We start from the raw sequence: 72,089 nt of genomic DNA, 5'->3' as shown, positions 1-72,089 counted from the left end.
TGTTAGCTGAAGAGCATCGCAACGCTGTTTTTGGCCGTAGGGGCTGTTTATGAAACCCCCGTTTCCACCCCTAACCCCTCCATCTCTCCCTCCTTACATAACATCGATGCGACCCACTCCTCCCCTTCTTGCATTCCCACAAGCAGAACCAGGACCCAGCCTGTACATTCTGGTGGTTGTCATAGCAACAGAGCAGCATCCTTCTGCATCCTTTGTGCAGTGTCTCCCCCTCCACCCCCCGGACCTTTTGAGCTTTCCCAGGCCGAGCGGGTTGCAGATTCTGCAGGCAAACTCTAAGGTCTCAACTGAGCTCGGAGAAGACTGAGACATGCTTGTCTTTCGCGGAGTGCGGACAATCCAAGTGCCAAGTAAATAAAATAATGAATGCATCTGCCGCTAAAAGAAACCACATGTTAATATCATTACATAACCCACCATTGGAATTACCCTCACAGTAAACATTATTAATCAGTTCCAGTGTCAAACTACCATTAGCTTTTTGAGCATTTTTAACAGTTTTTATTTGTTAACCTGGGAGGTGCGCCTCTTCACATCACCACACTACCTACTGGATGACTAATTTCAGACAGTTTTACTGTAGCCATACTATACTGAGCAACCAAGACCAAGAGCTGCTTTCCTTTGTTTGTCGCAAATGCCCGCCTTCCTGCCCCATATCCATCATCACATTTATCAAAAAGCATAGGAAAGTGCAGTTCCGTGTAACTGGATTAGTTGTATTATTCCAGAAAATATTAGTTGAACTCAACTCTGCTGGTTCTATTTAAAGTTTGGAACTGGTTGAAGTTCTTTGTTTGCCTCGAGAAACAATGCTGTATTTTGGTCTTCATTTAAATGAATGACTTCATATCCTGGACCACAGAATCTTGTGCAGAAGCCCGCTAGCACAGAATTGAAAAAATATGTTTGAAAAATATTCCATCAGTGTTATATAACAGTATTCATTTGGTACGGTACACAGGAGTCCAGAGTTTCCCACACGGAACACATTGAGTAGTTTAACTGCCTCGGGATGCACAGTAATCGTTAGATATTTACTCCGAAAACACATATAATGCAAGTAGAGGCCAGAGCTGGATTTCCTAATTTCAGAGCGACAGGACGAAAAATTTCTCAAGGAGTTTATTGGCATGTTTGGATTCATATTTGTTTCTACTTATTTGCTCAAATATCTTAATCAACTTCAGTCCTCAAAAAATAGCAACCATATTATTTCTATATTAACCCTTTTTAATGCCCGTTTTTTTTTTTTTTTTTAAGATTTCTATAAAACGAGTTATTCATTTGGTGGATGTTAAAGAACTGGAGTGCTGGTGTACAGATTTAGCCTAAATATACATATGATTAGTGATAAAATGTTTTTGATACATTGTTTTGTTTTTTGTTGAGCCAGATTACAACCTGTATAGCAGTGTATTATCATGGAGACTAGGGTTGTACGGTATACCAGTGCTAGTATAGTATCGCAGTACAAGTGAATCAAAAACGGTACTATACTCTGTTTGAAAAGTACTGGTTCCCAACGGGCATGACGGCGCACCATCACGTCGTGACATTGCTGATTTTACGAGCAGATGAGCATGTTCGGCAGCGCACAATGTCAGAGTACTTACAAGCAGAAAGAGTGTGTAGACAGAGAAGGGAGAATGGGCACGTTTTGGCTTGAAAACTGATGACAAAGGTGAAGTTATAACACTGAAATGCCCTCAGGAAGAGGTGCTTTAAGACATGGCTAGCTAGCTTGCAGCTAACGTCCATCTGTAGTCGGCAGTGTTTTAGCTACTTCTAAATCACTAATCCTCGCCTCCAGGCCAACGAATAAAGTGAGTTTCTTACAAGTATCATCCCTGTGGGACGAGGAATAGCTAAACATGCATCACTACACACCCTAGGAAAATATAATAGCTCTTTGACGTCACCGCTAACAAAAGCTAGCGCGCCTGAATGTAAACAAATGCCATGGTTGGATCCACACCTGACATCCACTGTAATGATACCAGGTACAATTGTGTATCTAGTCGATACTACTATGATTACATCTATTCTTTATTGTCACAAAATCTTTTTTCCTTTTTTTTTAAATTTATATTGTGTTTATAAACTCAGGAAATACGTCCCTGGACACATGAGGACTTTGAATATGACCAATGTATGATCCTGTAACTACTTACCCAAATTTGTGGTATCTTTCAAAACGCCATCCATCCATCCATTTCCTACCGCTTGTCCCGTTCAGGGTCGCGGGGGGTCTGGAGCCTATCTCAGCTGCATTTGGGTGGAAGTTGTGGTACACCCTGGACAAGTCGCCAACTCATCGCAGGGCCATCATTCACAACTAATGTAAAGTATCAAACAACAGAAGAATAATTTATTATTACATGTTAGAAGAGAACATGTTAAAAGAGAAAATAAGCAGATATTAACAGTAAATTAGCAAGTGGATTAATAATACCTTTTTACAGCTCGTCCCTCATAATGTTGACAAAATAATAGAATGATAAATGACGCAATATGTCATACTTGCCAACCCTCCCGGATTTTCCAGGAGACTCCCGAAATTCAGCGCCTCTCCCGAAAACCTCCCAGGGCAAATTTTCTCCCGAAAATCTCCCGAAATTCAGGCGTAGCTGGAGGCCACGCCCCCTCCAGCTCCATGAGAACCTAACTCAGCAATGTTGTTACCCTCCCTCTTAAAGAGGACAATACTGCCATTTACTGTACATAGAATAAAATAGAATGTAAATATATTCTATGTATATTCTACATTTAGGTGAAGTCAAGGAACATGCATTAGGGAGTCTGTTCTGAAGCCCACAGTAGAGAGACGTAACTTCATCACGTCGCCTGGTTGTTGACTCCAACCCAATATATTACACCGTCGACGAGCAAAATGAAGAAATACGCTTGCAAGTTCCAGAACGATTAGAAACAAGAATTTCAGTTTATCCAGGAGAGTTCAAAGGGGAAGGTGTATACTGCCTGTAAATTTTGTAGAACAGACTTCTCCATTGAACACGGCGGCCGAACGGATATACTCAGTCATGAACAGTCAGCGAAGCACAAAGCGTCCGCAACGCAGCATCGTTCACAACCCAGTATTATGGGCCACCTCGCAAAATGGAGAGCCGATGGTGTAACTTATGCAGAGACAAAGATGGCTATGCTGATAGCTGGAAGCAACAACCCGTTCTCATTTGCGGATGTCTACAACAAATCCGTGATATATGTTCCCGGATTCGGAGATCGCTCGCCAATAGGAGAATGGCAGAACAAAGGTTATTCAAATAGTGAAAGGTAAATGTTTTTTTTTTTTTTAGTAACCAGCAAGCACAGTACAGTTAGTAGAACAACCATTGCTTTCATGAACGGTCGAGCGAGTCAAAAGCCGGAAAAAAAACAAATATATATATATATTTTAATGTTTTTTTTTGGTTTTTTGTGGCGGCCGTAATTCTTCCGTGGCGGCCCGCCACAAATATATATATATATATGTATATATATATATATATATATATACATATATATATATATTTTATTATATATATAAATAAAAGAAATACTTGAATTTCAGTGTTCATTTATTAACACATATACACTCATCTACTCATTGTGTCATGATCCGTGGTAGGGATCATGTTTAGTTTAGTTAGGTTCTGTTAGTTTTTGGACTTCTTTAGTTCCTGATCGCACTTCCTTGTTTGTTTTGTCACTATGATTTTCACCTGCCTCTCTTTGGGACACACCTGTGTCTAATCTAGAGACACTAATTAAGCCTGCCTTTTCCGGTCACTCGGTGTGGATTTGTTGTTTGCGGCATGCAACTATCACGTTGGTGTATTCTTGTTCTTGATTCCTGTTCTGATTTCTGTGCTAAGTTGTCGCCTTAGCTTCCCGTGCGTTTGGCACACTTTTTCTTTGGTTTGTTTCTGTCTATTTTGTACAGTGTATTATTTATTAAATCAGATCCTACCTTGACGTTTTTGTCCGGAGTGTCCATGTTGCTTTGCAGGAACGATCCCGCACAGAGATGCGACCCCCACGTGACACATTGTTGAGTTAAGGGTTGAATTGTCCATCCTTGTTCTATTCTCTGTCACTATTTTTCTAACCATATGCATAAACAGTAGATGGCAGTATTGTCCTGTTTAAGAGTGTCACAACATTGCTGTTTACGGCAGACAAACTGCTTTACGGTAGAGGAAAACATGACTGCTGTTGTTGTGTGTTCTTACCACGCTGAGAGGATGTTTATGAAACTACCTAACAATAAACCCACATAAGAAACCAAGAACCCGCCCTCGATCATTCTACAGTTATAACGTCATTGGGCAGACACGCTATTTATATTGTGGGAAAGCGGACGTGAAAACAGTCTGTCCTCACTCAGGTCCGCATGGAGCTGGAGGGGGCGTGGCCTCCAGCTCCGCCTGAATTTCGGTAGATTTTCGGGAGAAAATTTGTCCCGGGAGGTTTTCGGGAGAGGCGCTGAATTTCGGGAGTCTCCCGGAAAATCCGCGTGGGTTGGCAAATATGGCACAGGTGCAGTTAAAAATTAATTGTCTAATTTCAGTTTAATTTTGGAAAAAAACAAGTACACTATGTCATATTTACTGTTTGGAAAAATTAATGGGACAATTCTTGCTTTCTGTGGGAGGACGGTGGTAGTGATGTGATGATGTAAATGTCGATGACGCTTTAGGAAAGCACTGAAAAGTAAAACAAATGATAAGGACCGCGAACAAAGTTTTTTTCTGTCTTGTGTGGGTGTGCTTCACCTGCGCAGAAACTGGCATTGCAGATAGTGTGTGTGTGTGTGTGTGTGTGTGTGTGTGTGTGTGTGTGTGTGTGTGTGTGTGTGTGTGTGTGTGTGTATGTGTGTAAATGTGTGTGTGTGTGTGTGTGTGTGTGTGTGTGTGTGTGTGTGTGTGTGTGTGTGTGTGTGTGTGTGTGTGTGTGTGTGTGTGCGTGCGTGCGTGCGGTAGGTGGATCAGTCCTTCCAACAACATTTACAGAACATTTGGTGATGTGTGCATGCAAATGTGTTGCATTGAACGAAAACGCTTATTTGCTTGGTCAGAACAAACATTTCTTGCAGCTCGCTGGAACTGTTCTGCAGCCTGTATCAACACAGCAACATGTTACTCTGCATGTTAATTGCTTGTCGCAGATTTCAACTATTGAAGGCTTCGGATTTTTGGCTCAAGAATCCCACAGTGCATTAATGTCCTCGATAGTGCTGCACATATTATTTAAATAAGGATTTTGTGTGCCTATGAGGATATACCCAGGAGACAATAATTTTCTTCACATTCCTGTTATCATGCTCTTATCTGTGTACGATGTGTTGGACATCTATCATCAGTAACATATTTTCTGAATCACAATCTAAACAACAGAAAGAAATCACACTGACACTTACTTCTATGAGCAAGGCTGTGGATCGCATCACCAGTGCATTTGTGCGTCTGGAATGACATTAAAGGCCTACTGAAATGAGATTTTCATATTTAAACGGGGATAGCAGGTCCATTCTATATGTCATACTTGATCATTTCGCGATATTGCCATATTTTTGCTGAAAGGATTTAGTAGAGAACATCCACGATAAAGTTTGCAGCTTTCTGTGCTTATAAAAAAGCCTTGCCTTTACCGGAAGGCACAAGGGTGAGGGCTCCTCACATCCTCACATTGTTTATAATGGGAGCCTCTAGCAGCAAGAGCTATTCGGACCGAGAAAACCACAATTTCCCCATTAATTTGAGAGAGGATGAAAGATTTGTGGATGATATTGGTACAGTACACAGGAGTCCAGAGTTTCCCCTCATCACTGATAAACAGTGATGAGGGGAAAAAAAGTTAACATTGTGATGCGTTTTTTAAATTAATGCGCCGCGTATGCTTAAAAAAAAAAAATAAAGTAAAAAAAAAGGCGATTGCATTGGAACGGATTCAGATGTTTTTAGAAACATTTACTAGGATAATTCTGGGAAATCCCTTATCTTTCTACTGTGCTGCTAATGTTTTAGTGAGATTAAATAGTACCTGATAGTCGGAGGGGTGTGTCCATGGGTGTCTTGAGGCCAGTCTCTGAAGGGAAGTCGACGTCAGCTGCATGGACGGCGCAAGCTCAGCTGATCCCCGGTAAGAGGTGACATTTTACCAAAATTTTCTCACCGAAACCTGCCGGTTGACAAGTGGTCAGGAACCATGTTCGCTTGACCGCTCTGATCCATAGTAAAGCTTCACCTCCGGGAATTTTAAACAAGGAATCACCGTGTGTTTGTGTGGCTAAAGGCTAAAGCTTCCCAACTCCATCTTTCTACTTTGACTTCTCCATTATTTATTAATTGAACAAATTGCAAAAGGTTTAGCAACACAGATGTCCAGAATACTGTTTAATTGCGCGATGAAAAGAGATGACTTTTAGCCGCAAATGGTGCTGCGCTAATATGTCCTGACAGTCCGTGACGTCACGTGCACGCGTCATCATTCCGCGACGTTTTCCACAAGAAACTCAGCGGGAAATTTAAAATTGTAATTTAGCAAACTAAACCGGCCGTATTGGCATGTGTTGCAATGTTAATATTTCATCATTGATATATAAACTATCAGACTGCGTGGTCGGTAGTAGTGGGTTTCAGTAGGCCTTTAAATGCAAAAACAAAAATGAACAAAGTAAGATATATTTTCATGTAGGAGATATATTACAGTAATATATTTCCTATTTTTTTTCAATACATTCTAAATATTAAATAAACATAAATATAACTCAGCTTACAGCGGAGTCAATGGGAGTTCTCCTATTCTGGCCTTGAAATTCAATACATAACAATTCAAAAAGCACCAACGATACTCCATTTAGATGTCGTGCCTTGAATGTTAACCAAGTATTAGTGATATTATTATAAGCGCTAACGCAGACAAACTATTTATAGCGGTGGCCATGATCACTTGCTTTGTGTCCCTATGTATACATCATCAATTGGTCTGCTGCTTCCTCGCTTCCCTGCTCCCTGTAAGTTTATTGTAAGTCATAAATCGTGCATCTTAACTGGACAGAAGATGGCTAGTGTTATGATCCAACATGTTGGGACACTTTATAAGTCATATCGGACCTGGAACTGACGAGAATGAAACGAAAAGCGCTTGATCGTCCCCTTACCCCCAACTTCGTTTCTTTGTGAGGATTGTGAGACATTCTTCACCTAAATGGGAATATATGAACATCCTAGCAGTCGGCATCCTAATGACAGCAGACCTGTACAGTAAGTGTTGTTTTATTATGTTTGTTGGCTCTCATAAAGTCATCACTGATAAACAGTGATGAGGGGAAAAAAAGTTAACATTGTGATGCGTTTTTTAAATTAATGCGCCGCGTATGCTTAAAATGATCAAAATATGTAAATACTAAATGTTATTATAAATGTACCTGTTACTCCATTAAATATATACTTATATCATGTATACAAAACCCTAATGGAGGTGTTTGGATGTATTTTGAGGGGCTCTATAGGCAAAATTGAACGGCTCCCATAGGCTCCATTGTAAGCAGACTTTTGACATAATGTATTTAATATTTAGAATGCATAAAAAAAAATCCAACCATCATGTCTTTCATAATGATTGTGAATGATAAGCAAAATTCCCAATAAAGTTCAATTCCCCTTTATATCGTTCAGCAGCAATAAATTATAAAAGGACATTGCTTAATAAACTATACGTCTATTTGTTTTTGTTTATTTTTGGCCATCCAAAATGTTGACACACACACGTATGACGAAGGCTTCTCTGCGTGGAACCGTCAGTTTGCATGTTCTTTGGAGATGTGCCAAATAAAACGTAAAATAGGGACAAGTGTTGATAAATCACCTTGCGTGTGCTAAATAATTATATTTGTATTTTCTTAGTATTGTGAAAGTTTTGATGATCAGCATATATTCCGCACAACGGATTGCACAGATTACACGCCTTATTCTGCTCACTTAACAGACGCAATCTACTTTGCACACCTTTAATAGATCAGCTTCACATGTGCTATCAGGTTTGCACATGTTTTAGTACACGCAAATCTTTAATAAATCAGGCCCTTAGTGAGTAAAAGCTCTTTTTTCATCCAAAGCTCTTTCAAGTGTGCGTAAGAGAAAGTCTGCGAACAAAATACAAGAGTGGCAACGATTGAAGTCGAGGGACAAATTTTTTTTAGAAACATGTTGTTGTAATTTAAAAATGCTATTTTTAAGAACTTGTTTGGGGATATTCTAGTCCTAAAACTCCTGAAAATGTTGATAACTGTTGGTTCAGACAGGAAGCCAAGTGTTTTGTCTCCAAAACATTATAGGACATACAGCACTTTCAGTGTAATAACAAACACCTCTTTGAAAAACAGATTAAAATGGAATTGATTTCCTGAAATGTGACCTACATACTGTAATTCAAGCACGTGCACACACACACACTCACACACTGCATCACACCTCCTTCCTGCACATCTAAATGCAGCCGTTGTGAGCAGTGAGGGTCGGTGGGTTTGCTTGCGCGTGATATTTGAAGCCATTTTTTTTATGGCCTTCAGCAGAAGCAGATGGATATGTTTCGAAAGCACTCTCGCATTACATTTTATACCACTCTAACATGTTTTTTTCCTCCCTGTGATTCATTTTTACGAATGGAAACTGCAAAGTCCCTGACCTTGTATGATTTCGTAATTGAAGAAACATTTGGCGTCAAGAGAAGAATACAAACAGGAAGTTGTGTCAAGCGAGCAGACTTGCGTTTTTCATTATACGAGTCATCATTAAGGGTGTAAGCTTTCGTGATTTTTAAAACGGCACATACAAACTTTTAAACTGCTAGCAGATTTTTTTTTTTAAATAGGTCAAATTCTGGCTCGTTCTAGACCAGGTTTCGGCAACTCAAAATGTTGAAAGAACCAAATTGGACCAAAAATACAAAAAAAAATAAAAATATGTCTGGAACCTCAAAAAATTCAAAGCCTTATATAAGTGTTATAATGAAGGCAACACATGATGTAAGGGTCTATAATAGCTATATTAGCCTACTATCAAAATGCCTTTCAAAGTCTTACATAAGTGTTTTATTATGAAGACAACACATGAGGATGATGTAAAGGTCTATATTAGCTATATTAGCCTACTATTAAAATGCCTTTAAAAGTCTTATATAAGTCTTACAATGAAGGCAACACATGATGTAAGTGTCTATATTAGCCTACTATCAAAATGACTATGTGTCGCAGACTGACACAAATCTTCGTTGACAGAAATGTTAAAATGTAATAAATATTGTACACATTTTTACAACATTGCAAAACATTAGTAAAACTGAGGCTTCTCAGAGTGTGAGATAACTCCTGGAAATTACTGGCCTAGAATGGCCAAAGGTATAGATGTGTGTGTCCAAGTTAAAGGAAACGGCAGGCTGTTTTCTTATAATGGATTTATGTTTCCTGTGGTCTGGAACAACATGGCACACAAGTAACAGCAATGCAGCCAATAATACATATAGATAATATGTCATCTTGAAACATGCAAATATAAATTAAAAACAGAGGACATAAGTAAAGGAAATTATATGAGCTCAAATATACCTACAAATGAGGCATAATGATGCAATATGTACATACAGCTAGCCAAAATAGCATGTTAGTATCGATTAGCTTGCAGTCCTGCAGTGACAAAATATGTCTGTTTAGTGCTCCAACAAGTCAATAACATCAACAAATACTGTAACATCACCTTTGTGCATTCATGCACAGCATAAAAAGTTTGGTGGACAAAATGAGACAAAGAAGTAGTGGCATAAAACACGTCTTACTGTGGTAGCTTCGGAGAAAGTTGTACATGTATGTAAACAATCTACAGTGAGTTCAAGGTCCGCTGAAATCAGTAGGACAAAAAGGCGCTTGCCATATACTCTCATCAGTGAAGCATGTTTAATATAGACAGTTGGATTTCTGAAAATTAGAAAGGTTTGTGTCATGGTTTTCCTCCTACAAAACTGTATTAAAACAAAAATATATCTTTCCCCTCATCTTTTTACATTTTCACACATTTTTGTAAAATCTCCAGGTAGTCCATAATCTCCAAGTAGTCCATAGGACGGTGCTAAAGAGCTAGAGCCGCGGATTTTTGACCCCCATTCTAGACAATAGGCAATATCCCAAAGCATGAGCCAGGCTGGACTGTACTTGTTTACACATGTTATAGATAATAATCATCGTGTTACATGCAGAAAACAATGTGAAATACATATAAATAATGGGCAAAATGTACAAGTGAACATTTAACATCAATTTTACTTTGAGTGTAGACTTGTTGGCAAAAGTGCTATGAGATTTGTTTGATTTATTCATTTGGGTTTCTCACCTTCTTTATCAACTTTCTATGGACCGATGATGGCTTATTTAGAATAAATACTCAATTTAAAAAAGCACGAGGACAGGGATTCTTTGTCTGGGCACTCGATTCTATGAACTCTTTCGTTACGGCCAATGTTCGGCTGTTCGATAAGCAAACTTTTGCCGAACATTTTTATCAAAACGGGTAGTGTACAGAAACCAAAGTAGCATTCATAGCATATGTACCGTGACACTCCTTATCAGCAATTTTTGGGGGGGAATTTTGCCTATCATTCAAAATCATTTTGAGGGACAAGGACACACTTCTTTTTTTGTTTTCTTAAGAATTTAAAGATGATAAAAAATGTTTGGAAGATAACAGACACATTCATAACAATATATAATATGTTTAATATTTACCGTATTTTGATAATTTTCCGTTTCCATAGTAGCGCACATTCGACTTCCGTTTGTCCTACTTGCGGAAATAAACGGGAGTGTGAGTTCTAACCACGGCAGAATCGATAACAAGACGATGAAGACGACTATTTGTGGACAAATGAGGATTCACAACTTTATATTTTTTAAGCTGAATCTTCATGCGTGTTATTACAACTATACAGTACATACGCTGTCTGGCTAGCTCAGCTGTGTACAAACAAAACATGAAATGTGGCCTAATACTTTACAGATACTGTAATATGATTGTTCATGTTTTTTAGTCAGTACAGGTTGGTGTGGTATCACAGTGTTGTGCATTACAAACTCAAACACAGTTTGTGTTGACGTACTGCTAGCTTATCTCTTTCCGTAGTTAACTTTTACAACTAATACTGAACGAAGCAAGCCTGTGTGTTACTATGCTAGAAAAAGAGTTCCTCAGTGTTCGCTCTTACCACACCAATGTTGTTTCAGCTTGGTTATTATTATACAGGTTACGGTATGTAAATGTAGTATTGTTGACAGTTAATGAATGCATTTTTAAAGTGATTTAGAGATAGAATTGTTGGATTGTCCCCATTAGCTGCAGTGCTAGTCACCAAGAACGAGTCGAGTTTTACTTGTTAGATTGCAAAAAAAAACAAAAACACTTTGTCTTCTCGTGTCTCATAATGATTGTTGATAGGCAAAATTCCTAAAAAAGCGCAGTTCCCCTTTGAAGGTTTCTCTTATTCGAAGATATCAGCTTCATCGACCTTTGCGTACGCCTTAAAATGTGCGCTACTTAGTTGCTGGTGTGAAGCTCATGCATGTCACACCTGCAGTATTGTTGTTTGCTCCTTATCGCTACGTCAACATTGGTTTTGTTGTTACCAGTACTTAACTTCTTTTTTACATTTGAATGACAGTGTATAATGTTAAAATGCTGCTAATTGTTTTTTTGTAAAGTTATTCATGATGGAAACTGCTTTGTCTCATAAAAATAAACTTACTTATATACATATATACATATATATATATATATATGGATATATATATATATATATATATATATATATATGTATATATATATATATATATGTATGTATATACATTTGTACATGTATGTATGAGTGTAATATATATATGTATGTATGTATATATATATATGTATGTATACATATATATGTGTGTATGTATGTATGTATATATATGTATATGTGTATTTATGTTTGTATATGTATGTATAAGTGTATGTATGTAAATGTATGTATGCATCTATATATATATGTATATATATATAGATGTGTGTGTGTATATATGTATGTGTATATATATATAGATGTGTATGTATATATATATATATATATATATATATATATATATATATATATATATATATATCATTGTTTTGAATTGTGGTGTTGTCAGAAGTTAATCCATAACTCTTTTTGTTTGTTCGTACATTATGTTCCAACCCACTCGCTGTTTCCTTGAACTTAAAAAGTACCTCCCAGAATTTGGCCTGAGTGTGCAAAAAAACAGTTTTAAAAGACAGGGGAGTCTAATTTAGAGTGGGGAAAAGAACACAACAAAGTGAGCCACGCTTTAGCTCTTAGCCAGTCAACATCCTGGGTAAGGAACACTAAATCTGACTTCCTATGGACCATTGGTCAACTAGCTGATGGCTGACCAATCAGGGAGCTTGTCGGTGTCTAGTCTGGATGTAGGGGAAAGGTCTCACAGAAAACCTTGCAGCCCTCCCCCCCAAATAAGAACACCGGGTTCTATAGAAAGACATTTTTTGTCCCGTGAGGTGTTGTTGTTTTGTGCTGCTCTTGGTTCACTTTTTGGCAAAGAGATTGTTTTGTGACCTAATACTGCTGAGCTGGCAAATTTGCCCACTGGGAAAAAGGTGAAAACAATTAAGCTGACTTATGTTTACATTTTGCTCTATCGACCAGCGAGGAGTTTTCATAAATCCATAATGAAATCCGGTGTAAAGAACAATGTTTACTATCTGGTCTCATGCGATACTACTTCCTGGTATTCTGTGGGACGATTCCAACTCATGAATTGCAACAGTCTGGCCTCTGATTTCACTTCAAAACAGTTTCCTAAACAGCATGTTCCTAAAAACAGCAGGGTATTCCTGTTGTTTAGAGGATCTTTGACTATGGCCTTTCTGCAGTTGGCCCTGATAACATATTGACGATCTTCGACTGATAAGTGTTAATGCAGTAGATTCCCAAACATAGCAGCGTTCCTGTAATGTTGAGGGCCTTTTGACATTTGGCATTTATGCAGTAGATTCCTAAAAAATGCTGGGTGGTCCTGTCACAAAGAAGATCTTCAACTTGTTTTTTTGGCAGTAGGTCCTTAAAACAACAGAAACTTGTAATGTATAGATATCATTGAGGGAGCGGCATGGCGTAGTGGGTAGAACGGCCGGCCAGAAACCTGAGGGTTGCAGGTTTCGCTTCCCACCTATTGACATCCAAAAAATCACTGCCGTTGTGTCCTTGGGCAGGACACTTCACCCTTTGCCCCCGGTGCCGCTCACACTGGTGAATGAATGATGTTGGTCGGAGCTCAAACTGGCAGCCACGCTTCCGTCAGTCTACCCCAGGGCAGCTGTGGCTACTGATGTAGCTTACCACCACCAGGTGTGAATGAATGTTGAGTCCCACTTCTCTGTGAACGCTTTGAGTGTCTAGAAAAGCGCGATATAAATCTAAGTTATTATTATTGACTGAGGATCTTAGACACACTGATATTCCTAAAACATCGAAACACACCTATCAGAGTAAGGATCTTTGAAATATAACGTTTTCACAGTAGGTTAAAAAAAACGGCAGTGCTCCTGGTATATAGAGGAACTTCAACTAGCTTTTTTTGCAGCAGGTTCTTGAAAACAGTAGTGGGTCTTTGACAAATTTTTTTGCAGCACATTCATAAAAACGGCAGAGTACTACTATCGCACAGAGGATGTTTGGTTTGTGTTTTTGTAGGTCCTTAACAACAGTCCAAGACTCCTGCTTTCCCATCCATCCATCCATTTTGTACCGTTTATTCCCTTTGGGGTCGTGGGGGGCGCTGGAGCCTATCTCAGCTACAATCGGGCAGAAGGTGGCGTACACCCTTGACAAGTCGCCATCTCATCACAGAGACTCTTGCTCGATGGAGGGGTTTTTGTGTTGTTGGCAGTAAGTCCATAAAAAGAGCAAATGACCTTTGACTGTCTTTTCTGCAGCATATTTCTAAAAAAGCAGAGCACACATATCATAATGATCTTAGACTTCTGATTTGCGTGTTTGCAGTAGATTTTTAAAATGTGCAAAGTGCTCCTGTCACACAGAGGAGCTTTGACTCGTGTTTGTGGCAGTAGGTCCTTGAAAACAAGAGAAAACTTGTAATATAAAGGTATCTTTGACAAGATGTTTTGCAGTAGATCCCTGCCTGTCATATTGAGGGTCTTAGACAAGCTGGTATTCCTGAAAAAAAAAACAGCAGAACACACCTATCATCGTAAGAATCTTTGAAATCTAACGTTTTTACAGTAGGTTCTAAAAAACTGCAAGGTGTCTGTCATACGAGGATCTTTAACTCGTTTTTTTGCAACTCATTCATAAAAACGGCAGCGTACTCCTGTTTGGTTTGTGTTTTTGTCAGTAGGTCCTTAAGAACAGCCCAAGACTCCTGCTATATGGATGGTTTTGGAATTGCGTTGTTGGCAGTAAGTCCATAAAAAGATGAAAAAGATCTTTGACGGTCTTTTCTGCAGCCTATTCCTAAAAAAGTAGAGCACACCTATCCTAATAAGGATCTTAGACTTCTGATTCGCGTGTTTGCAGTAGATTTCTAAAAAGCACTCCTGTCACACAGAGGAGCTTTGACTTCTGTGTCCGGCAGTAGGTACTTAAATACAGCAGTGGGCCGGTCATATAAGGATCTTTAACAAGTTTTTTTTTGCGGTACATTGCTAAAAACAAGTAAGCCCTCCATGTTCAAACAAACAGAGGTCTTCTGTCATAAAGAGGATCTTTAACTTGTGTTTTATGCCGTAAATCCTGAAAAACCATAGATACTCATGCTATATAAAGTTTTCTGTCTTGGTATTGCCAGTAAAGCCCTAAAAACTGCCATGCTCCTCTATTATAAAGGTCTTGTGACTGGCTTTTTTTGCAGCAGATTCCTAAATAACGGTGGAATGCGCTTGTCATATTGAGGATCTTAGACAAGTTTTTATTGCCGCATATTCATAAAACTAGCCTGGCACATCTATCATATTAGGGATAATTTACATCTGACTCAGCTTTATGTCTGTCATGTGAGAATCTTTGGCTATTTTTTGCAGCACATTCCTAAAAACAGCACAGTACTTGTGTCACTTAGAGGATTTTTTCGACGTGTGTTTTTGTCAGTGGGTCCTTAAAAACAGCAGACTGCTCCTCTCACATAGAAGATCTTTGACTTGTTTTTGGTCAGTAAGTTCTAAAAAAAAAACAGCAGCAAACTCATTGCTATTGAGGATTTTTTGGGAAGGTCTCTAACAGCAGAATGTGCTTGACATATTGAGGATATTAGACTTTTTTTTTTTCAGCATAGTCCTAAAAATAGCATAGCACATCTATCCTGTTGGGGATATTTAACACCTGAATCGTGTGTATACAGTAGATTTCTCAAAACAGCAAAGCGCTCCTGGAGTAAAAATTATCATTATCTAGATGTTTGATAGTTTGTGCTTAAAACGGCTTTATGTCTGTCATGTGAGAATCTTTGGCTATTTTTTGCAGCACATTACTTGTGTCACAACGAGGATGTTCGACGTGTTTGTTTTTTTTGTCAGTAGGTCTTTGAAAACAGCAGAGTGCTCCTCTCGCGTAGAGGATCTTTGACTTGTTTTTGGACAGTAAGTTCTAAAAAATAACAGCAGCAAACCCATTGCTACGGAGGATTTTTTGGGGCAGGTCCCTAACAGCAGAATGTGTCTGACATATTGAGGATATTACACTATTTTTGTGCAGTGTATTCCTAAAAACAGCACAGCACATATATCATATTAGGGATATTTAACACCCGAATCGGGTATATACAGTAGATTCCTAAAAACAGCAAAGCGCTTCTGGACTATAAAGGATCTTTAAATAGATTTTTGACAGATTTGTGTCTGTAATGTGAGGATCTTTGGCTATCCTTTGCATGAGCACATTCCTAAAAACAGCACATTACTTGTGTCACAAAGAGGATGTTCGACGTGTTTTATTGTCAGTAAGTCCTTGAAAACAGCAGAATGCTCCTCTCACGTAGAGGATCTTTGACTTGTTTTTGGTCAGTAAGTTCTAAAAAAAAAAACAGCAGCAAACCCATTGCTACACAGGATTTTTGATTTGTTTTTGGCAGGTCACTAACAACAGTATAATGTGCCTGTCATAATAAGGATCTTATACAAATTACTCATGATCAGGAATTAGATTACTAAAAACAGCCATGCTTCTGTCATATTGAGAATATGTGACTACCTTATAGTAGATCCCAGATAGTAGAATATGCCTCTCATATTGAGGATCTTGGACTGGTATGTTTTTGGATCATATTCCTAAAAACAGCATAGCACACCTGTCATTAAGGATTTTTGCCTTCTGACCCGGGGTTAATACAGTCAAATACTAAAAACAGCAGAGGATATTTTAAATAGCTATGTTTGTAGTAGGTCCTTATAAACCACACAGTGCACTTGTCATATAGGGCAGTAATTCCCTAACTGGTGGTCAACCCAACAGTGGTAGCAGGTCTAGGTAGAGATGAGACGCTTGAGGATAAGTCAAGATTACATAGAGGATCTTTGACTCGCATTAGGAGTGCTTCGGTTTACATTTATTACAGATGACCAAGTTTTAGTCACAAAAATACAATTTAGTGCTTCCATCAAATTGAGAATCTTTGACTACCTTATAGCAGTAGATCCCTGTTAGTAGAATATGCCTGTCATATTGGGGATCTTAGACTTGTTTGTTTTTGGAACATATTCCTAAAAACAGCCAAGCACACCTGTCATTAAGGATCTTTGCCTTCTGCCTCGTGTTAATACGGTGGATTCCTAAAAACGGTAGAGGATATTTAAATAGCTTTGTTTGCAGTAGGTCTTTAAAAACCGCACAGTGCCCGTCTTATAGGGCAGTGATTCCCCAACTGGTGGTCAACCCAACAGTGGTAGCAGGTCTTAACTAGAAGATTACATAGAAGATCTTTGACTCGTGTTAGGAGTGCTTCAGTTTACATTTATTACAGATGACCAAGTTTTAGTCTGCCTTCCGCCCGAATTTAGCCACAAAAATACAATTTCGTGCTTCCGTCAAATTGAGAATCTTTGACTACCTTATAGCAGTAGATCACTGATAGTAGAATATGGCTGTTGTATTGGGGATCTTTGACTAGTTTGCTTTTGGAAAATATTCCTAAAAACCGCATAGCACACCTGTCATTAAGGATCATTGCCTTGTGACTCGTGTTAATACAGTAGATTCTTAAAAACGGTAGAGGATATTTAAATAGCTTTGTTTGCAGTAGGTCCTTAAAAACCGCAGTGGCTTATAGATTCCCCAACTGGTGGGCAACCCATCAGTGGTAGCAGGTGTCAAATACATACATACATTTGTGGAGACTATTAGGCTCTTGCCTTTCGATTTACTCTTTGCACACTTCCTAGTCACGTGACCGCCACAGTCCAATCAGCTGTAGTTTTGTGCCAGTAGCCGGAAGTGACTAGTATGCTCTTGCCAAGCTCCCGAAGAGTAAACAAGAGCAAGAAAATGCCAGTCACTTCCGGCCAGTAAATAGAAAGGCAAGAGCCTAATAGTCTCCACAAATGTATGTATTTGACACCTGTGTTACACAGGTCTTAATTGTGTAGATATGAGACACGTGAGGATGAGTCAAGATTACATACAGGATCTTTGAATAGCAATAGGAGCACTTTGGTTTACATTTATTACTAATGACCAAGTTGTAGTCTGCCTTTGCCCGAATTTAGCCACAAAAACCCAATTTACAGTTCCCCGCAATGGTACAAGTGATAGTCGCCTGGGTTGGTCATTGTTACTGTCAACAGCAATATTCCCTTGAAGTCTATTCAAGCAAAACTCTCCTACATTTTTAACATTCAGGTTTGGCGGTTGAAAATAGCGTAGGTTGAATGAAGTAAGGCTTTGTATTTGGTCAGTAGACTTAAACTTGGAACATTTGATGCCTTTTTAAAAACTTAAGCTGCTGTTTGAGCAGCTTGCGCACAACTAGAGAGAGCCCCTTTTGTTGACTTAACACTTCCAACCTGACAAACAGAATAAAAGTTTGGGATGTGTGCACTGCTGAGCCGTCACGCAGGCGTTGTGTACGGATATCATAATGAGCTGAGTCAGCTGATCCGGGTCCAAGTGTGACGCAAAGGGAGAGCTGTCTTTGTTTTTCAAAAAATACTTTACTATCTTTAACCAATTACGTCTACCAGTCAAGAGACAACACAGCAATGTTGTGATAAAAATAAGTTTTAAATGTATCAAGAGAAAAAAAAACCCAGGTCCAGTAAACATGACAGGTTACCAAATTGGGTGCATTAACAAAAAGGATAAAACTCCTTGAGGAAAATCTACAAATGGCATTATGGACAGATCCACCACATTTGAACATCATAGACATCTACATTTAGCGTACCAACACGGTTGACCCAGTGTGTCTGAAGACAAACGTTGCCATTTAAAAATACACTTCATCATAAAAATCAAAGAGTTAGTAACCGGGGTGGTTGGAAAAAGGCAGGTCAACATGGTCAATTAGCGATACATGAACTAACGATTAAGTTGTACATGCTGCCTAGCCTTAGCAGCTCTATGCCTCACTGTCCATGTGCTTTAGTTCATTTAGTCACCGAAGGAAACAAATAAGGGGGGAAGGGACAAAGAGGGGTGGGTGTCAGACATGGCTCGAAAACAGTTACAAAAGCCAATCCCTTCTAAAGACGAGGGGAAGGTACCCTGCCATGACCCGAGGGGAACTACAAAAATACATGACTTAACCGTTTTAAGTCGACCAGCCAACTTGAAGCCATTTAAAAATGCAGGTTAACGCATCTCAATGGGGAGGAGGGGAGGAGTGAAGGGATAAAATACAGTACTAGTTAAAAGAAAAGATCAATTTAAGTGGGGTGAGTGGGGGGGCGCGTCAATCCACGACTCGCGTCTTCAGTAATCCGCGGGCTCCTCGCCCTCCTCGCTCAGCAAACAGGTGCGTATGAGCGCCTCAGTGACGCCGTACGGGTCGCAGTTGGCCGATGGGCGGCGGTCCTCGAAGTAGCCTTTCTTCTCCTGGCCCACGTTGCGGGGGATGCGGATGCTGGCGCCGCGGTTGGCCACGCCCGCTGAAAACTCGTTGATGTTGGAGGTTTCGTGGTGGCCCGTGAGGCGGCGGGCGTTGTCCAGGCCACCTTTGGGGTCGTAGGCACGGATGTGGTAGCTGTGCCTCCTGCCCAGCTTCTCAATGGAGTCCTCAATGGCTCTGGGAGGAAGACAGAAAAGGAGTTCAGTGACGACGACTTGTACAAACACAGCTGGTCACAATAAGCTAGTAATTGATTTGCAAATATACTTTACATGCATTGAACATTTTTACTTTGTTGAGATACAAACACTGCACTTTTTTTAAAGCATATTCTACACCATTTTTCTCCTGAATTAGACATTGTCAAACAAACAAACAGCTAAATTAACTAAAAATATAGTATTGGCCAAACCAATCAGACCATGCTGTTTAATATTGTGGCCACTAATTGGCTCAGCTTCAGGCAGCATTACTATAATGCAGTGGTTCTCCAATGGGGGTACATGTACCCCTGGGGGTACTTTAAGGTATGCCAAGGGGTACATGAGATTTTTTTTAAATATTCTAAAAATTGAAACAATTAAAAAAATATTTATTAAATATATTTATTGAATAATACTTCAACAAAATATGAATGTAAGTTCATAAAGTGTGAAAATAAATGCAGCAATGCAATATTCAGTGTTGACAGCATGACTTTTTGTGGACATGTTCCATAAATATTGATGTTAAAGATTACTTTTTTTGTGAAAAAAAAATGTTTAGAATTAAGTTCATGAATCCAGATGGATCTCTATTACAATCCCCAAAGAGGGCACTTTAAGTTGATGATTACTTCTATGTGTAGAAATCTTTATTATAATTGAATCACTTGTTTATTTTTCAACTTGTTTCTAGTTATTTTTATATCTTTTTTTCCAAATAGCTCATGAAAGACCACTACAAATGAGCAATATTTTGCACTGTTATACAGTTTAATAAATCAGAAACTGATGACAGTGCTGTATTTTACTGCCTTATCTTTTTTTTCAACCAAAATTGCTTTGCTCGGATTAGGGGGTACTTTAATTAAAACATTTTTCACACAGGGTACATCACTGAAAAAAGGTTGAGAACCACTGCTATAATGGATTAAGAGTGTAAAGGAGACTAAAGTATGTTATTTCATGTCTAAAAAGGGCTCTCATATTGTTGAAAAATGAATATGAAAAGCAAATCTGGAAAAAAATAAATAAAAATGAAATACCGTATTTTTCGGACTATAGGTCGACGTTTTTTTTTTTTTTTTTTCATAGTTTGGCCGTGGGTGCGACTTGTGTGAAATTAACACATTACCGTAAAATATCAAATATTTATATCGTTCGCGACGAAGAAAACGTCCGCAATCATCACTCACACGCCAACCAATAAGAATTTGGCGGGGGCGGGTCATGGCAGAAGTGCAATGTGGGTCATGATATGCTAACTGCTAAATGTTACTGCCGGAGCTATTAAATTGGATCACATCAAAATTGGCGGAAACTTATGAAAACTGAAAAGGACTGAACTAAAATGGCACCGAAAAGGAAATCATATACTGAAGATTACAAGCTAGACGTAGTGAAATATGCTGCAGAGAACAGCAATCGAACAACAGAAAGAAAGGACGCTAGCGGGGCGCATACCAGAGGCGACACCGAGAAAGAAGAATTCATCGGCTTTAGCGATCCGGACTAACAGATTGTTTGGTAAACGTATGTGTTATAGTTATTTGAATGACTCTTGCCATGATGTGTTGCGTTAACATACCAGGAACCTTCTCAGTTGGTTATTTGTGCGTCATAAGGCGTATACTTATTCAGCCTGTTGTTCACTATTCTTTATTTATTTTAAATTTCCTTTCAAATGTCTGTATTTGGTGTTGGGTTTTATCAAATAAATTTCCCCCCAAAAATGTGACTTATACTCCACTGCGACGTATATATAATTTTTTCCTTCTTTATTGTGCATTTTCGGCTGGTGCAACGTATCTTCCGGAGCGACTTATAGTCCGAAAAATACGGTAATGATTCCTACTTTGCGGAAATTAAATCGTAGTCATGTCCGGAAACAATTAAAAGCAATAAACGGGATTAATCTCGAGAGGGACTAGCGGTTAAAAAAAAAAAATCGATGGACTGTACAGTTTATAATAAAAACATCAGTTGTATTATTTCCTAAGTAGTTTGCATTTGGCTTTGTTGGTTCTGTGTTGTGCAAGTTGCTCAAGTAGATAGGTTTTCACTTTCTCATGCACTCAAATCCTTTTACAGTAGCTTATTTTCACACAGAATGCCTTGTAAACTATTTGTTAAATAGCAACACATGATATAATCCAATACAAACAGATTATAGTATTTAATCATAATGAGCATAACAGCGTAACATTCCAAAGGCTCCCCCCCCAGTTTCCTGGTGTAGTACAACTAGAATTCTAAATATAGGTCAGTTACTGTACTGTACACCTTTTATATTATAAACTGCTAATATGGGTTGAATTAACTACATATTACTACTCCTTTTTTGGTACAGGTGAAAATAAACCTATTTGAATGTCTCCCCTGCTATGCAGTTATATCCTATAGAGTAATAGATCCTTTATTTCTTTCAACTCACTTTAGTCCACCTTCTTCTCTCATCTCCTTGGTGCTAAAGTTTGTGTGGCAGCCGGCACCGTTCCAGTTGCCAGGGATGGGCTTGGGGTCAAAGGAGGCGATGACGCCAAAGTCTTCGCAGACACGGTGCAGGATGAAGCGCGCCACCCACAGGTGATCGCCCATGTTGATCCCTTCGCATGGGCCAACCTGGAACTCCCACTGCAAGCGGACCACCAAGATTAACTCAAAACATGAACTCGCAGTGTGAAGACAACTATTCTTACCTGAGCAGGCATCACTTCTGCATTAGTGCCACAAATCTGAACCCCAGCATAAAGGCAAGCTCTATAATGGGCTTCCACGATATCTCTTCCATAGGCTTTGTCTGCTCCCACGCCACAGTAGTATGGGCCTTAGAAGAATCAAATTACACATCATATTTTTGTTACATTCATATATAACTAGCTAGGGTCTCACCTTGAGGCCCCGGGAATCCATTAGAGGGCCAGCCAAAGGGGTGCCCATCCGTGCCCAGGATGGTATACTCCTGCTCCATTCCAAACCAGGGAACTTGGTCCTCTACCATTTTCATCACCTTACTGCAAGTGATTCGGAGGTTGGTTTCTGCACAAAAACAAGTCAAGCATGTTACACTGACAATAAGGACTTCTGTTGCAAATCAGTCACGCTTATTTCTCCTCCACGTGAGCAACACAGCATTAATACTGTGCACAAACGTCTCAGTTTTCCCTCTGGAGGCCTGCAGCAGTGTGCGTGTGAAGGTGTGCGGTTGGCGCGATTGTCTGAGCATCCACCCTCCTAATGAGGAGCATGCTACTCTAAAACAAACATCAAGGCCCTACTTGTTCACACATGCAGGCCAGAGACGTGACATCTGTCTGACCATCTGCTTTAGGCCGGGAAGAGGTCACTGTGAGGTCAGCTGGCCCCGTATTGTGTAGATCTCACTTCCAAAGTGTGGCACAGGGCCATTATGTTGTAAAATGAAATTTAAGCAACAACCACAAATGAAATAGAATTTTCATGTACTTTACCAACAACACAAGGCTAAAATGTTTTCTTCAGGTATGTATGTATATATATATATATATATATATATATATATATATATATATATATATATATATATATATATATATATAGTATTTTTTTTTCGGACTATAAGTCGCAGTTTTTTTCTCCATAGTTTGGCCAGGGCTGGGACTTATACTCAGGAGCGACTTATGTGTGAAATTATTAACACAATAAGATTAAATGGGATTCAGCGATTAGGAGTGACAGATTGTTTGGCAAACATATAGTATGTTCTATAGGTTATAGTTATTTGAATGACTCTTACCATAATATGTTACGTTAACATACCAGGCACGTTCTCAGTTGGTTATTTGTGCGTCCTATAGCGTACACTAATTCAGCCTGTTCACTATTCTTTATTTCAAATTGCCTTTCAAATGTCTATTCTTGGTGTTGGGTTTTATGAAGTATATTTATTTCCCCCAAAAATGCGACTTATACTCCAGTGCGATTTTATATGTTTTTTCCCTTCTTTATTATGCATTTTCGGCAGGTGTGACTTATACTCCGAAAAATACGTTTTTTATATATATGAAAAGTTTTAATCTTTTGATATATTTTATGCATAACAGATGTTAAAACTTATCTGATCCAATGTGTCTGTTATATATATATATATATATATAAAAATAATGTATCAAAAAGATTTAAACTTTTCACATCAAGTGAAATAATTGTATGCACATATATGTGCATTGCAAGCCGCATCATAATCATCAGTCTAGTTTGGAATGTGTTTACTTCAGATTGGTAAAACATTGATATCTTCCTAAATAAATGACATTAATTGGTTAAATTAAACATTTGTACTATTTTGGAACTTTTGAGGGAACTACACTTAAACTATTGTGAAAAAAGTTGCTTCAAAAGATAAAACAAGCAATTTCTGTGGATCGTCGTCATACCTGCAGGCATGCGGTTGTACTTGAGCACTTCACAGAGGACCAGCTTGTTCGGATCTTTGCGGAAGGGGTCGCGGAACATGGCAGCAGGGATGAGATACATGTCGCTGTTGGAGCCTTCAGCTTGGTAAGTGCTGGACCCGTCAAAGTTCCATTCAGGTAGTTCTAAATCACACAGATGTTATTGTATCAAATTGACAGACAATCTCCGATTATTTTCCGACTTACCTTCAACGCTTTTGGGATTAAAATCCAAGGTCCTGGTTTTACACCGCAGCCCCTCGCCAGTTCCGTCAACCCAGATGTACATGGCCTGGACTTTATCTCCCTGGGGGAGCTCCAAGTACTGCTGCTTGATGACTTTGCTCAAGCTTGCGCTTGAGGACACGGCCATCTTTTATTTCCTACTATAACACACCTGTGCACAAGATGAGGATAGTAGGTGAGAATAAGTGCCTCTAGGGGGCGCAAAAAAACAAAAAAAGCCACCATTGTTCCCGTTTTCCAGAAAAACAAGACATTATCAGCTCGTAAGGACACTGGAAATGATTAAAATGTGTCAATTAATGGATAAATCGAATCATTGTCTGGTACATTTTATGATTTATGAACGCCTCATTCATAATATAATGGCTATTTGTATTTTATCGAGGCTCGCGCCTAAATGGTTGAAGATCGGCTACAAAAACAACAAAAAAGTCCTATTTACATCCTGTTGACTGAATCTAGCTGTAACCATGGTTACTACACGAGTGAAGAAATATTACGTCATCCATACTGCATTAGCTTCCTCGACGTCATCCAACTTGATAACCAGTCTCAAAAACGTTACTAATCCCGAACACTGGAATGGAATAAACCATGATGCAGAATAAAATACAAAATTTAGAAAAAATGTTCGTACGAAAGTTTAAAAATTACAATACTGGTGCCGTAGTTTGAAAAATGAACATGTCGAGAAAAATGACCAAAAATGGAAAATAAAGTGGATATATTACCTGGCGAGACGGGAAAATTGAAATAAAAACTAAAGGACTGTCGGGTCCAATATGCCGTCTTGTGATGAACCGTTAGTACCTCTAACATTCTCCGGTACTGAAGCGCCAAGAACCACCTCATTTATAAGGAAGTGTTTTAGATCTGGCCGTTTCTGATTGGTCCAAAGCGCTAAGGCTGCTGTGAGTGACAGCTCAGGCAGGTCGCTCATTGGTCAATATCCACCAAAGTCCCGCCCAGTTTTGGAACGGTTTTGCCTCGTGGTAGCACCGTGTTCCTCTTCCTCTTCCTCTCACGCAGACTCCCTCTTGTCCCCTTCTCACACTAACACACTCCCAAATAAGATGAATCGACCGCTTTTTTTTTGTCTCGTCTTTGAAGAAAACGGCGATGTAAAGGTGCTGGACGGGAAACCCAATATCCACCTCGACGGGGACAGAACCGCTCGGCAAGACTTCTGGGTTTAAGACGCCACCAAGTGGTCGAACCCGGTAACTGCACTTGTACTGGTTTGAATGGGAGAGGTTATGTAATTTCACCATGACACCCCCCGCCCCCACTTGGTGGTTTTCATGTGAGCAGATCATGTGGAACTTATATGTTGCATGTGGGAGAGAGCACACATGCTAACTATCCAAGACATGCACATATTTAGTGCAGTTTTGCAGCATCGTCGTTTCTTGCAGTGACTCCCAACTATTCTTTATGGTTATTAATACAAGTTATATAATCAAAAGTCCCCTTTGACAAATGCTCTGGTGACCACAATGACGGCCTGATTGCTATCACCTCCAACATTAGCGACACCTGGACAAAAGGCATCCATTTATTTAGTGCAGTTTTGCACCAACTCCCAACTAGTATTTATGGTTATTAATACAAGTTATATAATCAAAAGTCCCCTTTGACTAATGCTCTGGTGACCACGATAAAGGCCCCGATTGCTATCACCCCCAACATTATCGACACCTGCACAAAAGCCATCCATTTTCTGCAACGATTATCGCCCTATCAGGGCGGCTAGGGACCTATCCTAGCTGACTTTTGGTTCCAACTAGCACTATTAGGAATGATATTCCCACCTACGGACAATGTTTAGTCTCCAATTAGCCTAGAATGCATGTCAAACCTTAAAAGCCTGACTATGAGGCAGAACATCTGCCTTCATTTCACTAAAATGCTCAGTTTGTATGTTATATATTAAATAGAAACTAGAGCAAGTGGTTTGGCACCCCAGAATATATTACGTCTAGGGTCTCCAGTTTCCCTAAAATACGCTTTTTTGGGGCATACTTTGTGAATTTCCTGCTAACCACAGACCCCACTTATTCTAAAAACCATATAGGAACTAAGAATGTTGAAATTTAGCAGGTTCTAATAATGTTTTTCATATTTTTTCTGAAGCTGCTGACCTAAAGGTATGCCAGCATACCAAGGACAGCCTCCGCAATGTATAGGATTAAAATGGCCTTTCAGTAATTAGGTAGGAAATTGGACGACCTTCCCGTGTGGATTTTTTGGAGTCTCCGAGCTCAAATTGTACTGACCTAGAATCCTTACATGACACTTCAGCAGAAATTTTTGTGGTGTGTCTTTGTTCATCCCGTGTTTTTTGTAGTTCCAGATGAGCTGACCTCTTTATGTTGCTATGAAAACCACCCCCTTTAACATGCTGACGAAGGTTAATTACACTGTTGATCTCCCCTTTCACATTTGTAATTCATATCCCTGCATGTTTCCCAGCTAATTTAAACTGACCTTCTTCTTTTATGGCGTTTTTTTGCAGACAATATGTTGGTATACAGCTCCCCCTTTTGGACACAATGACAATGAGGACTCCCACACGTTTAAAAAGCGCCTCACACAGAGGTCAGTAGTTTGTCCCAGAATTACTTATTGCAATTTGAGTTAAAGAGCATTTTTATTTTTACAGTATGCATATGTTGTAGCTAGAAATTACACCTGAAAGTGCTGGAGTACACTTACAAATTGTAATACAAATATTAATTGATCCTGCTATTTTATCATATTTTACTGTATTTTTGCCCAAATGGTTACGTGTGCAAAATGATGCATCTACATTTTGTCAATATTATACATGTAGCTATACATAAGGGTTTTCAGCTGTACCTGTCAACATTTGCATGGAAAATAAGGGTACATTTCCCAGAAAATAAGGGAAAATATCCTCTTGTCGATCATAAAAAGCCTCCAGTACGTGTCAACAATCGCATTTGAAGAAACAAGGTACATTTTCCGGCAAATACATGTAATGGAAATTCCCCAGTCCCCACACCAGGCAAGAAAAAAAATTCCGGCGGGGGTGGGAATACCTATTGTCCTCACAGATTGCTGTGGCTCTGAAGTTAAAATACAGGAAAACCTTTAAACAGGAGGGCGACGAGAAAGAAGGGCAAACTGGGGTAGTTTTCCGTGAAAAGGGGTATAGGTGGAGGCTCCTGTGCCCTTGTTGTTTTTGTTTTTGTTTATTCATTTAATTTAGGAAGTAGGTACTAAAAACATTACATTTTAACTTAAACACAACAAAAATAAGCATATTAAATATGTTTTATTAGGGCTCTCAAAAATATCGAGTTACTTATGTGATTAATCACAAAAAATATCGCTTTCATCATGTACTGCATTAGGGCTGTTAAACCATAAAATACTTAATTGGGATTCATTGCAGTTGTTCAGTTAACTCAAAATTAGTTATGACTATTCGCATGACATACATTTTTGCCAACATCAATAAGTGTACCAGAAACAGATCATTTTCAAGTTTTTAATTAACATAACTGCTTGCTTTAATGCAATTTTTTATCTATTTTTTAAACATTATGCTTTTCTAAACAGCTCAACACAAAAATTATATTTGTGTTGTGTTGTTTTTTTTTATGTCATTAAAACATGTTTTTAATGACATAAAAAAAAATCCCTGCAGTGCGTTGATGTCTTGCCAGATTTGATATTTTACAGGAACACAGAATTTTTATTCCTGCTGTAGGAGCACTTGAATTTAGAAAAGGAGGTACACTTCCATTCTTAGATACTAGTTTCATGCATTAACATCACAAAATGTGGATCGTTACAATCATGGTTTGATTGTCAAAGATGTTTGGTAATGTAATGCTTATGCTTATGATATTATGTACATTACATGTTGTGAAAATGTAATGGTATTCATATTAATGCATGGCAATGACTAAACTGTCTCTATTTATTAATAACATGTAAAATTCAGCCTGTTGATCATTCTTTAATTGAGAATTATCAATCAGACCAGGTTATAAAAGAATATACACTTTATGCTAGAAAACATTTATTTAAGTAAAAATATCACAGATTACATGACAAAATATCTTTGACAAAGCATGATCTTAGTGTAAGACGATTTTTCATTTTGTTATAGTCCTTAAACTGGATGTGACACATAGCGCTATCATCGTGAAGCTGTTGTATGCGTGCAGAGCAGTCATACAGTTAATTTTGACTGTAACTGTTCTTTACCTTAAACAAGGATGGTTACCTGACAGACGGCCTGAGTTTTATTACAGTCAGTGATTAGGTCAATGCATGCAATATAGCAAGACTGAGTGCTGTGATTGCTGGCAAATTTCACAAAATACCACCTGACTGGAATTTCGATGATTTGGTTTGAACAAATAAATGACGAGTATTTAGGTAAAACATTTAAAAGGTGTGCTTGGATGACATTCTGACAAAATAATTGCATTTGTGTCCGAATAACCAGGGTCTTTTTTCAATGAATTAAAATGTTTTAAACAATAACCTGTGAATAAATATGATTAATCCACATTCAAAAGTTTTAATAATCATGTTAAATCCAAATTCAAAAGTGTTACTGGTCTGATTTTCAAAAGTAATAATTTCACAGCACCGAGTTTTTTCTATTTCTGTCATGTTGATCCACCTCTCACTCTGAGGGGTGGGAAAACAATAAATACAATTTTGAACAACTTTCATTCTAAAATAATGAAAATGGCCCAAAATTTTCAGGATATAATTTTAATGCCACTTTTTACGTGTGAGTTCCGCCTACAAAATACTAATTGACCAATAAAAAAAATCACGTTATTTGAACAATCTTTTTTTAAGTAAGAATGTAGAAAATAATGATTGGATATAAGGGTCAAGCTATAAATATAATGTATTTGCCATAATATTCTTTATATTCCCCTAGTGTGGAAACTAAAGTTTCAATTAAAATCATAAAAAATTAATACAATTAGATGAAAAGTCTCAATCATATACTGTACACCCCATACAGCACAGGTGTCATATCCCCCCCCATCCGCCCGGGGAGAGCGAAATCAATGGATGTTGAGCAGGTCTAACATGATATTGTGAAAGTCCAGTCCATAGTGATTCCAAAATCATTTTATCTGGCCCGCAAACACCTGTGTCAATAAAGTACTAAATATTTTCTCACTCAGAATAATACAATGTTTTAATTTTGACAGAAAAAATATATGCACTGCTTGAAATTGCATACCTTTACAACTTTGATAGTATCCAATATTGCAACAAATATTACAGTATATTATACTTTCCAAACATGTTTTTGTCTAAAACATTGTAGATTGTCACTGAAGGCATCTAAACCAGTGGTCCCCAACCTTTTTGTATCCACGGACCGGTCAACGCTTAATAATTTGTACCGGCGGCCCGGGGGTGGGAGGGATCCTTTTTTTTTTTTTTTTCTTTGTCATGAAAAAGGGATGTTTTTGTCATGAAAAAGGGAGGTTTTTGTGGTTGGTGCACTAATTGTATGTGTATATTGTGTTTTTTATGTTGATTTTATAAAAATAAAAAAAATATATAAATGATAAATGGGTTGTACTTGTATAGCGCTTTTCTACCTTCAAGGTACTCAAAGCGCTTTGACACTACTTCCACATTTACCCATTCACACACACATTCACACACTGATGGAGGGAGCTGCCATGCAAGGCGCCAACCAGCACTCAACAGGAGCAAGGGTGAAGTGTCTTGCTCAGGACACAACGGACGTGACGAGGTTGGTTCTAGGTGGGATTTGAACCAGTGACCCTCGGGTTGCGCACGGCCACTTTCCCACTGCGCCACGCCGTCCCTAATATATATATATATTTTTTTTTTAAATAAAAATGAAAAAAAAATTATTCTGCGGCCTGGTACCAATCGGGCCGCGGCCCAGTGGTTGGGGACCACTGATCTAGACTATAAATGAACACGTGGAGTTATGTACTTAACAAAAAAAGGTGAAATAACTAAAAACATGTTTTATATTCTAGTTTCTTCAAATAGCCACGCTTTGCTCCAATTGGTTTTTCGCACACTCCCGGCATTTTCTCGATGAGCTTCAAGAGGTAGTCACCTGAAGTGGTTTTCACTTCACAGGTTTGCTTGAAGCTCATCGAGAGAATGCCAAGAGTGTGCAGAACAGTAATCAGAGCAAGGGGTGGCTATTTTGAAGAAACTAGAATACAAAACATGTTTTCGGTTGTTTCACATTTTTTTGTTAAATACATAACTCCTCATGTGTTCATTCATAGTTTTGATGTCTTCAGTGACAATCGACCATGTAAATAGTCATGAAAATAAAGAAAACGCATTGAATGAGGAGAAGGTGTGTCCAAGCTTTTAACCTATACTGTACATAGACCCTGGCTCAAGCACTCTCCATGAGTGACTAGTAATTAATTACAGTATGATGCATTTGCACTTTTATTTCAACGACAAAATGTTTTAAGTCTAAACTGTCACTGTTCAGTCAGTGTATTGTTTAGTTAATGCGCTAATTGCAAGCTACTTTGTGCGACAGTCTGATGGTGGTCTTAGCGCCCTTAGATGGTAAAATACGACTCTGCTCATTAAAATTCCCAGGTTATTTGTTCCACAAGTGGACATTTTCTTTATTACCTACCCTCACTTTATGTCCCAGGTGAAAGATGAAATTACATCCCACTTTTTTTTTCATTGCCACGCTGTGCTTGAGGGCACAACCCAGTGAGCCTCACCAGTCCTGTGAAGCGCTGATTTGTTTTCTGGAGTAATTAAAGACACGTGCTGCTCTGTCTTACATTACATTGTTTTCCCCTCTCAAATTAATGCATTCTTATTTGAGGAGGCCCTTTCTTTTGATTTTTCACCCAAAGTCATTTATAAAACCACTGTATCAGACTTTGACATAAAAACAGACGATGATCACCACTGAAATGTGTGGCAAAAGTGAATTGGAAATGATGGAGGTCTGAGACAGGGTATGTACTTACTACATCACAACTTGTCATGCTGTGATGAGCTTGTCTATGACATAGGTTAATAACAATTGCTTGGACGTACGACGATCACATGGCCATGACGTCAGGCATATAATACAGTACACCACCCCAAAAGTACCACCAGAGGGCAGCAGCCACTCATCTTGGATTTTCCCAGCCAGCACTGTTCATGTTGGAACAAAGCAAAAATATGGTAAAATATGGATAATACAGAAAATAAGACGGATAATACAGATAATAATACATATAATAATAATAATAATACAGATAATAATACAGAACCCACCCCAAAAGGACCACCAGAGGGCAGCAGCCACTAATCTTGGATTTTCCCCGCCAGCATTGTTCATGTTGGAACAAAACAAAAATATGGATAATACAGATATTAATACAGATAACACAGATAATAATAATACCAATACTAATACAGATAACAATACAGTACACCACCCCAAAAGTACCACCAGAGGGCAGCAGCCACTCATCTTGGATTTTCCTCACATTGTTCATGTTGGAACAAAAATATGGTAAAATATGGCTAGTACAGATAATACAAAAATTACAGATACTAATAATAATAATACAGATAATAATACAGTACACTACCCCAAAAGTACCACTAGAGGACAGCAGCCACTCAACTTGGATTTTCCCCGCCAGCACTGTTCATGTTGGAACAAAACAAAAATATGGTAAAATATGGATGAGACAGATATTAATACAGATAATAATAATGCGGATAATAATACAGTACACCACCCCAAAAGTACCTCCACAGGACAGTAGCCACTCATCTTGGATTTTCCCCGCCAGCACTGTTCATGTTGGAACAAAACAAAAATATGGTAAAATATGGATGAGACAGATATTAATACAGATAATAATAATGCAGATAATAATACAGTACACCACTCCAAAAGTACCACCAGAGGGCAGCAGCCACTCATCTTGGATTTTCCTCACATTGTTCATGTTGGAACAAAAATATGGTAAAATATGGCTAATACAGATAATACAAAAATTACAGATACTAATAATAATAATACAGATAATAATACAGTACACTACCCCAAAAGTACCACCAGAGGACAGCAGCCACTCAACTTGGATTTTCCCCGCCAGCACTGTTCATGTTGGAAATAAAACAAAAATATGGTAACATATGGAAAAAACAGATAATAATACAGATAATAATAATACAGATACTAATACAGTACACCACTCTAAAAGTACCACTAGAGGCCAGCAGCCACTTATCTTGGATTTTCCTCACACTGTTCATGTTGGAACAAAAATATGGTAAAATAAGGCTAATACAGATCATACAGAAATTACAGATAATAATAATAATACAGATAATAATACAGTACACCACCCTAAAAGTACCACCAGAGAGCAGCAGCCACTCATCTTGGATTTTCCTCACACTGTTCATGTTGGAACAAAACAAAAATATGGTAAAATATGGATGAGACAGATATTAATACAGATAATAATAATGCAGATAATAATACAGTACACCACTCCAAAAGTACCACCAAAGGACAGCAGCCACTCATCTTGGATTTTCCTCACACTGTTCATGTTGGAACAAAAATATGGTAAAATATGGCTAATACAGATAATACAAAAATTACAGATAATAATAATACAGATAATAATACAGTACACCACCCCAAAAGTACCACCACAGGACAGCAGCCACTCATCTTGGATTTTCCCCGCCAGCACTGTTCATGTTGGACATAAAACAAAAATATGGTAAAATATGGAAAAAACAGATAATAATACAGATAATAATAATAATAATAATAATACAGATACTAATACAGTACACCACTCCAAAAGTACCACCAGAGGACAGCAGCCACTTATCTTGGATTTTCCTCACACTGTTCATGTTGGAACAAAAATATGGTAAAATATGGCTAATACGGATCATACAGAAATTACAGATAATAATAATAATACAGATAATAATACAGTACACCACCCTAAAAGTACCACCAGAGAGCAGCAGCCACTCATCTTGGATTTTCCTCACACTGTTCATGTTGGAACAAAACAAAAATATGGTAAAATATGGAAAAAACAGATATTTATACAGATAATAATAATGCTAATAATAATAAAGTACACCACTCCAAAAGTACCACCAAAGGACAGCAGCCACTCATCTTGGATTTTCCTCACACTGTTCATGTTGGAACAAAAATATGGTAAAATATGGCTAATACAGATAATACAAAAATTACAGATAATAATAATACAGATAATAATACAGTACACCACCCCAAAAGTACCACCACAGGACAGCAGCCACTCATCTTGGATTTTCCCCGCCAGCACTGTTCATGTTGGACATAAAACAAAAATATGGTAAAATATGGAAAAAACAGATAATAATACAGATAATAATAATAATAATAATAATACAGATACTAATACAGTACACCACTCCAAAAGTACCACCAGAGGACAGCAGCCACTTATCTTGGATTTTCCTCACACTGTTCATGTTGGAACAAAAATATGGTAAAATATGGCTAATACGGATCATACAGAAATTACAGATAATAATAATAATAATACAGATAATAATACAGTACACCATCCCAAAAGTACCACCAGAGAGCAGCAGCCACTCATCTTGGATTTTCCTTACACTGTTCATGTTGGAACAAAACAAAAATATAGTAAACAATCTATTTTTGGTCAAACATCAGTGAGCCTTAAATTTGAATGAAAAATCTTCTAACTGTTGAAAAATCTTTTAACTGATGTTTTTCTGTATCTATAAGGTCACATCAACATTACCCACTTATGACATGTCAGTTGTGTGCTATGTATAATGAACTGGCTTGTCTAGTTTAATGATTAAAAAGCCTTTTAAGATAAAGTGACAGGCAGGGGACCAAGATAATATATTTTAGGCACAGTTTTATGATGAAATTAAGCTTTTGGGCAATTACTTTATTCTTTCAGCTGTGAAATGACAGGTACATACACCCTTCCACCCCATTTTTTAAAAACTGTACAAAAGGGGACCAAAAAGGGTTCAGCTAAACATCTAGCAGTCACATGCCACAGTTGTTTTACCTATTTATTGTATAATATAGTTCAATTTTATTCTTACATTGGATTAAAACGATATGCCATCAGTTTTGAGGTAACGGTTTGGTTGCTTTTTGGTACAGAAAGGGAATGAAATGCTAAAAACCCATAAAACTACTTTGTACTTCATACTCTGTCATACAAGCTGCTGAAAATGACGCTAAATAACCTGCAAAATACCAGTAGGTAATTCTTCAACAAATATTATAAAACGTATGATCATTGAATTTGCATAATAAACATTTGCAAAAAGGGACTAAATAACAACAATAAAAAAAAAAAGGTTTGGAAATGCGAATTAACTTTATGCTGTCACTTTTTTTTCAAATGGTGGTGGCAGTGATTTCACGTGCATGTCCCCCGAAAAGCCATTTCACTAGATTTGTCACTACTCTTTTTTCCCCCCACATATATACATTGCAGGCCAAAAGTTTGGACACCTTCTCATTCAATGCGTGTTCTTTATTTTCATGACTATTTACATTGTAGATTGTCACTGAAGGCATCAAAACTATGAATGAACACATGTGGAGTTATGTACTTAACAAAAAAATGTGAAGTAACTGAAAACATGTTTTATATTCTAGTTTCTTCAAAATAGCCACCCTTTGCTATGATTACTGCTTTGCACACTCTTGGCATTCTTTGGATGAGCTTCAAGTGGTAGTCAACCGAAATGGTTTTTACTTTGCAGGTGTGCCTTATTAGGGTTGATTAGTGGAATTTCCTGCTTTATCAATGGGGTTGGGACCATCAGTTGTGTTGTGAATGAGAAGGTGTATCCAAACTTTTGACCGGTACTGTATAGGACTATGAATCATTACACGCATTGGGGGTAACGTGAATTTTGCACCCTGGCTTCAATCCCTTTCACAATATATGAATTCGATATTAGGAGAGCCTGAACGACAGCCTCTTGTGTGTCGCCAAAGAATCCACAGCTTATAGAAATGTGCGGATGGCAGCTCTGGAGTTGGCGTGAGGCAGCGCACATTTCCACGTCGACATCTGTCTTGATACATCTCAAGCGCAATAGCACATCTTAACCGTTAGCATACTTGTTTGACATTAGCGCATATTGAGAAAAACATGAATTTCGTAATGGAGCTTCAAGCTTCAAAGCTTAGGCTGCCAAACCTGATATAAGCAGAAGATGGATGAATGGCCATGCTGTCTGTCAATGTTGTGTGTCACGTGACTTCCCAGGACTTCATGTTATTAGATGCACCTTCCACTAGGGTTGTCCCGATACCAATATTTTGGTACCAGTACCAAAATGTATTTTGATACTTTTCTAAATAAAGGGGACCACAAAAATTGCCTAATAGGCTTTATTTTAACAAAAATATCTCAAGATACATTAATCTTGTTTCTTATTGCAATTTTGTCCTTAAATAAAATATTAAACATACGAGACAACTTTTCTTTTATTAGTAAGTAAACAAAGACTCCTAATTTGTCTGCTGACATATGCAGTAACATATTGTGACATTTATCATTCTATTATTTTGTCAAAAGAATGAGGGACAAGCGGTAGAAAATGAATTATTAATCAACTTGTTCATTTACTGTTAATAGCTGCTTACTTTCTTTTTTAACATGTTCTATCTACACTTCTGTTGAAATGTAATAAACACTTATTATTCTTTTGTTTAGATACTTTACAATAGTTTTAGATGAGACCACAAATTTGGGTATCGATCCGATACCAAATAGTTACAGGATCATAAGTTGGTCATAATTTAATGTGTCCCAGGACATATTTCCTGAGTTTATAAACATAATATACATTTAAAAAAAAAAAAAGATTTTGTGATGCTAAACAAATATTGATGCAATCACAGTACCGTAGTATCAACGAGATACACTCTTGTGCTTGGTATCATTACAGTGGATGTCAGGTGTAGATCCACCCGTGGCATTTGTTTACATTGTGACGCCAGTGAGCTACGGTGTGTAGTGAAGCATGTTTAGCTATTCCTCGTCCTGCAGGGATGATACTTGTAAGAAACTTACTTTATATTTATCCTCGCAATGAAGGCGAGGATTACTGATTTAGAAGTAGCTAAAACACTGCAGACTGTGGCTGGACGTTAGCCGCTAGCTAGCTAGCCATGTTTTAAAGCATCTCTTCCTGAGGGCGTTTCAGTGTTATAACTTCACCTTTATCATTAGTTTTTAAGCCAAAATGCATCCATTTTCCCTTTTCTGTCCACTCACTGTGTCTGCTTGTAAGTACTCCGTGATTGTGCGTTGCCGAATATGCTCCTCTGCGCGTAAAACCAGCAATGTCATGACGTGACGAAGTGACAACGTCATGCCCGCTAAAAAAAAAGGGGATCGGGGACCAGTACTTTTTAGAGGCGGTATAGTACCGAATATGATTCATTCATACTGTTATACCGTACAACCCTGCCTTCCATCATTACACAATGACAACATTTTATGTACGATTTTTTTGAAAAACTTCATGCCGAAGGAAGTCTGATTCTGGGTAAATATTATAGAGATATCGACTTTTTGTGAAAACCGGGAGCACTTCGAAGCTTTGAAGAACGTTCTGCTGTTCTCAGATTTCCGATAAGTGGGGAAATGGCCACTTATCACTTAGAGTGAGTAGGAAAATTGTACGCCAGGTTATTATGCGCACGCAAGCTTGTTACATATGTGCGTTATAATGTGTTTTTGAGCGAGGGTGAACAGGTATCTCCAAATCTATTGTGGTGGTCCAAATGTATTTGTACCCATATACCCCACACTACACTCCTAGCGTTGCACTGGTCCCAAATCTATGTGTACGTTGCTAACTTAGCTCCACAACAAATGCTTTTTAATGGTTACACAGGGGGTCAGCAACCCACGGTTTTTGAGCCACATCTTTAGCGCCGCCCTAGTGGCTTCCGGGAACTTCTTTCAGAGATGTGTGAGAATGTAAAAAGATGAAGAAAAAAAACAATTTTTTTGTTTTAATATATTTTCTGTGGAAGAACAAACATGACACAAACATTCCTAATTGTTAGAAATTCTACTGTTTGTTATACATGCTTCACTAATGAGAGTATTTGCCAAGCACCGTTTTGTCCTACTAATTTCAGCGATCGTTAAACTCATCGTAGTTAGTTTACTTATACAACTTTCTTTGATGCTGCCTCAGAAAGAGAGTGTTTTATGCCACTCCTTCTTTGTCTCATTTTGTCCACCAAATGTTTTATGCTGTGCATGAATGCACAAAGTTGAGCTTTATTGATAGTATTAACTTGTTGGAGTACTAATCAGGCAAATTTGGTCAGTGCATGACCGCGAGCTAATCGTTGCTAACATGCTATTTAGGCTACCTGTATGTACATATTGCATCATTATGCCTCGTTTGTAAGTATATTTGAGCTCATTTAATTTCCTTTACTTATGCCCTCTGTGTATTTAATTTATATTTGCATGTCTCATGACACATTATCTTTATGTAATATTGGCTGCATTTCACATAGTTGTTTGTGTGCCATGTTGTCCCAGACCACAGCAAATGTTACTGGCATGCCATTTCCTTAAACTTGGACACACATCTATACCTTTGGCCATTCTGAGCCAGTAATTTTCAGAAATTATCTCATCATTTGAGAAGCCTTCATTTTACTAATTATTTTCAATGTTGCAAAATGTGGACAATAAAAATTTTAACAATACATTTCTGTCAACAAAGATTTGCTGCAGCCTTTGATAGAAGGTTAATATAGCTAATATAGACACTTACGTCATGCGTTGCATTCATTATATAAGGCTTTTAATTTTTTGCGGGTCCAGGCAGATTTTGTTTTTGTATTTTTGGTGCAATATGGCTCTTTCAACATTTTGGGTTGCCGACCCCTGGCTTACACAAACTCCAGAATGATCCCTTTCCATACATACATCATCATTGTGACCTTCGCACCCACGCGCACACAGAAACACGACAACTTCCAAAAAATGAATAAGGCTAACAACAAAAGTTGTCACTCGTTCAATGTCCATTGTGTCCTCTGTGACTCATCAGTTAGGCTGTAAATCAAGCGAAGACGAGCTTTGAGGGAATGTGTCTTCCCAAAGGCTTCCTTTTAAAGCACTTTCATATGGGGCGTCAATAAGCAAAGGCCCCACCATAACACTTATTGGCACCGTAGCAGTGCAATAAGATGGATTTTTCACATGTAAAAATAAAGGCATGCTATTGCACCCAGGATTGTTGTGTAATTTTTGGGTCTCCATCATTTCCCCCGCCGCCATGCGAGAGGCGGAGGGAGCTGTGTGAGCCATCATGGCTTACATTTAATCCAGCCTCCTCACTCTTCTTTGTGGTAATAACTTTTTTTTTCTCCCTTCCATTCCAGCCCTTGTCTGTCATCTTGACACGGCAATATCTTCCAACTCCACTGTTTCATAGTCACTTTCATTTATTTCCAAATACCATTTCACACCCTGCTGGCTTTAACTAGGTAGCACACACCAGGAGGGGGCTGCAGATTGAATAGAGACAAAAACATTTCTGGTTTAAAAAAAACAAAAAACAGAAGTGAATATTGTAAGTGGCAGACTTTATAAAAATACATTTATTTTGCTCCATTTGTGTTTGTCATGCCCTCTTGAATTCAAATAGGTTGTCTACTGCTCATGACATTTATAGCCTTTATTTTATTTGGCTTGTTGTGTGTCAAAACAAGAACATTTTTTGACCAAAAGCATTTTGGGAAAACTTTATTCATTACTTTCTGGTGTTAAAGGCAACATGCATGTTGTTTTTCCATTACTAAGTAATAGCCAAAACACTCACTTTGTAGAAGTTTAGTCTTTCTGAATACACTTTTTATTGTGTAAACATTAGGATTGTACGGTATACAAGTATTAGTATAGTATCGCGGCACTAATGAATCAAAAATGGTACTATAGTCTGTTTGAAAAGTAGTGGTCCGCCGTATATATATATATATATATATATATATATTTTTTTTTACAGGCATGATGGTGCGTTTTTCGAGCAGGGGAGCATGTTCGGCAGCGCATAATCACAGAGTACTTACATACAAGCAGACACAGTGTGTAGACAGAAATGGGAGAATAGACGCCTTTCGGCTTAAAAACTAACGATAAAGGTGAAGCTATGACGGCAGTGTTTTAGCTTCTTCTAAATCACTAATCCTCACCTCCATGGCGACAAAATAAGTTTCTTACAAGTATCATCCCTGCAGGACGAGGAATAGCTAAACATGCTTCACTATACACCGTAGGAGAATACAATTGCTCATCGGCGTCACAATGTAAACAAATGCCATGGGTGGATCTACACCAAACATCCACTCTGATACCAAGTACAAGAGCGTATCTAGTCAATACCACTATGATTACATCAATATTTTTTATTGTCACAGAATACTTAAAAAAAAATATATATAAAATCATCAATCAATCAATCAATGTTTACTTATATAGCCCTAAATCACTAGTGTCTCAAAGGGCTGCACAAACCACCACGACATCCTCGGTAGGAAAACTCACACCCAGTGGGACATTGGTGACAATAATGACCCAGTGGGACGTCGGTGACAATGATGACTATGACTATGACTATTTATATATATATATATATATATATATATATATATATATATATATATATATATATATATATGATATTATATATATATATATATATATATATATATATGATATTATGTTCCTTGACACATGAGAACTTAAGTTTTGACCAATGTATGACCCTGTAACTACTTGATATCGCCTCGATACATACATTTGTTGTATCATCCAAAACTAATGTAAAGTATTCAAACAACAGAAGAATAAGTGATAATTACATTTTAACAGAAGTGTAGATAGAACACGTTGAAACAGGATATAAGCAGATATTAACAGTAAATGAACAAGTGGATTAATAATCAATTTTTACAGCTTGTCCCTCATAATTTAGACAAAATAATAGAATGATAAATGACACAATATGTTACTGCATACGTCAGCAGAAAAATTAGGAGCCTTTGTTTGGTTACTTACTAATAAAAGACAAGTTGTCTATAAATGTTTGTAGTATGTTCACTATTTTACTTAAAGCCAAAATTTTAATTTAATTTTGTGCTGTTTTCCTTTTGTGTTTTTTTCCCCCCCCCCCGATAAACACAAAATTCCAATTCATGTTCATCCAAAATGCAAATTTGTGTGTGATAGTAAATTGAACCGAAAGCAGTATTTTAGCTTTTCCTTCGCATTTAGCATATTTTTAGCATAACGGTAACAGTTTTGTTCAGCAGGAGTCCTATTGTCGTTTTGAAAAAAAGTCTCATTAAATAGTCGTCCAACTTTTGTTTCAGAAATAAAAATAGAAAAAATGGGCCAAAATTAATGTTTTGATTTGCATTTAAGAATTCGAAATCGGATGAACGGAAGGTACACAGACGGTCCGTGTACCTTCCGTTCATTCTATTTCTAATTTTGAAACGCAAATCAAATTTTTTCAAAATTTTTATTTCATATGGCAGATTTTTAAACAAACAAAAAAGGTGTTGATTTTCTTTAAAATTTGGCATAAAATTGGATTTTCTTCTGTTTTGCTTTTATGGATTACAATTTTTCCAGATAAATGCCAAAACATGTGCCAAAATTTGTGGTTATCTGCGTAATGACAAATTGAACTTGAAGCAGAATTTTAGCCTTTCCTTTGCGTTTAGCATGTTTTTAGCATAACGGTAACATCTTTGTTCAGCAGGAGTCCTATATATAAGAAATGTGTCATTAAATAGTTAGTTGTCTAACTTTTGTTTCAGAAATGAAAATACAAAAAAATTGTCCGAAACTTGTTTTTTAGGACTCCTGCTGAACAAAGATGTTATTGTTATGCTAAAAACATGATAAACACAAAGGAAAACCTAAAATACTGCTTCAGGTTCAATTTGCCATCATACAGATAACCACCCATTTTTGCAATTTTTTTCAGATTTTTGTGTTTATCTGGAAAAATAAAAGTCCATAAAAAGGAAACTGTCAGGTTTTCCCCTGACAGTTTGTCTATGTTTTAGTTTTTTCTTCTGTGTTTAGTATCTCCTGTCTTTAGTTCCTGTCTAGTGCTCTTATTTTGTCAGCTTCCTGTCTTGTTCCCTGAGTGCTGTGTTCCTTCTCAACTGCGGCTGATTGGCACCTGGCCACACCCGTTGCCAATCAGCCCGCTCCTATTTGTACCTGCTTTGTCTTGTGTCAGTTGCTGGATTATTGTATTGCCATTTGTATTGTCGTTGCCACATGTCACTCTTGTCGTGCTATCTGTCATGTCGTTGTGTTACAGCTACTACCTGTCGTGTTACATTTTGTCCTGGTCGTCGTAGCGGTAAGCTGTTTCTGTTAGCATTAGTTATTTCCAGTTTTTCTGTTTGCTATCCACTAGCTTCCATGCTAACGTTCCTTTTTGTTTTCTAGCTTCCAGTGCTAGCTCCCTTAGTTTGTTATTCCGCCCACGTGCGTGCTTTTTGTTTGTTCTTGTTTAGTTTTAATTAAATCATGTTTTCATATTCTATGCCTGCCTCCGTCTCTGCATCTTGGGGTTCATCAACAAAAAACCTTGACAGATACAGCACAACACCAAATTTTATGGCAATATTTTTATGAAAATCAACCCCCTTTCGTTTGTTTTAAAATCTGCCATGTATGATAAAAATCGAAAAACGGCTCTAATTAAATTTTTTGATTTTCGTTTCAGAATTGGAAAAAGAATGAACGGAAAGACCACGGACCCAAATCGTCATGCATGATACATTTTCCGTTATCCGATTTAATTAGTGTTTGAAAATCAAAAATGGGAATTAAAACAACTAGTGGAAAACTATTTTTCTCTATTGCCCTTTCAATGTTTGGACATTATGTATGGGTAGATTTGTCACACTTGAGTCGCATGTTTATGCACAGATCGTTCTCCCAAGATGCAGCAGGAGCTCCGGAGGCAAGGTGAAGGTAAGACGATGATTTATTCTCATAAATCTTTTAAAAATACTAAAATACAAACAAGCGTGCCGATAGCACGGGGAGCTAAGGCAAAACTTAGCACAGGAATCAAAAGATAAACAGGCATAGGCAACGTAACTTGTTGCTTACAGCAAACAAGACAAACAAGACAGCCAGTGTGGCGAAAGACAGGAATAAATAGCTCTTTGATCAGTGCCTGGGAGCAGGTGAGCGTCCAGAACACTAATCAGAGGCAGGTGAATATAATCAGCACCCCTGGCAACCAAGAAATACAATCCCAGGGGTGCTGAAACAGAACTAAGGGAGTCTTAAACTATAACAGAACATGATCCGGCCAACGGATCATCACAAGATGAAACATACACAGTGTCTCTTTTCCATATGTCTGTGAGTGACCCGGAATAACAACAGTAGAAAAAAAACAGCTTTGTTGCGGTCAATAGCTCCCTTCTGTTTTTTCATGTCAACAGACGGGGAAAGTTACACATTTTATTGGTTCTCCCTCGAGCAGGCAAATGGGTCTGTGTACGTCGCTCTTCTTCTGTTGGTCAACTTCCTTTTCGTCTTCACTTTATCGAGCTGCGCATACAAGTGAAGTCGAGGCCACGTCGGGGCCACATTGGGGCCAGTGTGCATTTATACTGGAGTCTGATAAAAATTACATTTTACTTGTTATCTAAACAGTCAGCTGGAAAATATCAGATTTGGAAATAAATCTCATTTGGTCCACTTTGGCCTGCAGTGTAAACGGGGTCTCTTTTGTACCATAAAAATATGATGTGTGTGTAAGTCAGGATAGACACTGTTTACAGTTAGTTTTAATGGCATTTAAATAACACAATTTAAAAGTTGTAATCACCTTTGGACAGTTTGGTAAAAAATAGGATGAGTTCATAATACCCCTGGCTATAAATAGCTACTTCAAGCTAAAATGGTTGACTTCCTGTTGGAATTCCGGTGTCGATGTTTGCTCCCCAACATGACTGAGCAAACTAGAGATGCGCGGACAGGCAATTATATCATCCGCAACCGCATCACCAAAGTCGTCATCCACCCGCCGTCCACCCGAACCAACATTTTATCAGAAACGCATCCGCCTGCCACCCGCCCGCTGAAATACATCAGAGGTTGGCCACCTTTACCACTCAGAGAGCTGTCTAAACCCGTTTCACAGAGTAACGAAGACAATTGGAGCTGCTAACGTTCTCGCGATAATCCAATTGGCGTTCATCCTGATGACAAGAGTATGGGCGTGCTGTGAAGCCATTGCCTTTGACACCCTCAACAACATGTACACACCGATTGTTAGTCTGGCAACATGTTGTGTGCAGCTTCCGCAATCACACGTACAAGATTGAAAGGCATACTGGGTGACACAGTGTACACTGATGGTTGTGATATAAACAACTTTAACACTTACTAATATGCGCCACGCTGTGAAGCCACACCAAACAAGATTGACAAACACATTTCGGGAGAACATCCTCACAGTAACACAACATAAACGCGACACAACAAATACCCAGAATCCTTTGTATCCGTGACAATCCTGAATATGTTTTACACCCCCGCCCACCTTACCGACGCACGGGGTGAGGGGGGGGTTTGCTGCTAGCGGGGTGTATAAAATAGTCAGGGGTATCATGGATACAAAGGATTCTGGGTATTTGTTGTGTTGCGTTTATGTTGTGTTCCTGGGAGGATGTCCTCCCGAAATGTGTTTGTCAATCTTGTTTGGTGTGGCTTCACAGCGTGGCGCATATTACTAAGAGTGTTAAAATTGTTTATATCACAACCATTAGTGTACTCTGTGTCACCCAGTATGCCTTTCAATCTTGTACGTGTGATTGCGGAAGCTGCTCACATGTTGCTGGAATTACAAGCAGATCGTACATGCTGTAGAGGGCGACAAAGCCCAATGACTTCATAGCACGCCCTAATACTTATTATCTGGTTGACTGCCGGTAGTCATTCTAGAGAATATTAGCGTCTCCTATTGTCTTCTTCGCTTTGTGACACGGGTCTTAAATGGCTCTTTGAATGGCAAAGGATACCGATCCCAGAACCATGTATATCAAATATTTCCAGATGGTTAAACCGCCAACCGCCCGAATCTAATTAAAATCTATTTTTTCGTCATGTCACCCGCCCGACCCGCGGTTTATCCGCGGACTCCGCGGATGAGACTGCAAACCGCGCATCTCTAGAACAAACACAATTATTTCAAATATTTGCCTCCAACAAAAAACAGCTGCCTCATGTACAAATACTGATTTTTAAATGATGTTTATTTCATTGTTTCTTCTGACCAGCAAGCATATAGACCACAGGTGTCAAACTCAAGGCCCGGGGCTCAGATGGGGCTCGCCACTTAATTTTATTTGCCCCTCAAAAGCCTGGAAATAACATGTATCAATAAAGTACTGTGACTTTTCTTACTAAATGTATTTTCTCTTTCTATTTTGGCACAAAAAAAAGTACTCCATGTAATCGCAAATTGTGTAACTTAAATAATGAGTAATTATGCAAAAATATATTTTCAAACTTTCAAACCATTTTTTAATGGAAATAAATACTAATATTAATTATTCCAAAGCAAGTTATCCATCAAATTTTGCAATGTAAAACTAGCAATAGATTGAATGGTAAAATTATGAAATGTACTGTGGTTTTAACAGCATTTTTCTCTAAATGAAAAAAAAGTAATTTTTTTTCTGTAATAAACTGTGGTGCCGTTTTGGCATATACAGTAGTAATACATCGAAAACTCTACAGTTGTTGATTTGCGGTTAAAAAAAAATTCCCCAAAACTGGCAGTTCAGGTGTCAATTTTAGTGTAAAATTGCAGTTTTTTAAATTTACCGTAAAAAAAACCCAAATGTACATTTTACAGTAAAATTCTGGCAACTGTGCTGCCTTTTTTTTTTTTTTTACCATAATCACAGCAGTACTGTTTTTCAATTTACATTAATAAACACTACATTTGAGGTGAAATTAATGCAACTTACCATATTTTCTTACATTTTAGTTTAAAAAAAAATCTACAAATAAAATGCATTAAAACATTGTGTAATAATAGTATTCACTGTTAGAATCGGCCTTCTGGGGCCAAACATTACTTTGATGTGTGGCGAGTCAGAATCTGTCTTGCTCATCTAAATGAGAAAGCATTCATTTCAATTAAACAAATAATAACGCTACATGGTAGACGGCCAGTTAGTGGCTGTTGTATTTCAAACAAATGACATGTTAGCGTTACTGTTGCTGGTATGAGATTGTCTCGGTTAAAAAATATTTCCACGTAATGCTTGTATGTCCTCCTCTTGATAACATAGCAATATTAAAATTATTACAAGTAATGGATAGCAATTATTCTGCACGGTACGTAACAACGTCAATACCAACCACCGGCATCGTTCATGGAATCATTTTAAAAACCGGTAAGCGATTCCAAGCATTTGATACAGTGGAAACCGGTTCTGAACCAGAACCAGTTTTCGATTCCCATCCCTAATATCAACAGACAGTAAGCTTGTAGAGCAGGGGTGTCAAACTCATTTTAGCTCAGGGGCCGCATGGACGAAAAACTGTGTACACGCGGGCCGGACTATTAAAATCATGGCATTAAAACTAAAAAATAAAGACAACTTCAGATTAGTTATTTGTCTTACAAAAATAGAACAAACACATTCTGAAAATATTACAATACAAATATTGAAAAAAATACCGGCAGCATTAAAGTTTAGATCCATGAAAGAAAGTGAATTAATGTACATATGCATGCATTTTTATTTTTTAATATGTTTTTAAATTAATCAAGTGATGTTTATGACAACCTTTTTCCAAAACACAATATAGAATGTGAGATACAACATGATAATGCATACATTTATCATTTGTTTTCAAAACGGTTTCAAAAAAGTGGGACCCAAAACATTTACTGTGGGACCCCATTTTTCTGATTTGATGGGGTCCCTGGGACCCCATTTTGAAAATTCCTAGCGCCAACACTGATGGAGTATTGGTGCATGTAAAACAGCAGCAGGCGGCTGTGGCCTGCGAGCCGGTTCTAATACTAATCAAATATCATCCCGGGAGCCATAGATAATTCATTTGCGGGCCGGATATGGCCTGCGGGCCTTGACTTTGACAACACTGATTTAGACAATTACGGCGTGTGAAAGCTACTGGTAGTTTTTTCGAGGAAGCAGACAAATTCGACAGAACATCGGCATTGTTCCTTTTTCACGACAGACTGGATCACTGAATTTTGTCTGGATTGGTGAAACTCTTGTTTGGGCTAACTAACCAACATTTAAAGGGGTGTTACTGAGTTTTTGCAGGTCAGTTTTGGGTCTCCTAAAATGCATATGTTTTACCCAGGATACAAAACTTGTGAGAATTTGGGCATGTGGAGTTTCAAGTGCCTTTATTTAAAGGTCTAGTAGTAACAATTACCCTGCATACTCTTTAATCCCTTTCCTTTTTTAATACCATTTAAGTCAGGGGTAGGGAACCTATGGCTCTAGAGCACGATGTAGCTCTTTTGATGACTGGATCCGGCTCTCGGATAAATCTGAGCTGACATTGCTTAACATTATAAGTAATTAATAATTCCACTTGTAATCACAGTGTTAAAAATAATGTTCAAAATATAAAATATTCTCATGCATTTTTAATCCATCCATCAGTTTTCTACCGTACCTGTTCAAGAAGTTGCGTTAATGGTAAGAAGTTATTTATTTATTATTGGTTAGTGTGGGACTTGCCCTCCTGGGGGTTCTTCAGACCACCAAGCACCGACATGAGAGCCTGTTTCAGGGTTACAATATTGTTTTATTTTTCAATAAGTCTCTCAGTTGCTTTCCAGCAATTGTATTTTTCTCTTTCGTTCTCGTTCGCGCTCTGGCTCCAGCTCCAACCCCCGTCTCTCCTCCTGGCTGCTGCTAATAACAGAGCGACAGGTGATTAGATAACAAGGCCCAGGTGGGACAGCTACGCACCTGTCGCTGATTTTGAGGCTGGTCGTGGCACACCCCAGTTTGCTGCAAGCCAGCAGGCCACGCCCCCTCCACAATTATCTTCAGAATAACAACGTTATTACAAAGAATAAGAGACCTGTTATACTCTACAAATGTTGGTCTTACTTAAAAATGCATGTGTTTAGTTGTGTTCAGTGTTAAAAAATATATTATATGGCTCTTACGGAAATACGTTTTAAAATATTTGGCTTTTTGGCTCTCTCAGCCAAAAAGGTTCCCAACCCCTGGTTTAAGTATTTATTGAACAAACACTCCTGTATTTTAGTTCCTCACCTGCTTTGACTCACTATCGCCTCTTCAGGACAGAAGTGTTATTGAACATGCATAGCTTACAATTGAACATTGGCACTAGCTTTGCAAAATCTGATTTTTCAAGCTTTATTTTGCCTTTGTTTGTGTGTGCAAACATCTTCTTTAGTTGTGTTGCTTGACTTTTAGCTCACATTAGTATTAACACTCACGTCTTATTATCAGGCTTAATTCAGCATAGAAGAAGTGCAGCTCTATTTCAAGGTAATAAAATGTGCCACAAGCGGCCTCTAAACATTCTTTCAGCCTGTTGCCAGACAACCCCACAGCCCTTTCTCTTATAGTCCTTCCAAAATGTCAGGCAGCTGCTTTAACAACTATTTTTGTAGCTGCTTTCTCTTTTGGTTCTAGTTAAAATTTTGTGTTAGCGGTCGTTTGCATTTTGTGCGTCACCTTGCTTCATGAGGCTTCTTTTCATATGTTTGGTTCGAATCAAGACTGAAAAGTTTTCTCACCAACTACACCAGATTTTGCATGAAAAACACGTACACAGCAATACAGATGATACATGTTTCCATGTTAGAGTCTCCAAAAGTGTCCAATACGGCCAGTCATAATACTTGTTTATAATCGCTAAATTGGCAACACATTCTTTGTCTGATCGCTGCCTAAAAGTGTGTTAAAGCAGTGATGCAATACTCTCAACAGTCACACGGTCTTACTATGATGTGTTTATGAGTGTGGGCAACTGGTGGAACGACATCAATTTGTTCAACTTTGGTCCGAATATATCTGTGGTGGGCCGCAACAAATAAATGAATGCATGGGAAACACTACCCATATGTCACAAACCGGTGATATCAATGGTACTCGCCACATACAGTATTGAATGCTAAAATGTGGTATTTGCAAATCAAAAGTGTTTCTGAGACGGTATGTACACTTTGTGGAAATTTTGAGACATAAAAACATAAATCAAATATGCATTGTGAAAACATTTGGAGTATTTTGAATTACAAAACACAAAACCAGCTAAGCTGGCAGCGTTTCTGGGTGTTGTTGATAAATGGCTTTCACTTTGAATAGTAGAGTTTTAACTTGCACATGTAGATGTAGCGACAAACTGTACAAACCCCGTTTCCATGAGTTGGAAAATTGTGTTAGATGTAAATATAAATGGAATACAATGATTTGCAAATCCTTTTCAACCCATATTCAGTTGAATGCATATGGGGCGAAGTACACCCCTTTGTCCAAAAAAGCGTGAGCAATTAGTCAAACAGTTTAAGAACAACGTTTCTCAAAGTGCAATTGCAAGAAATTTAGGAAATTCCAACATAGCTGTTCAAATTTAGAAATTTCAACATCTACGGTCCATAATATCATCAAAAGGTTCAGAGAATCTAGAGAAATCACTCCACGTAAGCGGCATGGCCGGAAACCAACATTAAATGACCGTGACCTTCGATCCCTCAGACGGCACTTAATCAAAAACCGACATCAATCTCTAAAGGATATCACCACATGGGCTCAGGAACACTTCAGAAAACTTCTGTCACTAAATACATTTTGTCGCTACATCTGTAAGTGCAAGTTAAAGCTCTACTATGCAAAGCGAAAGCCATTTATCAACAACATCCAGAAACGCTGCCGGCTTCTCTGGGCCCGAAATCATCCAAGATGGACTGACGCAAAGTGGAAAAGTGTTCTGTGGTCTGACGAGTCCACATTTCAAATTGTTTTTGTAAATATAAACATTGTGTCATCCGGACCATAGGGGAAGCAAACCATCCAGACTGTTATCGACGCAAAGTTCAAAAGCCAGCTTGTGTGATGGTATGGGGGTGCATTAGTGCCCAAGGCAGGGGTAAATTACACATCTGTGAAGGCACCATTAATTCTGAAAGGTACATACTGTACAGGTTTTGGAACAACATATGCTGCCATCTAAGCGCCGTCTTTTTCATGGACGCCCCTGCTTATTTAGCAAGAAAATGCCAAGCCACATTCAGCACGTGTTAAAACAGCATGGGTTCGTAAAAAAAGAGTGCGGGTACTTTCCTGGCCCGCCTGCAGTCCAGAACTGTCTCCCATCGAAAATGTGTGGCGCATTATGAAGCGTAAAATACGACAGCGGAGACCCCGGACTGTTGAACGCTTGAAGCTCTACATAAAACAAGAATGGGAAAGAATTCCAGTTTCAAAGCTTCAACAATTAGTTTCCTAAGTTCCCAAACATTTATTGAGTGTTGTTAAAAGAAAAGGTGATGTAACACAGTGGTGAACATGCCCTCTCCCAATTACTTTGGCAGGTGTTGCATCCATGAAATTCTCAGTTAATTATTATTTGCAAAAAAAAAACGTAACGTTTATGAGTTTGAACATCAAATATCTTGTCTTTGTAGTGCATTCAATTGAATATGGTTTGAAAAGGATTTGCAAAACATTGTATTCAGTTTATTTTTACATCTAACACAATTTCCCAACTCATATGGAAACAGGGTTTGTAGTTACTGACAGTGGTTTTCTGAAGTGTTCCTGAGCCCATGTGGTAATATCCTTTACACACTGATGTCACTTGTTGATGCAGGACCGCCTGAGGGATCAAAAGTCCGTAATATCATCGCTTACGTGCAGTAATTTCGCCAGATTTTCTGAACCTTTAGATGATATTACGGACCGTGGATGGCGAAACCCCTAAATTTGTTGCAATAGCTGGTTGAAAAATGTTCTTAAAATGTTGGACAATTTGCTCACACATTTGTTTACATAGTGACCCTCGCTCCATCTTTGTTTGTGAATGACAGAGCATTTCATGGAAGCTGCTTTTATACCCATTCATGGCACCCACCTGTTCCCAATTAGCCAGTTCACCTGTGAAGTGTTCCAAATAAGTGTTTTTCCTCAACTTTCTCAGTCTTTTTTGCCACTTGTGCCAGCTTTTTTGAAACATGTTGTAGGCATCAAATTCCAAATGAGCTAATACTTGCAAGAAATAACAAAGTTTTCCAGTTTGAACGTTAAGTATCTTGTCTTTGCAATCTATTTAATTTAATATAATTTGAAAAGGATTTGCAAATCGTTGTTTTTTGTTTTTATTTACGATATACACACCATGCCAAATTCATTGGTGTTGGGATTTGTAAATGTATTCAGGATAGCCCCTTGAAATGCAGCATCTCGTTTTCAAGAGGGTACAAAAAACATAAAGCATACATTACAATAAAACACAAAAACACACCGCTCGGCTACTTTCACAGCACCTCACATCACACCTGCTCACATACATTTACATAAACTATTGCAATAGATTACAATACAATACAATACAATAAAATATAGTACTGCATCAGGAGAAACAGAATACAACTTTAACATCAGACACAATATCAACTTGCTTGCAAGTGGAAAAATGAATTTGATCGCAAGATAAAAAAAGTATTTAGAGACTTTAAAAAATCAGGACTATTCCAATTAGATGGGGCTTTAAACTTGAAATTGACCTGCGGCCTATTTCTTTGTAAATTTTAGGGACTGTAAAAAATTAATAATTAATTCATTCTAAGATAGGGTAGGCAACCCAAAATGTTGAAAGAGCCATATTGGACCAAACATACTAAGGAGCTGCAAAAAATTAAAAGCCTTATATAACTGTTATAATGAAAGCAACACATGATGTAAGTGTCTATAGTAGCTATATTAGCCTACCATCAAGGGCTGACGCAAATCTTCATTGACAGAAGTATTGTATTTAAAAAATGTTTCTAAACATTTTTGCAACATTGGAAATCATTAGTATATTGGAGTCTTCTCACAGGACGAGCTAACTTCAGGAAATGACTGGCTTTGAATGGCCAAAGGTATAGATGTGTGTTTCCAAGTTAAAGGAAACGGCAGGCTGTTTTCTTCTAATGGATTTATTACAATCTTTGCAAGCTGGGTAATGTTTGCTGTGGTCTGGAACAACATGGCACACAAACAACTATGAGAAATGCAGCCAATATTACATACAGATAATATGTCATGAGACGTGCAAATATAAATTGAATACACAGAGGACATAAGTACAGGAAATTAAATTAGCTCAAATATAGCCACAAAAGAGGCATTAGGATGCAAAATGTACATACAGCTAGCTTAAATTAGTTTGCAGTCATGGATTGAACAAATATGCCTGATAAGTTCTACCGCAAATAAAAAAATTAACAAAGCTCAGCTTTGTGCATTCACGCACAGCATAAAACGTTTGGTGGACAAAATGAGACAAAGAAGGAGTGGCATAAAACACGTCTTTCTGTGGCATCATCAGAGAAATTTGTACATGTTAACAAACTACGATGAGTTCAGAGATTGCTGAAATTAGGACAAAACGGTGCTCGCGAATTACTCTCATCAGTGAAGCATGTTTAACATAAACAGTGGGATTTCTAATAATTGGGAAGGTTTGTGTCATGTTTGTTCTCCTACTGTTTCTATTTTCAGACATCTCTGAAAGAAGTCCAAGGAGCCAATAGGGAGGCGCTATGCGGCTCTAGACCCCCGGTTTAAGAGAATAGGGAGCTGTACATTGAACTAAAAGTTGTTTCTAGAATAGTGGGATATGTAAATAAATTACTTTCAAAAGAAACAACCCAATGAAAGGGACGCCTTGATTTAGGATGAAGGCAATTAACAGCGTCCTACATGACACAAAGGTGAGTTCTGAATGGACATCTCAGGAAAAATCTGCACAAAGAATTATATAGAATTTTGAGAGGTTTGACGATAGAGTCAGTAGTGTTTTGGTAAACGATATCCGCATAATCTAGTCTGGGGAGTAAAAATTGTGAAATTATTCTTTTTCTAACCATAAATGAAAAACAATGACTTGATCTTAGAGAACCCAAACAGGCATACATTTTCTTAAAAATATAATCATTATGTGGTTTAAAGGTAGGTTTAGAGTCGATCCACAGAACCAGTTGAGATAAACATTAGTTATGCCAAACACCATAGAACGTGATTTTTTGATTTTAAGAACAATCTATTAAACCAGTGTTGTATAGCATTGAATTGTTGTTGCAAATTGTACTTGGTTTGTGATCTATCAGAATTAGAATGGTAAAATTTGTATTTGTTTGCATTAGCATCCCATTTTTCACTACGATACATAAGCGTCCCGATTTCTCACATGGAACACATGTGAGAGACAGTATGTGTAAATGGACAGTATGTGTAAATGCCTCGCGATACAGTCACGCCTCAATTTGGTAAACGAATACAGTGCAGTTCAGTCTTGAGCTAGCGGGAATCATGGCTGGATGGTGCCGAGCAAAAGCCACAGTTTGGTCGTTTGGGAACATTTTGCTTTCGCGATGAAATACAGTACAACCCAAAAGTTTGGACACACCTTCTCATTTCAATGCGTTTTTTAAATTTTATTTTAATGACTATTTACATTGTAGATTGTCACTGAAGGCATCAAAACTATGACACCTGTGAAGTGAAAACCATTTCAGGTGGCTACCTTTTGAAGCTCATCGAGAGAATGCCAAGAGTGTGCAAAGGAGTAATCAGAGCAAAGGGTGGCTATTTTGAAGAAACTAGAATATAAAACATGTTTTCAGTTATCACACCTTTTTTTGTTAAGTACATAACTCCACATGTGTTTATTCATAATTTTGATGCCTTCAGTGACAATGTACAATGTAAATAGTCATGAAAATAAAGAAAACGCATTGAATGAGAAGGTGTGTCCAAACTTTTGGGTTGTACTGTATATAAATGGACAAGGACAAGTGGAGAAGATGAAAATAATGTGCCACTAGTGTTCAGTCAAGATGAGGAGCGGTGTAAAAGTTTGAAACTATTAATCCTGTACATCAGACAATAAGGAACTTTGAGGTCCTAAAATAATATAATGTCCAGTTTTGTGCATTGTTGAAACTGCTACTGTTGCAGACCTCTGCCAGGTCCTATACTGTATGCCCGTAGTATAAAAAAAAAGTCCAGACGGTAAACGTGATTATCATCAAAATTTAATCACTTTTTTTTTTTGTATCCCTATTCTGACTTTTACTAAAAGTTACATCTAAATTCGGCCATAACATTTTGAGCTAATCTATAGCGGAATGAAAGAAACGGACTGAAGCTTTTGGTCAGTCATCCACTCTCTTGGTCTCTGCAGGTGGAGGCGGCGACACTTGCATACATGCTCCCAGAATTTAAAGCTTGCAAGGTAAACATAAAACAACATAGTAGAAATGATGCATATCAGCCCTACAATGTAATGACATTTTCTATCGTTGAAAATATGCCAGTTACTCTTTGAGCTATCTATAGCGGAATGAAGAAAACGGAGTGAACACTCTTATCTCTCTCCACTATCTTTGTCTTTATGGAGCCGCGAGCAAGCACACATATACAGAAGCATAAACATAAATTAACGTTGTGGTTTGATGAAAATCTGCTGAGTACTTTTTGAGTTGTGTTGCTAACGAACTAACGATGTTAGGACAGCTGGAGTGACAGAGAGACCAATGGCGATGATGACATTATCTAATGGCAGAGGTTACTGTATATAAATATTAAAGCTGTCAAATTAAATGCATTAACTCATGCAATTAATCACAAACAATTATCACATTAATTATGTATAAATGCAGATTAATCACGCAATTTATGAGGAATGCTCCTTTACTTTAATTGGGGATGAAAGGCGGAGTTGGTCGTTTTAAGGTCAATGCATACATCAGTTCAAAGATGAGTGAGGAGACTCCGACTGGTGTGCTCTCTGGCAAATTTATTTTGAAAATACACCCTAGACCAGGCCTCAGGCAATTATTTGGACTCGGGTGGGCCAAATTTAGAGAACAAAATGTGTCTGGGGGCTGGTATATCTGATTTTTAGGAACCTCACAATAATGTCTGATTGAATGCTAAAAACGTAAAGACAGACCGCCTTAAAAACAGAATGGAATTTTACATGTTTGTACTGAATGGGATATCCAGAGTGCACATGAAAATAAAGAATGTGGGATTTACAATATTAACTATGAACGATACAACACTGAATATTGACAACATATCAATGTCACCACCCCTCTTGATCGACGTATTTTACAATCAAGCAAAGCCCAACAAAAATGCAACAAACAGATCAAATATAAACTCGAAGGGTAAACCCCGCCTTCCCACACACACACACCTAAAATCTGATACATCTGATACATCACTAACAATTAGAACTTTGTTGCAAAAATCTCGTTCCGCGTCCGTCCCTGACATTTGCATTTCAGGCTGTCTGCTCTGGAAACACTCTGTTGAAACGCTCCCCACCCACACTGCTTGGTTCCTCGTCTGAGCTGCTGTGACTTAGATGACCATATCCATCCATCCATCTTCTTCCGCTTATCCGAGGTCGGGTCGCGGGGCAGCAGCCTAAGCAGGGTAGCCCATACTTTCCTCTCCCCAGCCACTTGGTCCAGCTCTTCCCGGGGGATCCCGAGGCGTTCCCAGGCCAGCCGGGAGACATAGTGTTCCCAACGTGTCCTGGATCGTCCCCGTGGCCTCCTACCGGTTGGACATGCCCTAAACACCTCCCTAGTAAAGCAATTACCATAGTAACCAGTGTATCATGCAAAAGCGCAGATTCCAACTATTGAAATACTTTGTATAGTTCAAGACTTATGATCATTTGAAAGCATCACTCTACATCATAATGGCAGCTACAGTTTCCATCTTAAAGATCTAAAAAATGATTTGGGAATGTCCGGCGGGCCAGATTGTAAAGCTTAACTTGCCGAATGCGGCCCGCGGGTCTTAATTTGCCCAGGTCGGCCCTAGACTGGATTTTAGATAAAACAGTTAGCAGGTTTTGAGCAAATACATTATGTACACATTATTTTTTATTCCCTGTATGACATTCTAATAGAAAAATTGTGTTTGTGTCTAGAGATGTCCCGATCCTGATCATGGGTTTGGATCGGGGCTGATATTTGCTTCACTTATCTAATTGATGAGCGGCTGATGGGCTGCCGATCCCAGTTCATCCTTGCCATAGCTCATTGAGTAAATTGATTGAATTAAATTTGTGTATTTTGTTGCCTCCATGATTTGTTTAATGAGTAAAATAAGCACAAAACTGCTCCAATAGAGCGCACATGAGAGCAGTCCACCTACTGAGATGCCAGTGATATGGCCTGTGTGTGCATGTGGGGGGCGGGGACAGCAGGGTGCGGATAAAGAAAGATAGCTCAAAGAAAAACACAACGAGAGAGAAGTAGCGAGTAGCTAATAATTTATTTCGTATTTTCTTTTTTTACAAAATATTTTTTGGGTCGTTTTAGTTATTGTTCACAAACTCAGGGTCAATGTCTCTAGATAAAGGAAGGCTTTGAGGGCAAAACACATGATTTCAGTGGGAGCCAAACGTAGTTGTTTTTGTTTAGTTATTGTGCCATAGCCACTTTAATTTGTTAAAAAAGAATTGCGTGCAGTATTCAATACCACACATCTGATTTAAAAAATACCAGCAAATTAAGCAGCAAGGCTAAAAAAACAACATTGAATGCCGGCGACCTTTGATCCCTCAGTGTATAAAGTATATCACCACATGGGCTCAGGAACACTTCAGAAAACAATTGTCAGTAACTACAGTTTGTCGCTACATCTGTAAGTGCAAGTTAAAACTCTACTTTGCAAAGCGAAAGCCATTTATCAACAACACCCAAAAACACAGTCGACTTCCCTGGGCACAGGCTCATCGAAGGTGGACTGATGCAAAGTGGAAAAATCTTCTGTGGCATGATGAGACTGTTGAACAACTTAAGCTGTACTCAAGCAAGAATGGGAAATAATTCCACCTAGAAAGCTTCAAAAATTAGTCTCCTCAGTTCCCAAACATTTACTGAGTGTTGTTAAAAGGAAAGGCCATGTAACACGGTGTGCCAACTTTTTTGCAATATGTTGCTGCCATTAAATTCTAAGTTAATGATTATTTGCAAAAAAATACAAACACATTTTGCATTAAACATCTTGTATTTGCAGTCAATTCAATTGGATATAAGTTGAAAAGGATTAGCAAATTATTGTATTTTGTTTTTATTTACGAATTACACAACGTGCCAAATTCACTGGTTTTATAATAAGATATGTTTTATAAAAAAATGTGTTGTTGCGTTTGCTTTAGTTACTTGCCATAAAACCTTTTCAGTCCTAAAATCTATTGTGAAGGTATGGAATCAGGACTAGAGATCGAATCTGACGGCAATAAATCGGATCGGTATAGTGGCCAAATATGTTGATCCCTATTTGTGTTCACATAATGGGGTCTTTTGTAAATTAATTTAGATTATGCAAACCAGTAGCATACTGTGATTAATTATGATGACTCCAAATTAAAAAGTGTGATTAATCAGATTTTTTTTTTTTTAAATAATAGTTTGACAGCACTTATATATATATCTACATATAACCTTTTTATGGTGATATTTTCTATTGTAACATTTTTGAAGACTTTTTATTCATTGGTGAATGATTACCTGTTACTCGTGAGTATTTTTTTTGCATCCCTGAAAATGAACTTTAAACTGAGGTACCGTATTCAATCCAAAACATACATCCTGACATAAACAGTAAAAGTACCGTTCTTAGCGGACCATAGGGCGCAATGGATTATAAGGCGTACTGCCGATGAGTGGGTCTTGTCAGGTCTATTTTCATACAAAAGGCGCACCAGATTATAAGGAGCATTAAAGGGATCACATTATTATTATTTTTTTCTAAATGTAAAACACTTTGTTGTGGTCTACATAACATTTAATGGTGGTTCTTTGGTCAAAATGTTGCATAAATTATGTTTTACAGACCATCTTCAAGTCGTTTTCTGACAGTTGCTTTAGGATGCACCGTTTTGTGGGTGGTCTTATTTACGTGGCTTACCTTCGACATCTTTGATGTAGCGGTGTAGCATGCAAGGACGGGAGTGGACAAAGTGTCAAAAGATGGCGCTGAACTGTTTTAATGACATTCAGACTTTACTTAAATCAATAACAGAGCAGCATCTTCTAATCCGTGGCTCACGAGTGCAATAACGCCGGAAATGTGTTCGTAAAAAACATACGACCGAAACTCTCTATTAACTAAAGATTCTTGGGTTAATTATGTAAACTCACTACACTGGTAGTTTTTAGCGCTTCTATAGCAAAATATAAGTTAGAACTTTACGCCACTTTATATTAGAAATGGCAACAGCAGAGGGTGAATGTCCCATAACAAGAAGATAGAGAAAAAGAAGAAGCTTGTTAACTACGGCATCGACCCGGACAACAGTGGCGGACGTGCACAAATTTTAAGAACTTAAGCAGGTCTCAAATACACATCAGCAGGTACCAGAAGGTAAGAAAAGTTACTTTTGCATAATATTGTGAAACAAAAAGCCAGATAATGTCTGCTAATAGGTGCCATTTTGCACCTATAAAGTGAGATGCTTGCAAGTATCATCCCTGCGGGACGAGGAAGAGCTAAACATGCTTCACTACACACCGTAGGACGATACAATAGCTCACTGGCGGCACAGCTAACAAAAGCTAGCGTGCCTGAATGTAAACAAATGTTACAGGTGGATCTACACCTGACATCCACTGTAATGATACCCAGTACAATAGCGTATCTAGTCGATACTACTATTATTACATCTATATTTTTTATTGTCACAAAATCTTTTTTCCTTTTTTTAAATTAATATTATGTTTATAAACTCAGGAAATATGTCCCTGGACACATGAGGACTTTCAATATGACCAAAGTATGATCCTGTAACTACTTGGTATCGGATCGACACATGAATTTGTGATATCATCCAAAACTAATGTAAAGTATCCAACCAACAGAAGAATAAGTGGTTATTACATTGTACACACACCATAGTAATACTTGTATCTGCGACTACGGTAGCCGTGATGGGCCGACAATCCATCAAGCTGTGTGGCTTCAAAGTCATTCTAAAACATTTTGACAGATTTTCGAGGGCCGTGTGTAATGTTCTTTACCTTCAATGGAACATTTTAAGTTTTGGTGTTTACTGGCGTCATATTGCAGTCTACACGTATCTCTTATGTGTGACTATACTCTAGCCCAGGGGTCACCAACGCGGTGCCCGCGGGCACCAGGTAGCCTGTAAGGACCAGATGAGTAGCCCGCTGGCCTGTCCTAAAAATAGCTGAAATAGCAGCACTTACCAGTGAGCTGCCTCTATTTTTTATATTGTATGTATTTATTGTAAGAGAGACAAAACTCAAATAGAATTTGAAAATCCAAGAAAAAATTTTAAAGACTTGGTCTTCACTTGTATAAATAAATTCATTAATTGTTTTACTTTGCTTCTTATAATTTTCAGAAAGACAATTTTAGAGAAAAAATACAACCTTAAAAATGATTTTAGGATTTTTAAACATGTATACCTTTTTACTTTTTAAATTCCTTCCTCTTCTTTCCTGACAATTTAAATCAACGTTCAAGTAAATGTATTTTTTTTATTGTAAAGAATAATCAATACATTTTAATTTAATTCTTCATCTTAGCTTCTGTTTTTTCGACGAAGAATATTTGTGAAATGTTTCTTTAAACTTATGATTAAAATAAAAAAAAATATATTCTGGCAAATCTAGAAAATCTGTATAATCAAATTTAAATCTTATTTCAAAGTCTTTTGAATTTCTTTAACATTTTTGTTCTGGAAAATCTAGAAGAAATAATGATTTGTCTTTGTTAGAAATATAGCTTGGTCCAATTTGTTATATATTCTAACAAAATGCAGATTGGATTTTAACCTATTTAAAATATGTCATCAAAATTCTAAAATTAATCTTAATCAGGAAAAATTACTAATGATGTTCCATAAATTATTTATTTCAAAAAGATTCGAATTAGCTAGTTTTTGTCTTTATTTTTTTTGGTTGAATTTTGAATTTTGAAGAGCCAAAAAATGTACGACGGAATGACAGACAGAAATACCCTTTTTTTTTTTTTTACATATATAGATTTATTTATTAAAGGTAAATTGAGCAAATTGGTTATTTCTGCCATTTTATTTAAGTGTGTATCAAAGTGGTAGCCCTTCGCATCAATCAGTACCCAAGAAGTAGCTCTTGGTTTCAAAAAGGTTGGTGACCCCTGCTCTAGCCTTTAAATAGACTCCCTTTTTAGACCAGTTGATCTGCCGTTTGTTTTCTTTTTCTCCTCCGTCCCACTGGAAGGGGTCCGGTCCGGTGACCATGGATGAGGTGCTGGCTGTCCTGAGTCGGGACCCAGGATGGACCGCTCGTCCAGAGCCGGGACCCAGGATGGACCGCTCGCCTGTGTATCGGTTGGGACATCTCTGCGCCGCTGATCCACCTCCGCTTGGGATGGTTTCCTGTTGGCTCTACTGTGGACGGGACTTTCTCTGCTGTGTTGGATCCACTTTGGACTGGACTCTCACGGTTGTGTTGGATCCACTATGGATTGAACTTTCACAGTATCATGTTAGACCCGCTCGACATCCATTGCTTTCGGTTCCCCTAGAGGGGAATGTGGACTCGTCAGACCACATATGCGGTCCTCTCCAAGGTTTCTCATAGTCATCATTGTCACCGACGTCCCACTGGGTGTGAGTTTTCCTTGCCTTTATGTGGGCTCTACCGAGGATATCGTTGTGGTTTGTGTTGTGGTTTGTGCAGCCCTTTGAGACACTAGTGATTTAGGGCTATTTAAATAATCATTGATTGATTGATAGACACTTATCATTACACCATGTATCAAATAAAAGAGCTTCGAGGTCAGTAAGCACAACTATAATCATGCTGTACATTAGGAGCACTGGGTAATAAGGCGTACTGCTGATATTTGAGAAAATGAAAGTGAAAGGATTTTGAAGTGTGCCTTATAGTCCAAAATTTTTTTTTACATTCCTGAATATGAATTTTAAACCAAAGTACGTACCAAATGGTAATTCTGCCGTACCGTTACACCCCGAGTGAACAGCCTAAAATCTATTATTTCTTTCTGAAGCCTGCACTCTACCCGCGTATTAATACAACTAAAAGTGCCACCTGAATTGCATCAAATCACAGTGACTTCTCAGGATTAATTCCATTTTCCAAAACAGTTTTGCTGGTAGTTTCATCCGGCACTAAAGTCAACAAACGGGGAACATTTTTGTCATGTATTTATTCTTCTCCAGTAATTGCCTCGCCGACGCCCTCGGGGGGCCTCAATCTGGAGCGCCGTGCTCGCGTGCCGCCGTGCCAGTAGGTGATCCCGCCCGTGGCTCTGTGGGTGAGCGCCGAGCGTCCCCCGCTGCATCGGCTGCTGACATATCAGAGCTGTTTATTAAGAGGATGACAACTCTATCAAGCGCCATAAGCGGGCCCTCGTGCACAGGAGTTCTTTTGTTACTTTCGGGGAGGGTGTCATCAATCTTGCTGCCATGCTACTCTCTTGAGCTGTTGATGGCAAACACGATTCCTCTCTTTCTGCCTGGCCTCTCCCGCTTGCTCAGGGTAGTGTGGCGGCGGCAATGGGGTGGGATCAGGGAGATAGGAGGACTTTCCCCGAGAGTGCCTTTTCTTGACAGGCAACGGAGCGGACCGCCTGGACACCCACAGTGGATATATGGGCCCTGTGTAATGAAAAGACACTGACAGGACCTGCTTGCCCTGTAATGAAGATGCTGTGGGACTGTGGATGGATGCACACATCCTTTGACGCCTTTCGTCTCCCTTCCTGTTGCCACAGCATCCATCTTAGCCGTTTTAACCCCAGAAAAAAAGGGGGAGCAAAAAGACACATCAAGGGAAATAATATTTTTACATCGGAGAGCTCGGTGTGACATTTTAATGAAACAGCTATGTGGTAGATCAGGGGTCACCAACCTTTTTAAAAGCAAGAGCTACTTCTTGGGTACTGATTAATGCAAAGGGCTACCAGTTTGATACACACTTAAATAAATTGCCAGAAATAACCAATTTGCTCAATTTACCTTTAATAAATAAATATATCTATCCATCCATCCATCCATCATCTTCCGCTTATCCGAGGTCGGGTCGCGGGGGCAACAGCCTAAGCAGGGAAACCCAGACTTCCCTCTCCCCAGCCACTTCGTCTAGCTCTTCCCGGGAGATCCCGAGAAGTTCCCAGGCCAGCCGGGAGACATAGTCTTCCCAAAGTGTCCTGGGTCTTCCCCGTGGCCTCCTACCGGTTGGACGTGCCCTAAACACCTCCCTAGGGAGGCGTTCGGGTTGGCATCCTGACCAGATGCCCGAACCACCTCATCTGGCTCCTCTCGATGTGAAGGAGCAGCGACTTTACTTTGAGTTCCTCTCGGATGGCAGAGCTTCTCACCCTATCTCTAAGGGAGAGCCCCGCCACACGTCGGAGGAAACTCATTTCGGCCGCTTGTACCCGTGATCTTATCCTTTCGGTCATGACCCAAAGGTCATGACCATAGGTGAGGGTGGGAACGTGGATCGACCGATAAATTGAGAGCTTTGCCTTCCGGCTCAGCTCCTTGTTCACCACAACGGATCGGTACAACGTCCGCGTTACTGAAGACGCTGCACCGATCCGCCTGTCGATCTCACTATCCACTCTTCCCTCACTCGTGAACAAGACTCCTAGGTACTTGAACTCCTCCACTTGGGGCAAGGTCTCCTCCCCAACCCGGAGATGGCATTCCACCCTTTTCCGGGCGAGAACCATGGACTCGGACGTGGAGGTGCTGATTCTCATTCCGGTCGCTTCACACTCGGCTGCGAACCGATCCAGCGAGAGCTGAAGATCCCGGTCGGATAAAGCCATCAGGACCACATCATCTGCAAAAGCAGAGACCTAATCCTGCGGTTAACAAACCGGAACCCCTCAACGCCTTGACTGCGCCTAGAAATTCTGTCCATAAAAGTTATGAACAGAATCGGTGACAAAGGACAGCCTTGGCGGAGTCCAACCCCTCACTGGAAATGTGTTCGACTTACTGCCGGCAATGCAGACCAAGCTCTGGCACTGATCGTACAGGGAGCGGACCGCCACACTAAGACAGTCCGATACCCCATACTCTCTGAGCACTCCCCACAGGACTTCCTGAGGGACACGGTCGAATGCCTTCTCCAAGTCCACAAAGCACATGTAGACTGGTTGGGCAAACTCCCATGCACCCTCAAGAACCCTGCCGAGAGTATAGAGCTGGTCCACAGTTCCACGACCAGGACGAAAACCACACTGTTCCTCCTGAATCCGAGGTTCGACTATCCGGCGTTGCCTCCTCTCCAGTACACCTGAATAAACCTTACCGGGAAGGCTGAGGAGTGTGATCCCACGATAGTTGGAACACACCCTCCGGTCCCCCTTCTTAAAGAGAGGAACCACCACCCCGGTCTGCCAATCCAGAGGTACCGCCCCCGATGTCCACGCGATGCTGCAAAGTCTTGTCAACCAAGACAGCCCCACAGCATCCAGAGCCTTAAGGAACTCCGGGCGGATCTCGTCCACCCCTGGGGCCTTGCCGCCGAGGAGCTTTTTAACTACCTCAGCGACCTCAGCCCCAGAAATAGGAGAGTCCACCACAGATTCCCCAGGCACTGCTTCCTCATAGGAAGACGTGTTGGTGGGATTGAGGAGGTCTTCGAAGTATTCCTTCCACCTATCCACAACATCCGCAGTTGAGGTCAGCGGACGGTGGTCCAAAATCGCTTCGAAGCCGTCCGTAAGTCGTTTTCCATGGCTTCCCCGAACTCCTCCCATGTCCGAGTTTTTGCCTCCGCGACCGCTGAAGCTGCACACCGCTTGGCCTGTCGGTACCTGTCCACTGCCTCCGGAGTCCTATGAGCCAAAAGGACCCGATAGGACTCCTTCTTCAGCTTGACGGCATCCCTCACCGCTGGTGTCCACCAACGGGCATCCTAAAATACTAAAAAAAAGAGAAGAACTAGCTAATTCGATTTTTTTGAAATAATTAAAAAAAGAATTTATGGAACATCATTAGTAATTTGATTAAGATTATTTTTACAATTTTGATGACATGTTTTAAATAGGTTAAAATCCAATCTGCATTTAGTTAGAATATATAACAAATTGGACCAAGCTATATATCTAACAAAGACATCATTATTTATTCTAGATTTTCCAGAACAACAATTTTAAAAGAAAATCAAAAGACTTTGAAATAAGGTTTAAATTTGATTCTAAAGATTTTCTAGATTTGCCAGAATATTTTTTTTTAATTTTAATCATATTAAGTTTGAAGAAATATTTCACAAATATTCTTCGTGAAAAAAAGCAGAAGCTAAAATGAAGAATTCAATTCAAATGTATTTATTATTCTTTTAATAAAAAAAATACATTTACCTGAACATTGGTTTAAATTGTCAGGAAAGAAGAGGAAGGAATTTAAAAGGTAAAAAGGTGTATGTGTTTAAAAACCCTAAAATCATTTTTAAGGTTGGATTGTTGTCTAAAATTGTCTTTCTGAAAGTTCTAAGAAGCAAAGTAGAAAAATAAATGAATTCATTTAAACAAGTGAAGACCAAGTCTTTAAAAAATTTTCTTGGATTTTCAAATTCTATTTGAGTTTTGTCTCTCTTAGAATTAAAAATGTCGAGCAAAGCGAGACCAGCTTGCTAGTAAATAAATAAAATTTAAAAATAGAGGCAGCTCACTGGTAAGTGCTGCTATTTGAGCTATTTTTAGAACAGGCCAGCGGGCGACTCATCTGGTCCTTGCGGGCACCGCGTTGGTGACCCCTGTGGTAGATGTTCTAAATCAGAGGTGTCCAACGAGGGCTGCAAACTCTACAGAAAAATGGAACCAATTTGATGTTTTTTATAAATGCTGAACACACTAAAACCAAATTATTTATGCAGTCCAATGAAAACAAAGTAAGAACAGTCTAGCTTGTGTGCGCCCTGAGATCGGTAGGTCGTGAGTTCAAATCCCGGCCGAGTCATACCAAAGACTATAAAATGGGACCCATTACCTCCTTGCTTGACACTCAGTATCAAGGGTAGGAATTGGGGGTTAAATCACCACTAATGATTCCCGGGCGTGGCCATGCCTGCTGCTCACTTCTCCCCTCACCTCGCTGGGGGTGATCAATAATGATGGGTCAAATGCAGAGAAAAAATTCACCATACCTAGTGTGTGTGTGTGAGACAATCATGGGTACTTTCACTTTAACTTTAACTTTCCATGGCGGTAGGGTTGTTCCGATACCATTATTTTGGTACCGGTATCAAAGGATTTCAATACTTTTCAATAACTTTCGATACTTTTCTAAATAAAGGGTACCCCCAAAAATGGCATAATTGGCTTTATTTTAACAATTTCTTAGGGTACATTAAACATATGTTTCATATTGCAATCGCAGAACAATGTTGTCCTAAAATAAAATAGTGAACATACTAGACAACTTGTCTTTTAGTAGTAAGTAAGCAAACAAAGGCTCTTAATTTGTCTGCTGACATATGTAGTAGAGGGGCGGAATAGTTAGGTTGGTAGAGTGGTCGTGCCAGCAACTTGAGGGTTGCAGGTTCGATTCCCGCTTCCGCCATCCTAGTCACTGCCGTTGTGTCCTTGGGCAAGACACTTTACCCACCTGCTCCCAGTGCCACTCACACTGGTTTGAATGTAACTTAGATATTGGGTTTCACTATGTAAAGCGCTATGAGTCACTCGAGAAAAGCGCGTTATAAATATAATTCACTGCACTTCAACATATTGTGTCATTTATCATTCTTTTAATTTGTCAACATTTTTAAGGACAAGTGGTAAAAAATTAATTCTTAGCCTACTTGTTCATTTACTGTTAATATATGCTTATTTTCCATTTATACATGTTTTATCTACAATTTTGTTCAAATGTAAAAATAATTTAATCTTCTGTTGTTTGGATTAGAGATGTCCGATAAAGGCTTTTTTGCCGATATCCGATATCCCGATATTGTCCAACTCTTAATAACCGATTACGATATCAACCGATACCGATATATACAGTCGTGGAATTAACATATTATTATGCCTAATTTTGTTGTGATGCCCCGATGGATGCATTAAACAATGTAACAAGGTTTTCCAAAATAAATCAACTCAAGTTATGGAAAGAAATGCCAACATGGCACTGCCAGATTTATTATTGAAGTCATAAAATGCATTATTTTTTTTAACATGCCTCAAAAGAGCAGCTAGGAATTTGGGACATGCTCTCCCTGAGAGAGGTTGAGGTGGGCTTGGTTGGGGGGCTCGGGGTTGAGTTGGGGGCGGGGTGTAGAGGGTAGCAGGGGTGTATATTGTAGCGTCCCGGAAGAGGTAGTGCTGCAAGGGATCCTGGGTATTTGTTCTGTTGTGTTTATGTTGTGTTACGGTGTGGATGTTCTCCCAAAATGTGTTTGTCATTCTTGTTTGGTGTGGGTTCACAGTGTGGTGAATATTTGTAACAGTGTTAAAGTTGTTTATATGGCCACCCTCAGTGTGACCTGCATGGCTGTTGACCAAGTATGCCGTGCATTCACTTGTGTGTGTGAAAAGCCAGTGCCTTTAGGTTTCATTGACGCTCTGTACTTCTCCCTACGTCTGTGTACACAGCGGCGTTTTAACAAGTCATTAGTTTTACTTTTTGAAACCGATACCAATGATTTCAGATATTAAATTTTAAAGCATTTATCAGCGATATTATCGGCAATCGGATATTATCGGACATCCCTAGTTTGGATACTTTACATTAGCTTTAGATGATGCCACACATTTAGGTATTGATCCGATACCAAGTAGTTACAGGATCATACATTGGTCATATTCAAAGTCCACATGTGTCCAGGAATGTATTTTCAGAGTTTATAGACATAATATGAATTTAAAAAAAATTCTCTGAGCTTTCTTAGCTGCCACCTTATCGTGGTAGAGGAGTTTGCGTGTCCCAATGATCCTAGGAGCTATGTTATCCGGGGGCTTTCATGCCCCCTGGTAGGGTCTCCCAAGACCAGCAGGTCCTAGGTGAGGGCTCAGACAAAGAGCAGCTCGAAGACATCTATGGATATACAGCAAAGTGGACTCAGATTTCCCTTGCCCGGACGCGGGTCACCGGGGCCCCGCTTTGGAGCCAGACCCGGAGTTGGGGCATGATGGCGAGTACCTGGTGGCTGGGCCTGTCCCCATGGGGCCCGTCTGGGCACAGCACGAAGAGGCAACGTGGGTCCTCCCTCCAATGGGCTCACCACTCATCTGAGGGGCCATAAAGGTTGGGTGCATTGTGAGCTGGGCGGCAGTCGAAGGCAGGGCACTTAGCGGTCTGATCATCGGCTACATAAGCTAGCTCTTAGGACTAGAACGTCATCTCACTGGGGAGAAAGGAGCCTGAGCTAGTGCGCGAGGTAGAGAAGTTCCGGCTGGATATAGTCGGACTCACCTCGACGCTCAGCAAGGGCCCTGGAACATGTTCTCACGAGAGGGACTGGACTCTCTTCCACACTGGCGTTGCACGCAGTGAGAGGCAACGAGCTGGGGTGGAAATTCTTGTTTCCCCCTGGCTCAAAGCCTGCACGTTGGAGTTCAACCCAGTGGACGAGAGGGTAGCCTCCCTCCGCCTTCGGGTGGGGGACGGATCCTGACTGTTGTTTTTGCTTACGCACCAAGCAGCAGTTCAGAGTACCCACCCTTTTTGGATACACTCGAGGGAGTACTGGAAAGTGCTCCCCCGGGTGATTCCCTTGTCCTACTGGGGCACTTCAATGCTCATGTTGGCAACGACAGTGAAACCTGGAGAGGCGTGATTGGGAAGATTGGCCGCCCGGATCTGAACCCGAGTGGTGTTTTGTTATTGGACTTCTGTGCTCGTCACAGATTGTCCATAACGAACACCATGTTCAAACATACTGTAAGGGTGTCCATATGTGCACTTGGCACCAGGACACCCTAGGCTGCAGTTCCATAAAATACTTTGTAGTTGTGTCATCGGATTTGCGGCCTCATGTTTTGGACACTAGGGTGAAGAGAGGGGCAGAGCTTTCTACCGATCACCACCTTGCGGTGAGTTGGCTGCAGTAGTGATGGAGGATGCAGGACAGACTTGGCAGGCCCAAACGCATTGTGAGGGTCTGCTGGGAACGTCTGGCAGAGTCTCCTGTCAGAGAGAGTTTTATTTCCCATCTCCGGAATAACTTTGAACATGTCACTAGAGAAGGTGCTGGACATCGAGTCCGAGTGGACCATGTTCCGCACCTTTATTGTCAAGGCGGCTGACTGGAGCTGTGGCCGTAATGTAGTTGGTGCCTGTCGTGGCGGTAATCCTAGAACCAGTTGGTGGACACCAGCGGTAAGGGATGCCGTCAAGCTGAAGAAGGAAACCTATCGGGTTCTTTTGGCTCATAGGACTCCGGAGGCAGTGGACAGGTACCGAAAGGCCAAGCAGTGTGCAGCTTCAGCGGTCACGAAGGCAAAAACTCGGACATGGGAGGAGTTCGGGGAAGCCATGGAAAACGACTTCCGGAAGGCTTCGAAGCGATTCTGGACCACCATCTGCCGCCTCAGGAAGGGGAGCAGTGCACTATCAACACTGTGTGGATGGTGCTCTGCTGACCTCGACTGCGGATGTTGTGGATCAGTGGAAGGAATACTTCGAAGACCTCCTCAATCCCACCAACACGTCTTCTTATGAGGAAGCAGTGACTGGGTAATCTGTGGTGGGCTCTCCTATTTCTGGGGCTGAGGTTGCTGAGGTAGTTAAAAAGTTCCTCGGTGGCAAGGCCCCGGGTGTGGAAGAGATCCGCCCGGAGTTTCTTATGGCTCTGGATGCTGTGGGGCTGTCTTGGTTGACAAGACTCTCCAGCATCGCGTGGACATCGGGATGGTGGTTCCTCTCTTTAAGGAAGAGGACCGGAGGGTGTGTTCCAACTATCGTGGCATCACACTCCTCAGCCTTCCCGGTAAGGTTTATTCAGATGTACTGGAGAGGAGGCTACGCCGGATAGTCGAACCTCGGATTAAGGAGGAACAGTGTGGTTTTCGTCCTGGTCATGGAACTGTGGACCAGCTCTATACTCTCTGCAGGGTTCTTGAGGGTGAATGGGAGTTTGCCCAACCAGTCTACATGTGCTTTGTGGACTTGGATAAGGCATTCGACCGTGTCCCTCGGGAAGTCCTGTGGGGAGTGCTCAGAGAGTATGGGGTATCGGACTGTCTGATTGTAGCAGTTCGCTCCCTGTACGATCAGTGTCAGAGCTTGGTCCGCATTGCTGGCAGTAAGTCGGACAAGTTTCCAGTGAGGGTTGGACTCCGCCAAGGCTGTCATTTGTCACCGATTCTGTTCATAACTTTTATGGACAGAATTTCTAGGCGCTGTCAAGGCGTCGAGGGGTTCCGGTTTGATGGCTGCAGGATTAGGTCTCTGCTTTTTGCAGACGATGTGGTCCTGATGGCTTCATCTGGTCTTCAGCTCTCACTGGTAACGGTTCGCAGCTGAGTGTGAAGGGACTGGAATGAGAATCAGCACCTTTAAGTCCGAGTCCATGGTTCTTGCCCAGAAAAGGGTGGAGTGCCATTTCCGGGTTTGGGAGGAGACCTACGGTGTGTAGTGAAGCATGTTTAGCAATTCCTCGTCCTGCAGGGATGAAACTTGTAAAAAACTAACTTTATTTGTCGCCATGGAGGCGAGGAATAGGGATTTAGAAGTAACTAAAACACTGCCGACTGCAGATGGATATTAGCTGCAAGCTACTTAGCCATGTCTTAAAGCACCTCTTCCTAAGGTTATTTCACCTTTTATCATCAGATTTTAGGCCAAAATGCGTCCATTCTCCCTTTTCTGTCTACACACTGTGTCTGCTTGTAAGTACTCCGTGATTGTGTGCTGCCGAACATGTTCCTCTAAATGTAAAACCAGCAATGTCACAACGCGACATAATGGTACTTTTCAAACAAAGTATAGCACCGTTTTTGATTCCTTTGTACCTTGATACTTAACTAGTATTAGTATACCGTACAACCCGACATGGCAGTTTTATGTTATACTGTAGAACCTCAAACTATTAGCTTAATTGGTTTTGTGACGTAGCTCATAACTCCAGACAGTTGTATCTCAAATCAACGTGGCCCATTGAAATCACATTCGAATCAGCACAATTTCATCATGTAACATGCCTTCTAAAAGAAAAAAATAACTTTTTTACAAACAATTACAGTATTTTTTTGGAAGTAATGTAACAATGACATACAGCATTATGCCTAGTAGAAAATGGATGGATGGCGACCTATTTTGTTTCAGTGCTATGCCGACAAGCAGTGTTTGTGTTTTTGATTATTTCTTGCCTTAATTCAGTACATTTTGTTTACTTCTTACCTTCCCACTGTTGCATAACAAATGTATGTCACACTTGGGGATAACATGGCGTGGTTTGAAGCGTGGCTGTGCCAGCAACCTGAGGGTTCCTGGTTCAATCCCCACCTTCTACCATCCTAGTCACGTCCATTGTGTCCTTGAGCAATCCAATCCAATCCAATCCACTTTATTTATATAGCACATTTATGTTGCGGTCTCCATCATACTCTGCTGCGGTTCCACCCAGAGGGCCCGCTGACAGCGCACCCGGACACGCCCCCGCGCTCGTCAAGCGGACCGCGCCCACTCTCCGTCGCAGCTGGCCGCAGTCCACACCTGTGACTGATGACGTGAGCTGCTTAAAAGACCAGTGGACCCAGGGATCCTGGCGGGAACTTAGTTCTCTGTTGAAGTACAGTAAGCGATCCTCCTGCGTTATGCAAATCCTGTTTTCCTTGTGTTCAGTCTCTCCGTGGTTCTCAGTGTCTTTTCCCGTGTCCCCGCAGAACTCTCCGTCACCTGCAAAGTGAGCTGTGCATCTCACTCTTCCCCGGATCTCCTTCGTCCTCGGATTGCTTCCTTCGTCCCTCGACTCCTCGCTTCCTTCCACGGACTACCCTGCCTGTCTTGCCCTTATTGGACTGCATCGCGTCTCTCAACACGCACCTCCAACACTTTGGTAAGACACTCCAGTTAATCTATACACACATAGTCTTACAACACACACTCTTGGGTTTTTGACACACACATCATTCTCTAGTTTATTAGCATTGTTATTATTATTATATTGAGTATTATATATAGATATATATATTATATTATATATATATATATATAAATAAATAAATGGGTTGTACTTGTATAGCGCTTTTCTACCTTCAAGGTACTCAAAGCGCTTTGACACTACTTCCACATTTACCCATTCACACACACATTCACACACTGATGGAGGGAGCTGCCATGCAAGGCGCCAACCAGCACCCATCAGGAGCAAGGGTGAAGTGTCTTGCTCAGGACACAACGGACGTGACGAGGTTGGCACTAGGTGGGATTTGAACCAGGGACCCTCGGGTTGCGCACGGCCACTGCGCCACACGCCGTCCCCATATATATATATATATATATATATATATATATATATATATATATACTTTATATAAGAATAAATCTTTGGACATTACTGCCATCTGGTGTCTTTTTGCCCTCATGTCCTCTGCAATACATAACAATTTAAACAAGAACATTTCCAAAGTGCTGCACAGCCATGTTAAAGGCCTACTGAAACCCACTACTACCCACCACGCAGTCTGATAGTTTATATATCAATGATGAAATATTAACATTGCAACACATGCCAAAACGGCCTTTTTAGTTTACTAAATTAAATTCCCCGGGAGTTTTTTCTTGAAAACGTCACGTAATGATTGACGTGTACGCTTGACGTCAAGGGCTCTTAGGAAATATGAGCGCTGCGCACACACACAACTAAAAGTCGTCTGCTTTAACTCCATAATTACACAGTATTTTGGAGATCCGTAATGCTGAATCCTTTGCAATTTGTTCAATTAATATTGGAGAAGTCAAAGTAGAAAGATGGAGTTGGGAAGCTTTAGCCTTTAACCACACAAACACACGGTGATTCCTTGTTTAAAATTCACGGAGGTGAAACTTTACTATGGATCACAGCGAACATGGATCCCAACCAAATGTCAACCAGCAGGTTTCGGTGAGAAAATTGTGGTAAAAAGTCGCTTCTTACCGGAGATCAGCTGAGCTTGTGCCGCCCATATAGCTGCCGTCGACTCCCCTGAGACACTGCACGTCAACACACCCTTGGACACACACCTCCGACTATCAAGTACTGTTAAACTCACTAAAACACTAGCAACACAATAGAAAGATAAGGGATTTCCCAGAATTATCCTAGTAAATGTGTCTAAAAACATCTGAATCCGTCCCAATGCAATCGCGTTTTTTTTTTCTAGTCCGTCGCTATCAATATCCTCAAACACAAATCTTTCATCCTCGCTCAAATTAATGGGGAAATTGTTGTTTTCTCGGTCCTAATAGCTGTTTTTGTTGGAGGCTCCCATTAAAAACATTGTCAAGATGTGAGGAGCCATCAACATGTGACGTCATCGTCTGCGACTTCCGGTAGAGGCAGGGCTTCTCTGTTAGCGACCGAAAGTTGCGAACTTTATCGTGGATGTTCTCTACTAAATCTTTTCAGCAAAAATATGGCAATATCGCGAAATGATCAAGACTGACACATAGAATGGACCTGCTATCCCCGTTTAAATAAGAAAAT

The 72,089-nt window shown here is 39.3% G+C and overlaps 1 protein-coding gene across 1 annotated transcript; it reads right to left on the bottom strand.

Moving 5' to 3' along the window:
• Positions 1-18,326: 18,326 nt before the first annotated feature.
• Positions 18,327-24,948, bottom strand: LOC133568431 (glutamine synthetase). The gene is made up of 7 exons (XM_061920349.1): positions 24,782-24,948; positions 24,012-24,201; positions 23,787-23,948; positions 22,264-22,410; positions 22,071-22,198; positions 21,806-22,005; positions 18,327-19,348 (listed from the first exon to the last, which is right to left on the bottom strand). The coding sequence occupies exons 2-7, from the start codon at positions 24,175-24,177 to the stop codon at positions 19,036-19,038; spliced, it is 1,116 nt and encodes a 371-aa protein (XP_061776333.1). The 5' UTR covers positions 24,178-24,201; positions 24,782-24,948; the 3' UTR covers positions 18,327-19,035.
• Between the last annotated feature and the right edge of the window lie 47,141 nt (positions 24,949-72,089).

Source organism: Nerophis ophidion, linkage group LG14 (genome assembly GCF_033978795.1).
Source record: "Nerophis ophidion isolate RoL-2023_Sa linkage group LG14, RoL_Noph_v1.0, whole genome shotgun sequence".
NCBI classification, from domain to species: domain Eukaryota; kingdom Metazoa; phylum Chordata; class Actinopteri; order Syngnathiformes; family Syngnathidae; genus Nerophis; species Nerophis ophidion.
The sequence above is the reverse complement of the archived record's forward strand: the minus strand, read 5'-3'. Positions and strand labels throughout refer to the sequence as shown.

Excerpts from the sequence above, each read along its gene's own strand:
- LOC133568431 (XM_061920349.1), bottom strand. The coding sequence starts at position 24,177 with ATGGCCGTGTCCTCAAGCGCAAGCTTGAGCAAAGTCATCAAGCAGCAG. Across the intron at positions 22,006-22,070 it reads CAGAAGTGATGCCTGCTCAG|TGGGAGTTCCAGGTTGGCCC; the intron begins GTAAGAATAGTT and ends GTCCGCTTGCAG. Across the intron at positions 19,349-21,805 it reads AGAGAAGAAGGTGGACTAAA|AGCCATTGAGGACTCCATTG; the intron begins GTGAGTTGAAAG and ends TCTTCCTCCCAG.